The following is a 71,359-nucleotide window of genomic DNA, read 5'->3' as shown; positions in this document are numbered from 1 at the left end:
CAAGCAAAGTCATTCCTCACCAACCCTCTCATATCCTGCCAGGGTATCATAGAGATCACAGACAGATGGCTTGAAGTAATTTGCTGTTCTCTGCAAAGTCAACAACTCTTGCGAGATGAATTGTGTGGCCTCGCGGCCCCGAGGTGCGGCCCTGGAGTGTGCCTGCGTCTCCATTAGCATTCACGGGCGTTCGCCTGGAGTGCCTGTGAGCTCAGGGTGAGAGGGAGGATGCTGCTACCGTTTCCACACCGCTAAGCAAGCAGCCTTCTCCACGTGGAGCACATCCGAATTTCTTTGCTTGCTTCTTCCTCTAAATGTGGACATATTGTGTCAACCAAAATCGAACAGGTATATTTCACACACTTCTTAAAATTGCTTTGGTTGTTTTTTTTTGTTATAGTGTGTGTGGGAGGGTCGCTGTTCCCTCTTGATTATTTTGCCCTGTCCTCAGCCATTCACCCAAAGTTAATTTTGAGAATATTGCTGTGTTTGTTTTTCTTGTGGGTTATTTGTTCAGGTTTATACCAAACAAACACATATGAACATGCATAAATGCAGACATATATGCACATATGCATATGCATGGATCCACATAAGCATGTACAGTATATAGACACACACACACACACAGAGTCATACTCACTGCTTACAGTGAGGGGCTGGTGTAGTGGCAGTTATTTTATTGCTTGCAGTACTCCCTCATAAGTCAGGAATATGGCACCTTTCTCCCAACAGTTCGGCATATGGCCCTGAAACAACAGACTATGACATCAGGGTGCTGCTGCGCTTCCCACAAAGGGTTAAAAACCAAGGCACGGCCGACTTCATGCCCAACCGACCTCGCCACACCTGGGAGTGGCACAGCTGCCATCAGTGAGTACAATGCTTGCAGTGTGTTTTTTGGGCCAATAACAGCTAAGATCTCCAGCCGCTAGTTACTTTTGGACATAATGCAGTGTTAGATAGAATGTACTATATCAGTAATGTATAGAAACACTGGAATTACAGCACACAACTTCACTTATACTAATATTTCTATTAATGAAAACAGAAATCCTTCCTAAACTCAAAATAAGAGAGAATAATGAGATTCATCAGCATATGACACAATGTCCCTTTTAATTTCATTAATAAAGTAGCCAATGAGAGCTGAGTAGCACCTTCCTGTGTTGTGAATTAAGCTCAAAGCTTTTTAGCACAGCTTTCATTCATCAACAGGTTCTTTCATTATCCTCTGCATGGTACTCATGACCATGTTAGTAAAGTGACAATATACATGTTAAAATTTATGAAAGAATAAACACATACATTAGTTTACAAATTAATTAATATCACACAAATCAGTCAAATGAAATAAACAGATCAATGTATTAATTGCTCTATTTCATTTTGACATTTTGAGCTGATATACAGTATTTTCTCATTTGTTGTTGACTTATTCCTCCATGCTAAATACCTGGATTTTTTTCATGAAATGAGTAGCAATGCTTACACCTGTGTTTGGCCCTGTTACTGCTATGGTGAAATGGCATTTTCTGTGTTCAGTAAAGTAGCTATCTGCATTTATGTTAATGTACTTATGCTGTAACAACAAAATTAGGATATTAATATTCATGTGAAAAGTTAGGCTTGTATTTTTAGGTCATCTTCCATTGACACGATTTATGTTTTGGTCATGCACATTTTCAGCTTTCAGGTCAGCTTCTAAACAAAGGCATTGTCACGATGTGACCAAGACACACGTAGATGCACTTACAGGTTTTCATCATCTGAGCTTCACAGTTCTCCCCTCGCTTTAAGGCTCCAGTTGGTAGCATGTTATGTCATCACCCAGCTTACTCATCAGCGGGTTTTAGGCTTGCAGGGCCCTGTTCAAAATGCACAATCCTGGCTGTAAGTCCTTGATACATATCATGAAACATATTAAATTTAATAATTTTGACCGGAGCTCTCCTTTAGTCATGATGTATTCAACACTCAAGGTTTCTCCATTGTATCTCGATAGCTACAGCATAATGGTCCGAGGCACAGCTAAAACCTTATCTCCCTCTGCACAAGTATTACAAAGCTTCCTTTCTAAAAAGATTCTCTTCACTCGACCTTGGGGGGGATTCAACTTTGGAATTTACGATGCTTTGTGCATGATTTATGAGAGCTGTAGTTTAATTTCAGGGTCCGGCTCTCAACAGTTGGGGTGAGGATTAGGGTCTGGGTTATCTAATCCTAGAACAGAGCTACCATACCTGCAGCCTGCTGTATAATAGTGTTTTACTGGCTTCTGAGCAAGTGGTCGAGAGCTCTTGACAGACAGCCACTTGGAATGCTGAGATGCTGCGAAAGGAAAAACTTTTTGCCATCAGAGAGCACAACGGTAGAAATGTCGTTCAGTTGACATGTATCTCGTGAGACTGGGTCCCACCTCAGCCATCCTGTCTGGCACCAGGCGTATTTTTTTAAAAATAGCTGCGGCTTGGCCAGAGAAAGCGGGTCCTCCTGAGACCGGTGCTCGTAGCGGCACGGTGTGTTATTCTAAAGTCTGTTCTTTGCCCCGTTTCCCCTCGCCACGCTCAGAATGAGCTCCTGCCCCCCCACCCCCCACCACCACCACCACCATCACCCCCCCCCCCCCCCCCCCCCATGGCATTACGGGGTTCGGCACGCAAGCGTCTGGGGTCGAAGCGATCTCCGGCTCGGCCGGGCCCCCACGCTGCGCTGCCCTAATCCCCGCGGAATGTTAACTGGCCATTAGCAGATTAGGAGCGCCACTGGGTGACGTCAGGGTACATTTGCTCCCTCGCCGGGATCCCAGGAGAGTTGGCCGAGAGTGAGGGAGGGCTGCGCTGTGAGAGACGAATAAATAATCTCTCCATTTCCCCCCCTTCGCCCACCAGCACTAGACGCTGTGGATGAGGGCTGAGAAGCAGTTAGAAAAGAGCTGCACAGAGTATTCACAGTACGGAGTGCAGCCATTTTGAAAAAAGGAGGAAAAAAAACCTCTGACCCAGATTTCTACAATAACTCGTCTGTCCAGGGTATCATACTTTAGTATCAGTGTGTTAGAATAAGGTGATGAACTGAGGCGTCAGCTGTACTGGTGTCTGCTCCCTCCCAGACAAGTATTCTACATAGCCATCCATATTTGGCATTCCAGAACCGTCTAGAACATGTACTTCATGTTTCCCTTCTGCATGTTAAATATAATAGTTAAAACAGGAATGCTGTACATACTTTGCGAACTGAGGGATCAGAATGTTTTACATTATTAATCTGGTCAGCAAATACCCTTCCTCAGTGCAAATTGCTGAATATGTCCTGCCCTTAACCACATAATCAGGTTTGCTTCTTCTATTTGCAATACTGTACAACAGCAGTTCCCTGTCAGGGACTCAGACTGACAGCCCTGTACCTATTTGCTCATTGACTTAACACTGCTCTCCTAAATTGGAATATTTTTGCTATAAAGCAAAAGCAACAGCTCAGCTTCCTTTCAGTGTTTGTTTTATTTTATTTATTTATGATTTCTGAACTCTGGGTCAGAGGTCACGGTCAGTGTTTGCGCAGGTGCTCCGTCAGACTTTTCTAGGCTTCCTGTAGTCCAGGAGCCTGTTTATGATGTGCAAATGTCAGGCCTCTGCTAAATATCTCCCCCCGCCGGGGAGGGGGGTTGGGGGGGGGGGTGTTGCGTCTGACTTCACACAACCCGGGATGACTCTCGCGCGACAGGACAAGTCTTTCATAAGAGGGGAAGACGACTCCTAAAAATCCGGAGGTGGGGTTGAAATGTTTTGTAAGTCGGGATTATAGGACATTCCTTCCTTCTTGCTCGCTTTCAGTCCCCCCCGCCCCTCTTCCCCCCCCTCCCCACACCCTCTCCCACTGAGAGAGAGTGAGAGAGAGAGAGAGAGAGAGAGAGAGAGAGGCATGGATCCAGGAGTCTGAGGATGGAGACCTTCAAGATGTCTCTCTCAGTCCCGATTGCCCAGAGAAAAATAATAATCACGCGTCCTCTGTCTGAATAAGCGTCTGCTCCAGGAACAAAAATAATAGCATCATTTCCCTCCGGCAGACCCCCAGACACCCCTGTGATCCCAGTCCCCCCCTCCGCGTCTCCCCCCATCCTCCGTACCAGATCACGAGGTTGTCTCATGTTGGACGCTGAAGTCCTCCCCTTGATTGCTCTGTCTGTGGAGGAGCGATTGAGCTCCCCACTCTGGCGCGGCCAGGTCGGAACGCAGACGGATCGGGCTGGAATGCAAGCCTGCAGCTCCACACCGGACCCAGAAAGTGGGACCTTTTCCATCCTGCATAGTTGGCGGGCGAGTGGCAGTCTGCAGACCCACGCTGCAGTGGAAAGAATGAGGCTTCGCTTTGTCCCTCTCCCTTTCTTCCATCCGGGCTGATTTTAACCCCCCCAAACACACGCACACACGCATATACTCACACACACATACACATACACACACACGCACACACACACACGCACATACACACACACACACACACGCACATACATGCACACACACGCATATACTCACACACACGCACGCGCATACACACACACGCACACGACACACACACACACACACGACACACACACACACACACACACACACACACGCACGCGCATACACACACACACACACACGACACACACACACACACACACACACGCACACGCACACGCATGCACACCATGAATATACTCACACACACACACACACATTCCCGTTTCACCCACCAGAACTCATAGACATTATTTATACAGTCTGATTACTCACCCTCAGAATATGCCAGCATTTACCTCACCTGAATTACACTGCCAAACAAAAATCACAGATACATTGCGGCTGCACTTTGCCTGCATGTGAGGCCCACATGTGGTTTGAGCTCTCAAACTATTTACAGATTTATCATCACCGATGGCTATCAATGGAAATCAATTGTGATTTATTTGGATAATTATGATTAGATGACGAAGACTGCCTGTAAGACGAATAGCTCGTTGAGCCACATTAGCTTACAGCTCTCTGCTCACTAGAAGGCCTTATCTAGCATCAGCTGTGGGAATTTGGTTTGGCGTTGAGACAAAAACCATCATTGTTTCTTTGTAGATTTCAAAGTTGGGAGATAGGCGGTAGGTGGAGGCAGATTTATTTTTCAGTTGGGAGGGGATACTGTATGCCGAAGTGTTTGTGAGCGACTCGCCCCTTTTTTCAAAACTAGTGATTATAGATCATAAAAGGTGATATGGCCATAAAAAGAGGTCCTAAAACCAGGCGGTTTTCTGGGAGAAAAATCTTATCCGTGTCAGCACCGGTTTGTTCATTTACTTGCAAGCCCAGATATTACCAATATCTGCAAACGGTGCACATCCATCCCTTCCACATCGTAGCCACAGCCCCCATCAGACGAGCATCAGTCAGAGCACCCTGGGAGCTTGCAGCGGGGTGCAGCAATAATTGCCTTCCTCTCCCGGCGCTTTCGGATGCTTGGCATGTTCTGTCCCGCCGCCCGCCGCCGTGTCAGTTATTGCAGTAAGTGATTGCAGAGGGTATATTAAGGCGCCGAGTGCGACTCATTTGTGATTCTGTTGGGGTGACGTGCTCTCGCGGGTATCGGGAGTGGCCGTGCTGATCCGGGAGGCATTCGCAAAAAGAGCCAGAGCTGTACAAACACACATGCATGCACACACATGTGTACACAGATACACACACGCATACTCAGACACATACACATACACACACACACACACACACAGACACACACGCGCATGCACACAGTTACACACACACACACATACACATACAAGTGTGAACACACGTGTCACACAGTAGCTGTTAGGCCCACGCAGAGTGATCGACTCAAGTTCATTAAGGCCGCACTCATCAATAGATCGATGATGTATTTTTCATCATTTTTACCATGCAATCTTGCATGCTAATCTGCAGAACATGTGGGGGCATTCACCTCTAAGAGATGCTGGCGAGTCGTACAAGCACTCAAGGTGTGCCTTCAAGCTGCAGTCTCACACTGTATAATTTAAAGTCTGTGGAACAGCACGAGCACAGCTCATCTCTGCTCCATTTCATTTCCCAGGAGGGCCACATTATGATGTAAGACCTCAGCTCCCTCTGTCTCACCAAAATACATTCTACTGAGAATGGTTACATTTAGGCAGGTGATTTAGTGTTCGTTTCCTCTAAATATACTGCGTAAATCTAGTTGTCCACAACAGTTTTGTTGTGTTATTTCTTCTGGGCTTTGGCATGGCTATGTTTGGCCACACATGCTGTGTGTTCAGAACGGTACCATGTGTCATGCAGCAGTAGAGAGTGAAAGTATTTAGGCCAGATGAATCAAGCTATCTCAGCCATGTGGCTTGGAGAATGACATAATCCAGGAAGAGAGATAAGGGTGTTTAGCAAGCAAATTGAGAATAACCCAGAAACCCGAAGCTTTTTTTTTCCTTCAAGTCAGCAGTGCATTGCTTGATTCTCACGCCCATTTGACATTCTATCCACCCCCAACCCCCCCAAACCCCTCTCCCCGCTCCTTCTCTAACAGACACTACCACAGCATGGACGAGTTCAGCCACTATGACCTCCTGGAGGTCAGCACCGGCCGCAAGGTGGCGGAGGGCCACAAGGCCAGCTTCTGCCTGGAGGACACCACCTGTGACTTTGGCCACCTGAAGCGCTACGCCTGCACCGCCCACACCCAGGTACCCACTGGGGCACGTGACAAAGGGTTGAAGGCCACACTATGGTATACAAGTGTGGTATACACTCACTGGCAGAGGACAATCTTATACAGTACCACTACACTCTGTTCACCAACAGTGCTCTCTGTTTATGACCTGTTCAGGCATCCAAGATAATGATTTTAAATTTGGGTCCTACCGATCATCAGAGAAACCCCAAAAGGTCACCTAGGATTGTTCTTTGAGAAAATGAAAGCCAGTTGGGCAGCAGTGTAGCGTAGCAGTAAGGAGTAGGGCTAGTGACAGAAAGGTTGCTGATTCGATTCCCCTGCTGGGGCACTGCTGTTGCACACTGCTGTTGTACTCTGGGGTTCTGTTGTACTCTGGGGTACTCAACCCACAATTTCCTCAGTATATATCCAGCTGTATAAATGGATAAAGTTATAACCTGTGTAAGTTCCTCTGGATAAGAGCGTCTGCTAAATAACAGGAATGGAATGTAAAGTGCAAATGTATGGTTGGATGTGCCAGTACCAGTACCTGATAAGGTAAATTAACCTTGTGGGTGCCTTGTGCTTGGTGAGTGCTTGGTGCATCCAGTTAAACACCTTCATTAACAAATGCAAATGTATTCTTTTTTTTCAGATAAATTCAGAATAATCCTTAAGATGTAGTTTGAGACATATGTTCAATGACAGCAGTGAGGCATTAGTGACCATTTTTCACAGACTAGCCTAAAGTGTCACTAGGATATGAGTGAAACTTAGCATATCTCTCCAAAGGTGAGTCAGATGCCTGGAATATGGCTTCATGTAGATGTTTATGTCTTGTCTTTCTACAGGGTCTGAGCCCAGGCTGCTATGATACCTATAATGCTGACATTGATTGCCAATGGATCGATATCACCGATGTCCAACCAGGGAACTATATACTAAAGGTAGCAACAATGGGGAAAGTTTCAGCGTTTGGTGTTGCCTGGTTTGTTTGTTGATTGAACGCCGCTGGTGAAAACATTGTGTGATACGCACCACCTTCCCTGTGTTTCAGCTCCAGGTGAACCCTAAGTACCTTGTGATGGAGTCAGACTACACCAACAATGTGGTCAGGTGTAACATCCACTACACAGGCCGTTTCGTCACAACCACAAACTGCAGGATTGCCCAGTGAGTAAACCAGCACTGTACCTAATCTAAAGGAGTGTGTACACTCTTAAGCGTGGATACAGCCAGGGGTTCAATTAATATTTTGTCTTGACTTTGACAAATTAAATGTGTTGCATTTTTCCATTAATGATTTTCTTTGTGATTGCTGAACTTGCTGAAATGTGAGGAAAAATGTGACACATTCATTTTCTCGTGAAACCTAAAGGCAAGTGTTGATTGAATCGAGCACAAGCATACTGTGTTGTAACTTTGAACAGAGAACACTTTTTTGTTCTTGTTTTTCTGTTTTCATGATGCTTATGAGTTGCATTTTGCCTAAATGAACTAAAAATACAGTAAGAAACAAAAAATGGTTCATTTATATTTGTTGCTCATAGTTGCTTTGCAAATCCATTAAATGACCCTCTCAGAAAGGGATAGTAACAATTTCAACTATTTCATAGTACAAGTGTTGTCCAAGTATTGCACTTCATCATGCTCTCACAGCAGTGCTAGACAGGTTGGGCACAAAAAAGGGAAAAAAAAATCTGTACTTTTATGGATTGGGGTTACAAAATGCAAAGCAGTCCTTTTAAAATGAGTTTCCTACAGAGAAAATGTCTGTTAATCAGTAAATAACAATTTCAAAAATATATACTGAACTCCTATCAGCCATAAATGTTTCATGCTTGCATGTCCTTGAATCTACAACATGTATAAATTACACTAGTCATTAAACAACGTTGTTTCAAGCTGAGATATGAAGAATACATCTGCAACTTTAAACAGGGATGCGTTTAGTTCCCTTCGCCCAAAGTAGTCCTTGTAGCGGATATGTAGTAATTAGGTCAGACATGTTCTTTGAAGGTCTCAGAGATGAATAACGAGACCTACATTTATTAGAAATATCAGTGACAAATAATGTTTCCAGCACAGCCACACAGGAATAACATGTATTCTCAGCGAGGCTTTGATTTATTCATTGGTACACAGTGCATTATGAAGGGACTAACAAATCTGAATTGATGTTATATAATTCATTTTAAATGAGGGGACATTGTCTCATTATGCAGATTAGGAAATCCGTTTCAATTAGGATCGTCAGTCAGACCAGAGGCTGTATTTTCAGCACAGTGAAAAGAGAGAAAAGTGAATTTTCAGCTATCTATCTAAATCTGCCTCTATCTGTCTGTAAGGTCTGAGGCTGGCCTTACATCTATGCCAGGAACAAAGCCAAACTTACAGTTACTCTTTCGGTCTCTAATGTACAAAAATGGTCATGAAAAGCAGTGATACTCTTAAGGCTGCAATATATGTTTCAATGGGATTTGTTGGTTTTTAGTTTGGCTTTGATGAAATGGAAATTTTGACTCACTAATATCAAGTAACAAGCCCGGTTTGTATTTATCGTTGCTAATTATGGAAATAAAACAGTACATTTGCACCATTAGATACTTGCAGGAAAGTCAACATTTAGCTTTATTCTTGTTTTCTTATTCTTTGAGTTTTACTGTTTTTGTGCTGTTGTTGTTATGTTTTTTTGGAAGAATGACGTGAGACCTCAAACCTCCCTCTTCCACTCCTCTCTAATGAAGACACTTGATGGTTTCTTCTCGTCTGTTTTCCCTCCACCCTGAAGGTCCTGATCGGGTTCCCAGAGCTGACCACCGCGGCGCGTTCCATCCAAATGGGAACGGAGTCCGTCTCTTTGTTTTCACCGTCGCTGTTTTGATTTCTCGGGCCCAATCATGAACTGGGGTTCTTCTGGCACTGAGGAAGATGTGGAGGTATTTACACAAGCACACACTGAGAAATGAATCCAAAACTATGGGTGGGTGGGTGGGTGTGGGGGGGGGGGGATTGACAAAGTCCATGGCTTTTTACCCCCTCCGTTTTTCTTTTTTTTTTTCCCCTTCCTTTACTTTTGAGAAGATGGGATGTACGTGAAAGTATTGTGCAAGTATCCCAGACAGCCTGAAGTGGTAGCATATCCCTGCCCAATAACCTTCACTTCAGGAGTTGCTCAGTTTGGCATTAAATAAGGTGTGAAATGGAGTTCTGCCGAAATTAGCAGTACCGGACGTGTCAAGGTTCACCCGCAATCCAACACATAAAATCTGGAAATGGGTTCCAACAGTATTCATCCATGTCTTTGAAATGACAGATATCAATGGCCAACGACTGAATAGGACCATTATATTTTTATATGTATTTTGTCTCCTGGTTTCTGGTTAAATAAATGGAACTCTTTTAAGTACATCTGCAGACAAGTGCATACAGTCAAGTAGTGAAACAAGACTGATCTCAACACAAGTACACTTTCCAGACAGTGTTGCTGTTATTCCAGACAAAAGGCTACAAGACCTTATTTAGCCTTCATTGAAAAAGAAGCTAGCAAAGCCACTGCCTATGGCTCCGGTTCTTTGTGTTCTGACTCTAACCACAGTGCAATCCTAACAGTGAATGATGAGGTTTTTTGTTCCTTTAACATTTTTTTCAATAATTTTAGCAAATGCCAAACTCATGCTGTTGTGTAACATTTCTTTGAATTTGTTACTCAAAGCTAAGGACAAAACACATTGCATTTGAATGAAACACACGCCCTTGGTTCCTTCTCTAGCACACACCCAAGCATCCAAAAAAGCTTAGCTGTCTACAAAGACATCGCACATAAGCATTTTGGACTGTTAGGCTAATGTTCTCTTAAGAGTTCCAATGTTTTAACATGGATGTTTTTTATTAAGCTATCAACACTGGCCAGATGCCGTATGGGTCATCTTAATCGTTCAAAGAATGTACATAACAATTAATCCACTGATGCATGAGTTTATGTCAAACTGTATTTGATTTGTCTAATTGTCTGTTTCTCCTATATGAAATGAGAGGTCTTTAGTACTGTATCTGAACTGTTGCTGTATTTGTGAAATGCCAGGATTTCATGCTTCTTATTTCAGATCTGATTCATAAATCAGCAAGCTCAGTGTCATTCAGTGCAGCAGAGGGTCAGCAACAATCTACTGTTACAGAACATTCATGAGAGTATCAGTTGGTGTTGTAAAGAACTAGAACACTGTCTCTACCTACCTCTGAACATGTGAGCTGTAGTTTTAAGTTAAGTGCATGGCCCATGCACACATGGCCCTGTACCACTTCGATGGCACCTCCTACACACATTCAGTTGCACACAATCCCATGAACACACACGCACATACACACACAAACACTTTTATTCCTGCATACACATTCACATTCAGACACAATCCCACAAACACAATCCAACATACACATGCATATGCACATAAATACACATAATCTCTCTCTCTCTCTCTCTCTCTCTCACACACACACACACACACACACACATACACACACACACTCACACACGCACACACAGATTTGAGGGTGTAGGAAATGTTGAAATGAACAAATGCAGAACAGTACCTTGTTTTTTTTGTATCCCATTTGTACTGTATATCATATTACACATGCGCTATTTTAAAATTGTACATTGTCTATGCAAACCTTTGACAAACCTTTCCTTACAATCTGGTGACTCTCTCTGTTGTAGGTTTATCATGACAGAAACAGAATTTGGGGATTCTGTTAAAACATCAGTGTTTGTCAAACATTAAGAACAATCGATGCGATTACCTGAACGAAACTGTTGAAATCTGTCATTGTGGTGTTTTGCTTGGAATCTGAGCCTCCATCTAAGGTGACAAGTTTTCAGATTAAAATAAAGAAATGTACACATAACCGACACCAAGTCAAGTGCTGCTTGAATGATTAGTGACTGAAAGACCACAAAGCAGGAGGAGTCATTTTCATTTTTGATTTTATGTTATTTGTTGTTGTTCTTACAGCTCTCCAACAGCATACATTTCTATGTTTGCATGTTACAAAAACAAAACTGTCACTCCCCTCAGACCAGTGAAAAACTACACATCCTCTCCACCGTCAGCAATGTTTAGTACAGTAGTTGTCCTGCAAATAATAAGCAATGAGGACCTCAATAAATCTTGAGCTGCCTTGGCCTGATAGGATGGTCCTTTTGGCATTGGCATGAGGTGGTCTAGTCAGTCTGACTCATCCATTGAGAAAAGGGGAATGTCCAGTTGTGTTTTAGCCCAAGATTCACCATGAAGAATTGTGATTGGACACAAGTAGTTCTGATTAGCATAGTGTACCATGCCCAATGGTCTATATTTGTCCCACTCAGCCTATCAAAGAGACAGATAAGAACATGTTCTTTGACCCCCCCCCCCCTACATTACCCGTGTCACAAAAGCCATCATGTCACAAATGCTGTGTGATTATAGGTGTCTTTTGGCTGTTGAGAGAGCATGTGAAGTGTTGATGTAGGGGGAAAAGGCTGCTGAAAAAAACTCAGTCAGAGTTTATTCTGTGCAAAAGGCTTGAAAATGGCTGTAAGAAAACCTTTGAAAACAGTGCTGTATGACATATGGCTATGTCTGGACCACACCGCATACCTAAATTATGTATGCTTCATCATTTGCCCACACAGTACTCTGTTCCTCTGTTGCAATGATTCTTGACAATGCAATTGGTGGACTATGACCTGAGCTGGGGACAAAATGTATATTTACTGAAACACCAAATGGTGTGTGTGGAATTTTATGGACGGCTGAAATATACAACTGAAATACACTGGCCAAAGAAAATCTGTATCCAAAATGAGAAGGACCCACACATTGCAGTGTAGAGGCTTGTGGGTAATTTGCAAAAAAAAAAAAAAAAAAAAAGTAAGGGATTCTATGAAAGGATTGTATGAAAAGTTAGTGTAAAATATTTCAATTTTAATATTTATAAATTTTAAATATTTTCATTTTAATCATGGATGATCTTCCTCTGTGCTATAAGGACATAGCCCAGTAAATGCACATTAATCTTGTTAGCATGGACTGGGGGCCATACCGGCTTACATTGCACACTAAAGGCAGTTACTTCACACCGTTGACATCAGTATTGGCTGAGGGATTCAGTCGCATTAATTCCTACTCTAAATGGAAGGCAAACATGAGGCTAAGTGTCCCAATGAAAGATCTTGGCATCAACTCGTTGATGAATTACCAGAAACCCCACAGATCTCTTCAAAAAATCTATGAGTGTGTCCAACATGACAGGTATGTCACGGAGTTCCTTGTTCTGCAGACTTCCCGCGACGTATTTCGAACTTCCCATGTCCTGCTGAATTAGGCCCAGTCAGCTGGGAGCATGGATGATTCCCGCCCTCCTGCAGGAACCAAGGACTATCGTGCTGAAAGCCACACCCCCTGCCGGGACTCCATTCCAACTCACCGTCCCTGGTACTCCCCAATGGCTTCCCCAGCACCCCACAATTGGCTCCCTCTCCTAGTTTTCAGCCTGCGATTCATGGCCTCCACAGGGTAGAGAACAGAACCAATGGGTTTATTGAGAGACACTCTAAGAAAAGGGCAGAAACACAACTTCCTGAGGAGCTGCGATACGAATCCAACTAGGAACAGCCCTTTTCGTTGCGTGTGTGTCCAGCGTCCGATTGGCAAAAGTGCCCGCAGAGCACGTCCCCACAGGTGTCCCTCATCAGGTCTGAGTGAGGGGCTCGGGGAGGGCTGCAGCTCATGGCCGCCCTCGTTTGAGCCTCAGGGCTCAATCCAATCTAGCCATAATGAGCTTTGAGTAAAAACCCAGGGACGACAGATTCAGAAAGACTTTCGTTTTTAATATCCTGCACAGTATTTTTGTCCATTTCAGACCTCGAGGAAACACACAACGCTGTGGGTGAATTTAAAAAAGTAACGCTTGGGTAATTTTTTGTATATAAAGGACATAATTGAGGCCTTGTAATCTGCCTCCAGTCCATTGCCATTGTCTCAGTATCTGTCTTACAGAGCGCTAACAGCACAGACAGATGGGCAGGCAGACGGGGAACATAGATATTATATTTTTTAAGACTAGATATTTAGCACCGCATGCTTCTGTCCCTGCCATTGCTGAAGCTGTAACTGTTACAATTCGCTGGCTTGTTATGAAAATTCTTGAAGGGCCGTGGGCTGGAACAGAACGCGCATAACAAGCAGAGGAACAAACCCAGCAGCGGAGCCTGCTGTTACCAACCTGGAACATCGTAGATGGAGCAGAGTATTTTATCATAATAAATAGAATATCTGTGAGGGGAAGCTGCTCCCAATGACAGCACTTGCGGAACGTAGACGTATAGAGTCAAACACAAATAGCCCTCCATCTAACTCCAGACCGCATCCACCTGCCCTACCCTGCTTCACATGAGCACAGCACCATACCAAGTCTGGGCAAGGCGCCAGTGCTCCTGATTATGCAGTAATTATAGAAATAAGAGTAATTAGAAGATCTATTGGAGTGAGCTTTGGGTTTGGATTATGCATTACATGCATAGATGGGTAGACACAGAGCCCGGATGCCTGGCACATGGAGAACCACACGTGGAACGGAGGACAGGGCGGTTTGATGGACAGACAGGTCTCTGGCGTTGCAGTCAGGGTGACGACAACAAGACCGCTGCCCGCTGCCCGCTGACCGCTGTGTGTGAATACAGGTGTGTATTCTGTGCACCGCTGTCAAACCCTGGGCCTCTGCACAGTGAGGCCTGTACAACAGCCCCACAGCTGACAGGTTAAAGCTCATTTTATTGAACATTCCTGATCCTGCAAGCCAAGCACAGTCTAGACCGTAAACAGGAGGATTAGTGTTACAAACTTAAAACAAAAAAAAAAAAAAACGCAACAGGAGAATGAAAGAGGGGGGGGGGGTGGAAGGAAAATACCACAACAAGCAATTTCCTCCCTTTTGAAGGGAGAAGAAAAGACGGATGAAAGTTTTCAGAAATCACCTACCGAAGACAAGGTTATATGAAGGTTCTCCAAACAAAAGAGAGGCTGGTTTTCTCCCTTTGAAGATTCAGATGGAAAAGAATGAAAGTGGAACTAAACAGAGACACCTCCTCACACAGGCGCAGACATTCAAGCGCAAACACACACACACGCATACAGTGTGCATGCATGCACAGGCACACACACATACACACTGATGTTTCTCCATGAATGAAGCAAGACCCGGGTTTCTGGGCTGCTCTCAGCCTCCAGGAGTGACAATTATTCAGTTGTCTCTTGACTATGACTGTTGCTCTGAATCAATGAAATTAATGAATTAAAGATTTGATTAAAGACTTTAACCTCATATTGCTTTTCTTAGAAATGAGAGTAGCTTTTACAAGTATGACGTTTATTTTATTTTGTTAATCAGGAAGCTTCACACACAAAACAAAAGTGTTTTTATTAACTTTCGATTAGCTGATGATTAGTAAACGTATTTAATAAAATAAGACTATGCTTTTAAAACATAATTTTATCTTTTTGTGCTTTTTAAATTAAACTAATGATAAAAAAACTCTCAAATATTTGCAGGTCAGTCTTACTCTCACAACAGAGGTGACCTCAATAACTTGTTTAAATTAAATTCCCTTAAATTAAAATACTGTTGTACCTTGTTGTGGTCCAGTGAAGGGCAATGCTGTTTTAGATTTATGCCCTTGATTAAACATGTTGGTATGAAACTGTTGCTTTGTCAATAAAAGTGATTTGATAAATCAATTGGTAGATTAATCAACTAATGCACAAAATGAATCAACTAAATAGCATAATCGATTGACAGCCTTATTTATGTCTTTTTACCTAATGCAGTCATTCTGGAATCTAAATGAATGTGTTTTGGTCTTGTACTTTCCACTCCTTCATTTGTGTCTTTGCTTTGGGACCAACTTACTGCACAAACTTAAGATAAATGTTCACTAAAAAACCCATAGTCACAATCCCCATTTCTCTACATCATGGAATAGGGCTACATAGCACAGCTACATAGCACACAGCATTACACATGGATAGAAATAAAGCAAAGGCTAATTGTGATTTGGATGCACTAAACATCACTGCTAATGATGTCATGGATTAGGTTCCACTTCCAGAGCTAAAGAACATTTCATAACACATTGTGCTGTGTGGATTTGAATTCCAGTCGATTTATTGGACCCCAATGAAATCAAAACTATGGAAAATCAGAATGTTGAGTCTGCCTCTCCATGGCAAAATGATCAATTAGTGCATAGTCTGTGTATCACTAACTCTGTGTTCTGTGGACAGGGCTGAGAAACACAAGAGAACCTGTGTGTGTGTGTGTGTGTGTGTGCGTGTGTGTGTGTGTGTGTGTGTGTTTGAGTGTGTCTGTGTGTCTGTGGGTATGTATGTGTGTGTGTGGGTATGTGTATGTATGTCTATGGGTATATGGCTGTGTGTTTGCATTTGTGTGTGTGTGTGTCTGTGTGTGTGTGTGTGTGTATGTCTGTAGGTATGTTTCTGAGATTTTGCATTTGTGTGTGGGTGTGTGTGTGTGTGTGGGTGTGTGTATATCTGTGGGTGTGTGCCTGTGTGTTTGAGTTTGTATGTGGGTGTGTCTGTGGACATTCAGGAGCAGGGTGGCGACCCAGCTCTCCAGAGTGTCTCGGTGTGCGACAGAGTGACTTGGGGCTGTGTCACTGACTCAGAGCAGCAGACAGAACCCAGAGCCGCAGACATCAATGGAACACCAGCGCTGGAGAGCAGAATGCAGTGCCTTTTTTGCGCATTCCACAGGTCTGAGATCAGGTTTATAAACAGGGTGGGGAGACGTTTGTAGACTTCAACGGTTTCAAAGAAAAAGTGCGCGAGCGAGCCAAGCTATGCCTTGTGATTCCATTTATATAAACACATGTGTTTTTGTCCAAAATCCTTTTCTCACGTAAGGTGTGGCCACAACGGATAAACGGACGTCTGTTATTTATCAAGACAAAATAGGGAGCAGTGTGGGAAGGGTCTGGGAGAAAGAGAGAGCTAGCGGGGCACAGTAGACAAAGAAAGTAGTAGAGCAAAGGAGAGAAAGAGAGAGGGGGAATTATGGGAAATGGGAATGGGCTTCCACCTGACAGTGCTGACTTTATGCAAACATTCATAGCCTTGTGACAGAATGGAGATCCACATGCAATGGTACATTCTAAAAATGCCTCCACCAATAGTGGCCTATTTGCTCAGATCACTCTAACTCCTGCATGGAAGGAATGTTGACCGTCTGTCTTTTCATCCAGCAGTCTGTCTAGCTGACAGTCCCACGTAAAGACATTTCATTGATGTTGTCTTGATTCTAGCCATTATGAGAAGCTCAATTCTCCCTACCTCTTTCCCCCTTCTCTTCTCCGTTCATCTATGTAACCGCCTGTCTCAATTGTCTGTCTCTGACTCCTCTCTCATCTATCTGCCTCTTTCTCTCTCATTTCTCTCCACCCCCATCAATCTGTCTACCTCCCTGTTGTTCTGTTTCTATCTCAGTCTCTCTCCCATCCATTTTATTTTTGTCTGTCTTTCTACCTGTCTTTCTCTCTGTCTCTCTCTCTCTCTCTTTCTCTCTCTCTCCACGCTCCCATCCCCATCTTCCTCCAATTACGAGTTATTCGCCCCAGATGGCGTCCCAGTTGGATGGAGACAGGCAGTGCATCCAGCGGCACGCCCACCTCCACGCCGTCTGTGTCCCGCCCCAGAGAGCGCGCTCGGAGCCCGGCACAGAGGCCCCCTGGAGCCCCCACCTCGGCCCTGATCTCAGATCAGCGATTTAGAGCCCGGTCCAGGTGTCCGCCGAAGCCCTCTCAGCCCTAACACAGGCAGCTGTGTCACGGTGAGGAGGAATTAAGATAAGACCCACTTTCGGAGGAGACGGCTTTTTCCCGATGGCGGAGAGGAATATGGTTTCATGTGTCTGCACCATTATACTCAGAGAGAATATGAGGAGAGAAAGAGAGAGAGAGAGCCGTTATGTGGCCGAGCAGTGCCAAAGAAACGCCTCCGTACTGAGGTCTTATTTCTGCACGGAGGGAGAGCCAGTGTCTGCTGCACTTAGACTCTGTGGCACAACATCAAGCCTGCAGGTAATTTATCATCCCCCCACCAAACTGCGCTTTGCAAGTTAATTAAATTGATGAATAAAGACCAGCCACCATTTTAGGGAGAAAAACAACTTACTCGTGTACGAAGAAAAAAAAAATAAATGGTGAAAGTGTCTCCACCGAGAATGACAGAGTGAGAGAGGGAGAAAGAGGGAGAAAAGGAGAGGGGGGGAGGGAGAAACAGAGAGAGAGGAATGACTGCACAAAGAGAGAGTAAATCTTTAGTGTCAGTTGAATTGGAGAAACCCGAACGCGCCGCTTCGAGCGCGGCCACAGGCGTCGGCTCATTTGTTTTGATAATAACCCATCCCGCACATGAGTAATGCCATGCGGAGTGTGCCGCACGCGTCCGCGCTAACAGATATCTCACCCGCCGTGCGGCCCCGCTATATCGAAAGCGATGTGCGCTATATGAGGCAGGAGACGGGCCGGCGCCGCCACTGGACCCACGAAAACGCTCGGCTGAGCCACCTGACAGCTCAAACGACTCCCGGCTTCTCCCTGAATCATCTCGCCGGCTCCGGCGCCTTCCAGATGTATTCTTCTCGGAGCTGCGTTCTCCCGCTTTCTCTGCCCATCAATTTTATGGACTATGCAAATGGCTTGTTCCAAGTATCCCTGGGCACTCTGGCGGCTGCAGCGCCGGGTGATAAATTCTCATTAAGGCTCCCCCCCTTTTTTTTTTTTGAAAAGCAGAAATTGGAGCTCGGGATATTCATGTTTACAGCCCCGGACAATTGGAACAAATGAGCGAATCTTCCCGAGTTGAGATAACGTCCCTGGTTTAATCAGAGACACTTATTCAGAGGCCCGTTTGCAGGCGTCAGTTGGGTGTGTCTTTGGGGGTGGCAATGAAGTTGGATGTGAGAAGCAGGTAACTTTATGGATCATCTACTCTCCTTGACTAAAGTGTGTGCTCTTCCTGTTTTCTGTAGAGTCATAAGGAGGTCTCCCACCAAGAGTTTGATGTGACATCACAGGCTGGCACAACCTGCTTCCTGCTACAGGTGAATCCATCCAGCTGCAGATAGACATCATGAGAACTTGGCTCCTGTAGTTCTTCAGTTCTTTGTAGCTGGTAACAGCAGGTTGCTGTCTGCATTGCTGTACTAGGGTTTTATCTTGTTTTATACCGTACCCTCTTCAGTAACTTTTATTTGTGGATTTTGTATTCTTTGGTTACAATTCTGTTTTGCCACTTTTGCTGCAAATCACTGGAATTCCTTAGGCTTACAGATTCAATAGCACCTGGGACTCCGTCACCAAACAAGGAGGGAATGCTGGATGCCTGGAGATTAATGGTCTCTGTTACCCCGGCACCTCAGTAATATCAGTTCTATAAGTCTGAGGTAACGCTGCTGGCCTATTGCCAGGTCATTTTATATGAGACAGATTAGTTTTGAATCAAGGTAAAGTGGTAAACCTCCCCCCCTCCGCCCTCAGTGTGGTGCTTTCTCTTTTGTCCTTGACCAGCCATTCAGATAAATCTGCCATCTCCCTCTGGACGTGAGTTATGATATGATTCCTCCTGTGATGCCCTTTGATTTTTAAGAGTGGCGGAGCACCTTGTCTGCTTTTATGAAGAGGCCCCAGCATACAGGAACTGAAAGATATACAAGGACTAGAGAGCCACGGACCTCCATCGGTGTAAAAGACCAAACCAGACCAGCACCCTCACGTGGCCTAGTCCTGAAATCCATTCGCCGGTCATTCCTATAACTGCAATTGAGGTACTGTACGCTGGCCTGCCTGTGATAAGTCATCCACCATCCTGAGGTGCAGGAGAAGCCTGTGTATGTAGAACGCCTCACCTCACAGCTGGTACATGACACCGCCGCTGCGTTTGACGCGGGTGGCAGCGGGTCTGGCCCCTCGCTCACAGCGGGCGCGCCCTGTCGATTATTAAACCCAACCAGGCCGGGACAATGATGATTAATGCCAGACTGAAACCGTCCTGACAATCAGAGGTGTGGAAAGAGATGGCGAGAGAGAGCGAGGGAGAGCAAGGGAGAGACAGAGGGCGAGAGAGAGAGAGAGAGAGAGAGAGAGAGAGAGAGACAGTGTGAGAGGAAAAGAGAGAGATAGAGAGACGTGCAAGAGAGAATCAAAGAGAGAGTGCAAGAGAGAGCACGAGAGAAAGAGTGAAAGAGTGAAAGAGAGAAGGAGTGTGAGAGAGAGAGGGAGAGAGAGATAGGGAGAGATGGTGAGAGAGAACACGTGATAGAAACAATGGAGAAATGTGAGGGGGGCGTGAGGAAGCCCTCTCCCGAATGCCTGGTGACCCTTGTAACCTCGGCAACCCACGGCGGTCTTTGTAGAGACCAGGGAGCCGGCTTTCGGCAATTGCACAGGAACAAGCCTCCCACTGAGGGGCCAGGCAGGGCAAGAGTGGGGCCGACCAGGATCCTCTGTGTTTTAAGAGCTTGTAATGGAGCTGGAAGTGTCAGAGATCTCCCTGCCCTTTAGGGCAGAAATATGCTCTGCGTTTCAGCGTTCAGCATGTTCTTTCTGCACAGCGGGCTCCTCAGGGGACCTCCTCAGGACCTCTCCCCTGCTCTCCCATGCTCCCCTCATGCGAGGCTGACTACTAACTTATGAGCACAAGATGTGTTAATTGGATATGCATTTTTTTGGTTTGCCATGGCAACTACAGCCAAAAAGTTTCAGGGAGTGGTGCACAGACAACAATTCAGCAATTTAAGCCAATGTTTTTGAAATGGTTATTGACATTAGGTTGTGAAATTACTCGCACGTCCCCACCCAGACTTCACAGATCTGCCCAGATACTAAGTAGCTAGTGACGATCATGTTGCAGATCATACCATAAATATGTATGCTATTTATTCTCAGTGTTCAAAATGGATTTATTCATATCTTCTATCCATGGTTAATGTTCTCACATATTTAGTGTGTACGAATGAAGCAGCACACCACTGTTCAGGAGTCCATGTCACCTTTTCCTTAAATTTTGATATAATTTGTTCTTTCTCTTGCATGTCTAAACCTTTCATCAGACCAGCCCATCTGTCTCACAATTTACTTTATGGGCTTTTTAAAAAAGTCACAATCCTTCTGCAGTTTGTGATATCAGCTGTCAAAATGCTAGAAGTGTGGACATGTGCTATCGCGCAACGCTTAGTTTTTTATGTTTTTGTAATAACGAAACTCCAAGTGCGAGTCCGTGTAATTTTGTGTAATTTCATCTCTAGCTCTTCTGACTGTGATTCCATCACACCATGCAGCGGAGGACCACACAACTGCAACAGGGCCACATCGAGATAAATCCTCTTAAAGTGCTTTTAAATCTAATATGGAACGAGACGTCCTCTCCAAGGATGTGGAGAGTGAAATTGTTCCGGAGATTTTTATTTATTTTTATTTTTCTAGGGGCTGTAAAGTTATTATCCAGACGAGCAAACAGAGGGACGTACTGGCAATATTGTCTTCACTATCGGGTACTTTCTGTGTTGATCCGATGAGGAGATCTGCACATCTCCGCGTCTGGGGAAATCAGGATTTTTTTTTAAAAAAATGGGACCACACGCGGCCTCCAGTGGCAAAGTGGCTGAACTGCTTTGCCTTGTAGAATCACCCAGGCTGAAACAACACTGCCACCTACTGGCACTGTTGTATATGCGCAACGTTTAACGTATCGGGCCAAAAATATGTTTATTCATGTACAAACATATACTGATTTGAATATTACATCCGTTGTGATATTTGCCTCTGTCTTCCATTTCTGTACAAAGCTATCATAGAGAACTTTGGTGACGACATACTATCTTGTATTGATGTGGGTGTGCACCCCGTGGAGGCGGGGACAATTTGCAGGCATGCCTGAATGTGTGGATTCACCTGCTCTCCTGATCCCAGACCATTAAAGTGTGAGGAGACACATGCTGGCCCTCAGACACCTTCATTAACATTGTAAGAACTCTTTTCTCAGAGGGATCGAGTGTCTGACGAAAGGCAGAGTGCAAAGACTCAAAGAGCAGTCAAATTGCTACTTCCAAACGTGCCATCTACATCATGGCTAGACAGCTCCGGTACCTGAGAGACTCAATCCGACAGCTTCTGCCGCACTCCTTAAACCATTAGCACTCTGAGAATCTGAGAAGGGCTTTCCAACGACCTGCCTTAACCTTAGGCCAGCTGTACCAGAGATGAGCAGGAAGCGTTAATACAATAGACTGACCTGACAGAATGCTGGCTAGCCCTAGATAGCAGAGTAGGTTGGCCTTCAGCCCAGCCAAGCAGACAGTTTCTCTATAAAACGCAATAGCCAGACTCCAACAATGCTAGAAAATAAACATTTTACCCCCCATCCTATGCATCAGATCAGTATATATATTCAGCCTCATCTAGCAAACACATCTTGCTGCAGTCTTTTTCCAAAACAAGCAAAATGTAGGCAGGTGCAACAGCACAAACACATAGCTTAAGGCAGACCAGGGGAAACATGGCTCTAGACTGTTTCAAGACTCATTGGTTCAAGACCATTACATCCATGCCGTTTCGTGCTTGTTTACTGATTCATGGAATACACACCCACAGCAACATGTATGAGTATTACAGTATGTTAAGTATTACACATCAGCTATTTTAGGGAAAAACTCACACAGACTAAAACAATTTAAAAAATGCTCAATGAAAACAAGATGGGCCAGAATTTGTTTAATATCCACCAGGGAAAGAGAACAGAAAAAGAAAAAAAGCTCATCAAAAGGATCTCCTCTCCCAACTACATTTTAGTATGAAACAGAGACCCACTCTCCAGGAACACAGAGTGTCACATGATCAGCACATGTAGGTACTGTATAGACATTACCATTTTAATTGATGGGAGAATTGTCTAAAGTACTGCAATGCTTTAATACTTACACGATTTGTACCAAACCATGGATACTGTATATGACCTTGTGTAAGCGGAATCATGTATTGTATAGAATCATGTATTGTATTTTTACATAGGAAAGTTCCTCAACACTCTGGTCAATGCTTCTATTTCTCATAACTGGAATAGCTTTTGAGTGAAATGCAACATGGCCTAATGCTAATGCTGACCAATACTACACTTTCACAGGCCTGGTGCTTTGATGATTTGTGGTGACACAAGGGGCACCAATAAACACATGTATCTTCTGTGCCTGGGGCATATGGCATAGCTCAACCCACTGGTGTAGGCACATAAGACCTGATTCACTAAGCTTTGAAACTGAAGCAAAGCTTGTTGGGATTTAACAGCATTCTGTATTGTCATTTGCTATACACAAAAACCTATAAGCTCTTTCTTAAAAACATGGCTCATACTTTCAAATAATCAAGACAGGCCTGTCTGCGGTCAATCTTAGTGACAGTGGGCAGGACTCTGCCGGTCATCTAGAATGGGCTGGACCCCTGGCTGATAGTTGTAGAACTCTGCACATTTCCTACAATGGGGAGGGGCCACTCAGCAGAGAACTCTGAGCCCCATTTTTTCTGGCTTTAACAGAGAGGTCTGAGTGCCCTCCTCCCTACACTTCAGTGAAGCTACCCCTGGCCGCTGTTTTGTATTATACGCAGCGAGCGGTCAGGTCCTGAGAGGACAGGCGAAGAGGGCCATGGTTGACATCCGCGCACCATTAGACAGGGACAGCGAGCTGGTTAAATCCCGCTGGGGATTCGCTCTAACTTCTTGCCGGCATCGGTGTCACTTACTCGCAGGAACACGGGGGGCCGGGTGGCACCCATAATGTCCAGCAAACTGTCCCCGCTTACCCCCCGCAACGCTCCCTGCAGTGCCGGTGTCAGCCTCCCTGCTCTGCCATCTGCCTCCTCATGCGAGGTGACACCGCGGCGCTCCTTGGGGTCCCACTCGTTTTTATGCTTTTTTTTTTCCCTTCCAGGTCACCTCTTTGCTCGAGAGCGCAGGGAAAAGACCGAGGTGCGCTCGGAATACAGAGTGGCCCATGCAGACCCGGTTTGATGGTGATGTGAAAGGAAAAGCCCTACTATGGGAGGTTCCTGCGAGCGTTCAACAGCACCCCCTTGTGGTCAAGCCCCTTTACCACAACCCACTAAATGAGAAACACAAAGCACAGTACTGTTCTATTCATGACTGCATCTATACAGATAAAAAAAAACGCACACACACAGTCTATGTACACATTCATTTAAAATAACAAACAGACAGAAAAAAATTACATAATACCACTGCACCTACAAGTCAGTCAATACACAAGTTATTGAAATTACTGGCACTATGTTACATATCTACCTTAAGACATCTCATACACCATACACACTTGAGCTATACAATTTATTCATTAATTATCTTATACAGGAGTGTTGGCTTGGCTTGAAGCATCAAGTCAGGCCTCTGCTTGTTTGAGGATAATCACACAAAAACACTATTAGCCTGTCTCCACCTTACTATTTTCTATAGTCAGCTGTGGAGGAACAGAGCTGTTTCACGATGATTGCAGAAATAAAGCCATTATTTGAAATACTCTTCTCACTTACTCTCAGTGGGTGAGACGCTATTCCTCTAGATAAAACAAAAAAATCACTCACACGGTATTAAACTCTCAATACTTAGGGAAGCAGAGGTGGGAACCAATTGAGGGGCTAATACTGTAGGTAAACTAGACCTGAGTCAGAGATAGTGACAGCTTCAGTTGTGGATCTCAAGAGGGATTGTGGGATATTGTACAGCTTACGCTGCAGAACTACAATACTACAATTTTGTACTGACTGAGCACATTTTACAGCAACATGAAATATCCACACATCATCTACACAACCCAAAAACCACAGACAGGTGTCGTTTCGAATTTGACGTGGTTGATGCACGTGAAAATCTAAGGATCTGTGACAGAAATGAGGAGAGGGAATACAAGCTCATTCCACCCGCCAGGATTTAACAGAACGTAGTGAGACCACATATTATGATGCTAATATACTGAGCTCAATATTGTGTGTTGAAAATTCTGTCCCTGCCCCCAAATGTTTTATTCCCAGAGCTCCTTAACAGCAGTAATACTTACTTAATGACTGAAAAACTTCAATACCAATACACTGGAACTCCTTCCTCAAATCCAGAAGGAATAAAGAGAGTACAGCCTGCCAGATTACTGGTCTATTACTGTAAAGTACACAAAGCCCACCATTCTGGTTTCACACAGCACCTACACTAATGGGCTAATGTCATGACTTCGAAATTTCATGTTGGTATAGTCTGAGCATTGAAAAGTTCCACTTCTAAATCAGACTAAACCATTTTACAAACAGAAAGCCATCCTACAATAAACCAAGCATATGTATAAATACAGCAGGAATGTGGAAAAGACTAAATGAATTTGAAGATCTGGGTTTGCGTCAAGACAGAAACAGTTGTGTCTCTCCAAGTGACATTCAGATGCCAGCAACACTAAACGATTCAAACGAAACCAATATCCTAAATTGAGCAGTTCCATTGCAATAGTTTTCCTCTGAATGTAGCCGCATGTCAAACAATAGAGAAAATTAATAACTCCCTAGAATAAGAACAAGCTTCACAGTCTAGTTCATTATTTAAGTGTCACAATTCTTCTTACCTGAGAATTAAAAACACCAAAATAACTCCAGCAATGTGGAAAATCTGGAAATTCCCTTTTTTTCTAAAGGCTGGAATAACCAATACCCAATACAAGTTCTGTTGTAGACTCCCACCTGTTTCAACTGAGTCATTGCAGTCTCTAAATCTTTTTGTGATTATAACTACATACCTTCGCAATGCTGCTACATGGCTAGAAAAATGAGATTTTGTTCGGTTTTCCTATGAAATTTGTGTAAACAAACACATTTCACACGCAAAAAATAACACTCAAGTACAGCAGCACACTGGCCTGTTTTTGCAGTCCTTGTGCACATCAAATTCATTTGTAAATAATTTAAAAAAAACTTGAAGTTGAAAGAAATTCAAAACACTAGAACATGTGTACGTCATGAGAAAGCGCGAGCAGGAATGGGTAACAGAGAAGAAGCACTTTTCCAGAAAACCTGGTTTGGACATGAGACCTCAGCAAACCTGTAAACTGTAGACCTGTGAATGTATTTTACAATTAGAGCAGAATGTACTGTTTTTCAGTGTCCACAGGCATTGTGGCTAATTCCTGTGCTTCTCTATTTCAACACCCTGTAGCATCCAGTGGCGGTAAGTGCTAGTCAAGCTTTATAGGTTTTCAGACAACATGGGTAAAATGCTGCCATCCAGTGTTCGAGCCATAGAAATACATGTACAGGGAGACAGCCATTTGAAGGTTACAATTGCTGCTGAACATTTGAGGAGCAAAGGACAGATGAACCCCTCTTCAGTCTTAATTTAACTGCCAAGACTGTAAAAATCCCAATTCAAAGATTGAGCTTGTGGTATATGCTGCCCAAACGGAACAGTGTATTGCACTACTTGTGATAATATAGGCTACCTAAATATCATGCGTTACCCTTATATTAGTCATGAGTATTCAGACAATTAAATCAAATTTTGAAAAAATGTGTCTCACTGTTGTCTATACATTCAAGTACATATTGACTAACACACCATACAAGACACGAAAATCAGGCAATCTTGTACAGTTTGAAATCTCTTTAGTATACCTTTCATATATGTAGCAGAATCTGTGAAAATGAGCTTCATTTACCACCCTGACTGCTGTGGCTCCTACTCCTCCCAGCATGGAAGGAAACTCTCAGCAAGTGCGATCTGACCGACCACAGAATTGGAATGGAAGGATGACAAGGGCTGGTGAGGTGCCACTAGCCACACCACAGGTGACAGAGGAACGCAGGGGATGGGCTGTTCATGGACAGGGATGGTATAGGGGACCAGGGACAAGGTAATGCTGGCGGCTTTGGAACAGCCTTGTTATAAATTAGCACCTGCGTCCACCACAACGCCTGCAGGCAGCAGGCAAATATCAGGGAAAAGAAGGGGGCAGCCATATTTAATTTGGGTTGCAGAAAAACACCAAGAACCCCTTCAAGAATCCACAAACCCACTGTTTTAGATTAGACCAGGTTGTTCTGAAATGTGACAGGTTGAGCCCTTTTCGATGACAAGCCCCCAATACCGGCTCGCGCTTTTCCATGCCCTGCCTTAACCCCCCCGTTCCTCCCCACCCCTTCCCTCCCCGTCACGCCCTACATCTGGTTGTCGTAGTTGTAGTTGGGCGTGGAGGAGTACTGCGGCGGCTGCTGCATGGCCCCCTGGGCTGCCCCCATTGCTGCCTGCTGGGCCGCCTGCTGCACATGCGGGTTCTTCCAGGCCCCGGTGGCCCACTCCTCCTGGGCCTTGCTCATGCTGCCCCCGCTGCCTCGGTAGAAGTTGTGGACCTGAAGGCAGAGAGAGGTGGGGGGGAGGGATAGAGAGGGAGAGAGAGGGAGAGAGCTGAGACTCATGTCTGGAATAAAGATGCATCCCTGAAATGTCTCTATGTGGCACTGACAGCTAGACAGACTCTGAGACGAACAGAGCTAAAGGCAAAAGAGATTCTCTGAAAGGTGCACACTCACTCTGCTGTTGTGATACAGCTGCTTCGACACAAATCAATAACGTAATACCGCAACGTAATGTCAAGCTGTAACCAAAGGGATACCCCTGCCGATTCGCTACAAAAACAATACAGTGAAGTTTCTTCACCAAATCTGGAAAGAGGATCCAGTCAGTTTTGGCATGACAGCATCTATACAGAATACGGCCTGAGCATTATTTGGAATCACCCGTGGAACCCCAGGTTCATCAAAAGCATCATCATTGTGATGTCGCTGGGACGGGCGGATACCGTGCCTTGGTGAGGGCGATGAAAGAGAGCACTGCCATGGCGGTGAACATGACAGTGGGGATCAGCATGACCACAGCGGAGCCGATGTTGGTGCCGAAGAAGGTGATGGTGGCGAGCCAGCCACTACAAAAGGGAGAGAGACAAGGCGAGGGGAAAAGGTTTTAGAGCAGAAAGAGAGAACAGACCCAAAAATTACAGTCATGTCTGGACTGCTGAATGCCGATTCCCTTTTATTTTCATGGCAGCCAGCATAACAAGACATAAGCCAGTAAAACTCAAGTGAGGCTTGATGGTGCTATGATGTCATTTGGTTGATAAAACTGTATTAATGGAGTTTGTGGAATAAGAGACTACAGGAAACATTCACTCACACTGTAAGAATTCAGTGACAAATATCTTTAAAGTGAAAGATGCCAAACAGCTGAATCAAATTTGGATGTATGGCCTTTTTGTCTCACTGTCTGTCATTTGAATAGCCTTTTATTGGCTTATGGGTTTAATATTTTCTAAGACGATGATGTCACCGGAATATCTCATGAGGCTGCTTACATATTCCAGTTCAAGTCTCAGCCTTTGCCCCTTACCTATCAGCAGAGCTTGTGATCAACATTAAAATGCCTTGGCCTTGCTCCCAGAGACCACAAAACATCTACTGAGGATATCGAAACAAGGGATGACGACCATCATCAAAACTAATTTACAGCTGTCTCAGTCACACTTTTCAAATTTTACTTGGAGACACAGGATAGCTAGTTCAGAGGTGTATTAAGACACTGGGGACAATATGAGGGGACGGGGGAAGGGGGCCGCAAGGGACAGAGGGACAGAGGAATGGAGGCATAGGATGACATCAGGGACATGGGGGATGGGAGGATAAGGTCAGTGTAACGGTCAGGCCTGGGATGTGTAGGGGAACTGAGGGAACGTGTAGTAGTGGCTGAACTGTGGTATAGCAGTAAGGGGCAGGTTGCTGGTTCAATTCCACATTGGGGCACTGCTGTTGCATTCTCAAACAATGTAACGAGAATTGCCTCAGTAAATATCTATCCATAAAATAAAATGTAAAAAAAACGTAAGCAATGCTTCCACTCTGGATGAGTGCATCTGCAGTAACATAAAGGCCACGGGTGGCTCTTACCACACTCCCCAGCCTGGAATCCCCACTGTCTGGATAATACTGATCACCACCTGGGCCATGAAGACGAAGAAGAATGCCATGAAGTTGAAGGAGCTGTCCGATCTGTGAGAAGGTAAGTGAGGGACAGAGCGAAAGGGTCAGGAGAGACAGAGGGTAAGAGAGAGACAGTGAAAAAGAAACATGTGAGACTATTAATCACCATGGAGAAATATTATGAGAGTGAGATATTTTTCTACGAGAAAAAAATTGATAACATTAAATGCTCTGATGTAGCCACTTTGGCTCAACAGCTAAATAATTGGAAAGTATAAAAAAGGCATTTAGGTATTATAGAATTTTTGTTATAATCATCCAGTAATATTATTGTACACTATCTCTATTTCATTACTATATACACACCTCAGAAATATCATGGAAACAGTACTGTATCAATAGCAGTATATAGTAGTACTAGCAGTACAGCAGTGGTTTTACCAGCAGTAGTGGTAGAATTAATAGTAATGTTATAATTTAAACCAATGTGGCAGCTGTAATAGTAGGACTGGGACAGTTTACAGAGAAGGAAGATGAGTTCTATTTCCCCTAGTGCATTTGCTTTTAATTACCTTTATTATGTCAAGAAAAAGACCATCTGGACTGTATACTGCATTCCCCCTTCCTGGGAGCTGCAGTCAAAGTCAGAGATTTTCTTAAAGTGAATAAAAACAGTGCATCTCTCACAATCCTGAGCTCCTCCCAAGAGCCAGGTTATGCGGGGGCCCATATGACCTTCCTCCTTGAGTTATTTTGAGAGTATGACATCACTTCGTGCTGACAGTGTGTGTGGGAGGCTGTATCTCATTGCACTGTGGGAACCCATTCCGCCAAAGAGCAGCGCTTTTCACACCGACGTCTAATAGCTGCCCCTAAACTACGTCATTCCCCTCTGATTGAACCAAATTTCTTTTGCTCAAAGCTTTGCTAGTGCTTGGCTTTGAAACTGTCTCTGTCAACCCACACCTGATAAAGACTGTGACAAACATTATTGACCCAATAGTAACTCTAAAGAGAGAAAGTAGCACATTGGATCAATTACATTTCAGGCCCAGCACTTCTCATGCAATAACAAACCTCAGTTGTTGAAGCATATTCTTCTTTTTCCCCTAAATCATTATTGACCCTCAAAGTTGTATTTTATTTTTTGACCACTGGCTAGTTTTCTCACTCTGACACACCAAATACACATAAAAAAATCACCCACTGTCCAGTGTGCACAAAGCCTACATATTTCAACAATGGCTGATTAGCATTACCATCAAAGGTCTGATTCTGTAGTATTACCAGAAGCCTCTTTGTAGCCCACTTACTTGAATGCCTTGTAGATGGGTCTAAACCAGCACACGTAGGAGCAAGGGGTGAAGAGAATAAGCCACAGAATCGCCATCCCAAAGTTAGTGGCTCCGCCTCCGCCAATCATCCACGCCAGACAGCCAATCAGATTAACAGCCAGTGTGGCACTGTTAACTGTAGGACCACAGAGAGCACATTGTAGCACATGACATTTCAAACATATTCATGACACATTCAGGCACAAAAAGGGCAAACCAAGAAACAGATAGTACAATTTGTCCGAAAGAGAGAGTGGTCTCCACAAGCCACAGAGGATAACAGAAAAAGAGTATCAAACCTCTGTCCTGGTCCTGGATTTCCCTCAACCCCTGTCTTTTCCTGTTTATCCCCCACATGCTTTCAGTAACTTAATAAGAACACTCAGTTCAAATTGTAATTAGTCCCTGCTAGCGTAGCTAAATATGTACGGATCAATATGTCACGGTCTTTCAAATTGCAAAAGACAGCCATTCAACTTCTATTAAACATTTAACCAGGCAGCAGATATTGCAGAATCCCATTAACACTTTCTTAGCAGACCCACCTATCCTGGACTTACATAGCTTACATATTATCTCCTACAAAAACTAGACATTTACTCAAGCATTTCAGGTTACGTACCTTGCTCAAGGGTCATCTACAATCTAAACCAGCAGCCTTATGTTTACAGGACCAATACCCCAAACACATTACTGTACTGCCTCAAAGCTGCTGACACAATGGAAACACCAGGACCAGGGACTGAAGCTGAGATAAGGTGACAGCTGTAATTTTAGAGGTCCTCTCTCCGAGAAACTTAATACTGGGTAAAGCGAGGGTTATGAATACAGACATGCCACTCCACTGTATCTTCACATTCAAACCAATCACCCAAATGTGGGTGTTTTAGGCCACAGGCTGATGTGTACAATACAATGGTCAACCGTTTCTACATGGGAAACAAAGCATGCCTTTACTGGGACTGGCTTGGATGAGATTTTTTTTTTAAATGAGAAGAGTACCAGTTTCAAGGCGAACAGGTCAAACAATGCAGAGAGTTCACAGGACTCGCTGACATTTTCTCAGCTAGTTAGCAACGTGAGTTAGTCACAGCAAATCAAAAATGAACAGCCTAGAAAAGGAAAAGTGCAAACTCAAACTGGCATCTGGCATTTTGCCAGGACACAACCAAGACAGAGGGAGAGAGAGAGAGAGAGAGAGACAGAGACAGAGAGAGAGAGAGGCAGAGAGAGAGACAGAGAGGGAGACAGAGAGAGAACACCGCAATTGGTGATACTACTGCAGAAACACTGTGCACAGAATTCAGAAATAGTTTGGTTGCGTTGTCAAACAATGCACAAGCAGTGATACAGAATACCTTTTTACATGTTTATCTTTTTTAAAGGGAAGGGGGGTATCTGAAAAAAAGCAAAGGTTAGTCATTAAAATGGGGGGAGAGTTGACTGGTGGAGATATCAACATTACAAGTCTCATTTCACCAGACAACCCCTCCATGTGTGCTCCTTTTTCATCACAGCAAAAAGTTTAGAGTAAAACAGTTGTAATGGTGAGAAAACAAATTGACTGGCAGATGTTCCCCACAACAACCAAGCTGTACGTATCTTCGGGGAAGTCTGTAACGAGAATGAGACCCAAACTCTGCTGGAGCTGGAATGCATGGTTGTGCTTGTGGGAGGGTCCAAATGCTTGGGTTTGCAGGTGTGGCAGTACTCACAGATCCACAGGTGGTACAGTCTTTTGCACATGGTGCGATGCTGATCAGGAATTTCATTGAAGTCCTGGTAGAAGCATGGCTTCAACGGTATGAATGCCGGGAGAGGAGGGAAATTGTTTTCTGCAACACAAAGTACTTCCTGTTACCTCATGTCATGCTAGCATCCATGTTTCTAGAATGCATATATAAATATTACATTTACTACTTCGTGGGTTGTACACTTCAGTAATGAATCCATCCCACTCTAAATCAGACAATCATATTCTATCAAGACTGAATATATACATCCCACAACCCCCTGTTTCTTGTAAGTCTGTTCATTTATTCTTTTCATTTTTTCATATGGACACATGGACACAAAATCTTTACCTGCCATGAAGAATACTGGATTTAGTCCTCGGTCAGTTTTGCAGAGTAACTTGGTCTTCGCTCTAGTAAGTCTGAGGGAGTAAGAGGACCCATTTCTAAAATGCAGTCTTTACTAATTCCTTATGCAGTATAGCAAAATAGGATTCAGAATCACATACTGGAAAGTTACGACACAACCTCTGATCGTCAGTGGATGTAAAAAAAAAAAAAAACAAAGGCTGCAAGGTGTACCTTATGACCGTATATCAGGATGCGTCCACTAAACTGCAAAATAACTGTAAACAATACCTGATGATACTCCACACCCGCACACTAGCAGGTTGGTATTGGCAGATATTTTACTGTTTATATAACGACGTATATCTCACCACTGCATTTCCGCACCTTACAACAAAAATGATCAAAATGTGAAACCGAAAACAAATATAGCGCGCCATGTGCATATGTAAGCTCATCATTCTTACCAACTTCGACGGTAAATTTATTTCATAAAATCAATATAGTTCAATCAACTTTGGAAATCTACGCATAAACATAGTTCAGACAAATAAGAAGGACATTCTCCTACACATCGAATAACATTAACCCACTGAGCCCAATACTGATCTAGGTTCAGCTGGATACCTAATGGATCTTTGTAAATGGAAAACGCCAGCATGTTCAACCGAAAAGAGAATGCTATTTGTTTTGTCAGACTGTCAACACATTCGTCTAAAGGGATTAACACGGATGTGAGCTGTACACAGCCTGACCATTCTGCATACGGCCGGCACCGCACGCACCACAAATGTTGGTGTGTATCATAGTAGAGCAGTAGCTAGCCACCTACATAGCTAAGACCTTCAGTCCTGTAAATCATAACACACATGGAATGAATGTCCCCAGTCTATTGGATTTTCATGTAGCCTACAACCGTATGAGCCTATTTAACATTTCGTTCGTATATCACGAAGATAAACAAGTGGCGATCAGATCAGTACGTCCGAAAGCCTAGGGGCCTGGAATTATACTGATAGGCTTCCATTGAGTACGTGAAATAATCTCCTTACCTCCTCCTCTGTGCAAGAATGTAGCTACAATGCAATATCGCTCAACTGCATGCTATAAATTTGTTTTCCATAAAAATGAGAAATATCATGCGTTCCTTTATGCACGGAATGGGAATAGCTGTATGTCCCCAAATATATTATTTTATTATTTATTAACGGAGGTCGTGGGTATAAAAATCAAACGTCTCGTCCCTCCTATCGCAGTCCGCAAGTGTGCCGTCATTGCGCTGCCGGCCAATAGGCAGGCAGCTTCACTACTCGCGATAGCTCCCTCCTCCCGTTTCTCCGCCCGGCTTCTACTCTCCCAGTCGTGCTGCTCTCCGCGGTACTGATTCTGATGGTGACACAGACGGATAGATAGTTGTGGACAAGCGGTCTGTTGATTGTTACCGGCGTCACCTACAGTCAGTAGATGAATGACGGCGTTGTGAAATAAGTATTCTTATATGAGAGGATCGTATTATGACACCGATTAAGTTTATTTCAATTCCTGTACTTGCACACCAGTAATAATGTCCAAATGATAATAAAACGTAGCAGTAGATGTAGTAGTATTACTAGTAGCGTAGTAAAAATAGCTAATGTGATTTTAGTTCATTTAATTTAAATGCCCCATAAATTGTGTTTTTCATAGTTTGAATTAGCTAAATTTCACACCTTTCAGTAATCAAATACATGTCACTGGGTAAAACAAAATCAAAAACTAATTTCAAAGGAACGCACATTTCCCTGGCGATTGTCTTCCACCACAGCAGAGGCGCTGTACTTGTATATTTGAGGCAGGGGGGGCATGACTGTGGCCAAGTAAGCTATGCAGCTTCCTCTTTAATTTTCCAACAGTTGTTGTTGACCAAGAGTAGAATCGGGAAGTCCAACTTGCTAGGCAGCGGGTAGCTAGCTATAGCAGGAGCTCGCAGTATTTACATTAACCAGATTATTCAGCTAGTAGATAGCCAAACCTAGTGTCACATTTAACTGAGTTGCCTTAACCATCATAAAACGTAAGCCAATCCCTTGCTTGCCTCGTTAGCTTGAAAAGGTACCTAGGATAGCTTGCTGAATAGCAATACAGTTAGCTCGGAAAGATAGATAGCTAGCTTGCTTGCTAACTAGCAATACCGTTTGCCGGTTCGCTTGCTAGCTAGCTAGTTGCTATTGTAGTTCGCCAGCCAAATATCAACCTGACGTTAGCTAGCCAAATAAAGTTAACACGCAAACTTTTGTGGGTGTGAGAGTTGACTAGCTAGCAAGGCTAGCTGGATGTCTGTGCGATAAATGCTCCACACATGCAAATGTAATCATCTTTTTAGCTATGTCGACGCACGTATGTAACCCAAGGCAGCACACAGTCTAGTGCTTTTTTAAACAATTTCTTGCGTTTGCGAAGTACAGATGTAACTAATCCCTCTTTATCATAGCTAGTGTTATATGTAACCATTGGGCAACACATTTAAGCCACAATTGCCGCAGTAAGTGTCCAGCTGTATGAATGGATAAAATTGTAACCTACTGTATGCAAGCCGCTCTGGATAAGAGCGTCTGCCAAACGATAACGTAATGTGAAGATAGGTTGTTTGCTCCCCCATATCCCCAGTGACAGTAACTGTGATGTCATGGTCAAATGCTCTTCAGAGACTTTGTTAGGAGACAGGTCCCTACTCTACATGACAGCTGACTTGGCCCTGGGTCACCAGTTCAGTATGCACAGCTAGGAGGCTAGCTACCAGCTAAATGAGTAACAATACTGTGCTCATAATCACCAGGACACGACTGCATGTATTGTCATTGGAAAAAAAGACAGTTTGCAGACGTTTTGTTGCTGCATTGGCGGATGCAACAGCGGGAAGGGGTACATTTTAAAACTATACCTCATTGTAAACCTCAAACACAATAACAGAAAACTCTGCATGGCCGCAGAGTCATAGCCACACAACAAATTTAGCTTTCACATTTCCGAATAAAGTGAAGGCCTCTCCTGCACGGGTATTTTGCTAATTAGCTAGCTGGATGATTCATTCAGCCTTTTTTTGACAAGCTAATTTCTGGTTAATTGCTGCAAGTGATACCATTACAAACTGATATGTCATTGAAAGTCGGGTGCTTTGTTTTCAATACAATTGTCCGTTTCTGTGCAGTGCTCGTTATACATCGGTTGTCTGAGTGTGCAGAGCGGTTATGGCGGCGGCCTATGTGGATTCGGACTGCGACGAAGAAGCGAGTGAGACGACTGGGCTTGGGAGGCGGATCTCCTGTGAGCAGGACACAAAAGTACAGGTGTCGGACGGACTAGAGAAGTTCTTCGTGGAGAGACACTCCTGGAGCGATCTTAGGAACATGCTGGCCGAGAGTCGACGGTTCCAGGGCCATGTGGTGGCGAAGCCACCCCATGAATTCCAGTTCGTCCAGAAGAACGACCCAGATGGACCACATTCCCACCGCGTCTACTACCTTGGTGAGAAATATCCGCCCCCGAAAAATAAAGTAATAATAAAAAAAAACGTAAAAATCTGTATGCCAATGTAAAATGATCAGATTTAAAGTCCTTGTCTGTCCTCAACATTTGGTCACTTGATAGAGACCAAGGAGGTTCTTGTACAGAGTGATTGTAGCCCTCAGAGATGGCAGTGGTTTGTGAGGCAGACCCCTGAGTCCTGTTTGCTATGTTTCCCAACAGCCATGTCTGGTGACAGCAGGGAGAACAGCCTGTACTATTCAGAGGTCCCCAAGAAGATCAACAAGCATGCCCTGCTCTTCCTCTCCTGGAAGCCACTGCTGCAACACTTTCATGTGAGACGTGGACACCCTATTGCCATGTCGTGTCGTTTATTTATTTAAATGGAGCAGGGGCTATAAGCACTGGTGTGTTCTCAGCAGAGGGTCTGTCTGTCCCGCTTTGTCAAATTCAAAATCTGCTTTATAAGCATATTAACCATATAAAATAGTTTTTTGTTTTATTTTCAACTAAACAGGTTATGACCACTCAACCCCAGAGGATATTTCATTTTCATTATTTTGATAATACTTTTAGGATAAGAGATTTTAATAAATAAATAGGCTGTTTTCATGTCTTGTCCTCAAATCTGATATGAGGCCCCAAGCCCTATATATAACCTCCAAACCAAGATCATGCAACACGTCTGCACCTACACGTATGTAATCTCGTCTAATCTCAATGTCCAATGCAGAGGATAAAGACAGAAAACAAACTACAAGAGCTAAGAAACAAATTTGCAAATGGACAACAGCTTGAGCCACTAAGAGTGCCATAATGTAATAGAAAGAATGCAAGTCATTCGTTAATGCCTGGCGGTGATGGTTGTACAATTGATACAAAGTAAATGGTTTAGAAATCCTTGGAGAAAATACAGCCTTCACCCCCACTAGGTAGTTCCTGTTTAAAAGAGTTGTTTGTTCACTGATTTCATTATGTCACTTGTCCATGGTAGAATTAAACAATGATCATTCTAAACATGATGACTGTTAGCAACATCACGTTTTGGGTTTTTAAATATCAATATCTTTCCCAGAGGTATTATTTATTTGCCACATTGGTCGGTGAGGTCTCCCATTGTGATGTGTAGAGGGCTTATGTTCAGCTGGCTTCTACCCCATAGAATCAAAGTGTTCTATTGACTGTAAAATGCAGTGTTGCCAAAGCAGTGGAATTAGAATTGAAGTAAATGACAATAACGCTGTTGTTAATTGCTGTGAAAGATAATACGTGTTTTAAAAAATAAGAATATCAAACTACAGAATCAGTCCTTTCACTTCCTGTCTAAAACCAGACAGGATGTGAAGTGGCAGAATGGCTGCCCATTGTCCCTCAGACTGTGACAGGCAAACACATGCCTGGCTGTTAGGCTTCCAGTGCTCTCATCCTCTCCCAGCCGGCTGACGATTTTATACCAGTTTAAGGGAATATTGCATCAGTATTTTCTTCATATCTAATGCTCTGTGTATGTGTTTCTCTCTCTCTTTTTCTCTTCTTTAGAGTCATGAATATGGAGAGTACTATCCGGAGGATGAGTTGCTTCGAGAGAGAAAGCGTATCGGGACACATGGCATCGTGACCTTTGACCTGCATCGCCCCAGCGGCACCTTCCTCTTCCAGGCAGGGGCCTCTATCTACACCGTTAGGGACGGGGGATCACAAGGGTTCACGGTAAGGCCTCTGGCATCACTGTCTCTGTGTTCATGTCAGATCACTTTGTCTCCTTTCAGCATGTCACACATTTAAAAATAAGACATTTGAATGCAGCTGTCGGTAGCACCAAAGTACTTTATTGTATCTTTTCTCTCTCGGATAGTAGGACAGTGGTGTGCAAACTCTTTTGCAAGTTTTTTATTTTCATTCAGCAGTGTAGTGTATTGACAACCTTTACTGAACTTCAGGAGCTGGAAGAGATTTACACTTATAGCCAGCAGGTGGTGGTGTTGAGCTTTTTGTTGTTTCCAATAGATTGAATCCATCCTAATGGGAAGCTAAAGCACTGTGCAGTAAAGGCCAGTCAGACCTCTTGTCCTCCCCTCCCATTAGAAACAGCCTCTAAAGCCTGTGAAAGTGAACACCTCCTGCCCCAGCATCCGGATGGACCCCAAGCTGTGTCCCGTCGACCCGGCCTGGTTCTGCTTCATCCACAGCTGTGACATCTGGATCGGGAACCTGGAGAGTGGGGAGGAGAGACGCCTCACCTTTACCCACAAAGGTGAGACGCTCCCAAAGGTGTGGATGAAAGGGCAGCCGGAGGCCCAAACGACTTCCGAGCGCCGCGCTGCTGTTCCTCAGATTTGTTGCCTAATTCCAGAATGAGCACCTCTAGTCCTTTGAAGGCCAGGATCCAGCAGGTTTCGGAACTGCATTTTAAATCAGGCTTATGTGCACCTGGAACAGCAGGTGGATGGACTTCCCGTCCAAAGAATGACCTTTGTGATTTACGGGTCGAATGGCCGAGATAGACTAACCCCGCCACATCCCACTGCGGTTGAGGGATGGAGTCCACCATCCCAAGCATAAATAGTAGAGCGGCACACCCTGTCTTGAACAAAAGAGAGGGGCGTAACTGATTCTGGGTCAAATGAACTGTGAGCTCTCTATCAGGTCTGTCCAACCCGGAACTGGACCCCAAGTCAGCGGGGGTGGCCACCTTCCTGCTGCAGGAGGAGTTTGACCGCTACACGGGATACTGGTGGTGCCCTGCCGCCGTGGACGGTGAGCCTCACAGTCCCCTGTCCTCTTCCAAGTGTTCCTGTCCTCTCTTCTCATGCATTTGTTGTTCTTTTCCTCTCGTTTATTGTTCTTTGTGACCTGCCTCCCTTTTATATCTTCATGTTTGCTCATATTTATGTAATTGCATATGATAAACTTATGGTAAGCAGGTGCGCATTTGACCATTTATTACAATGGTTGTCCTCTGTTACAACCACTGGCATCATTAGCATTGTTGCCCTACTGCTTAGTTTAGTCAATGCCCTTATCCGAGAAAACTTGCATTGCTTAAATTTTACATGCCATCTATTTGTAACACTGCAGAACGCGTAAGGAACTTGTAAGGCGTACGTTACCAGGGCTGGCAGGATGTTGGGAGTCAGGAACACGCACATTTGGGGACATAGATCAGTCTCCGTTTTTTTCTGCATCACACTACCGACTAGCACTAGAGAGTCCTTTTTTTAATCCAGAATTGAACCAAGCAGATATTCTCACAGCATGTCTACTGAAGCAGCCAGGCTGAGCCCAAAGGTGCGGTGGCAGTGTCCCGTCTACAAGCCCGTTGTCTCAGCCAGTTCTGGTCTCTGGTCACAGCAGCGGATGGCAGCCGGACGCTGAGGATCTTTTATGAGGAGAACGATGAGTCAGAGGTGGAGATTATTAACGTGACCTCCCCTCTCCTTGAGACGCGCCTGACTGAGTCATTCCGGTACCCAAGGGCAGGTAAGCGCGCACAGCACATCTGGCGAATAACCAGGCACCAGAGGAGTTAGTCTGGCTGCTGCTGTTGATTTCTGCTTTGCATGAGTGGTACGTAATGAGTGGATAAACGCACCGTTTCATCTTTCAGGAACTACAAACCCCAAATCCACACTCAAGATGTGTGATGTAACAGTCAGTGCAGATGGAAAGGTGTGTTTGCTCCTCCGCTCCTTTCTTTCACACCTCATTGTTACACTTTTTAGGCTAGGCATTGTTAGAATTCGTGTGACGATAGAAATCTCCCTTGTTCTTTGTGTCATTCTTGTGTGTCTGTGTGTTTGTCTGTCTTGTACTGTGTGCACACTCACCTGCATGTGTTTATGTGTGTCTTTACGTGTCTCTGTGTGTCATATCTTTTTGTGTGTGTTTTGTGCATGTTTGGCTGCGTGTGTGGGCGTGTCTGCCTGTACGTGTCTGTGTCTGTGTGTGTATCTGTGTCTGTGTGTGTGTAGGTAGTGAGTGTCGTGGATAAGAAGTTGGTTCAGCCCATGGAGGTTCTGTTCCCTGGTACGGAGTACATTACCAGGGCTGGCTGGACATCAGAGGGCCGATAGTGAGTATACAGGAGCGCACACGTTTTGGAAAATACATCAGTCTGTTTCCCCTGCCCCACACTACTGACAAAGACTACAGTGTCAAACCAGAACTGGGCCAGGCAGATACCAGTATAACTGCTTGTAGTGATGAAAGAGATACACAGAGCTGGGACACACCAAGGACATAACAGAGCCACACAGGAAAGATGAGTGTCAAACTATGGGGATTTTACACTTATGTTGTTGACATTGCACATTGTCCCATAGTCATTGGTGTTGCTTCAGGACTCCCAGACATATGAGCACAAAGGGCCAAATTTCTTTTTTATGCCAGGCAAGTCTGATCAGTTTCAACCCACTTAACCACTTCCACTGCAGTTACACAGATTCTTTAGCGAGGAAGTATCAGATGGAATGAAATATTTTCGGAAATATGATTAACCTGTGCACAGATTGTGGCTATGCAGGTCATCCATTGAATCTGAACTCCCCATTTCACCACTCTTCTGTATTTGAATATTAATTACATTCATATTAATATTATATCCTCTTCCATGATTTTCTACTCATTTGGCAAGTTACATCCTGACCATCCTGTTACATCCTGTGTGACAGTTTTCCCCTCTACCTCTTTTACCTGAGGCAGTCAGCAGGGCCATGGCATCAATGGCCCAGCAGCTCAGCTGCGGTCCTGAAGTATGTGCTACGTTTCATGCAAGGAATACCTTCATTAGTTATGGCTATTTGAGTGAATGTCATGACCCCATCTGACACATGCAGTCAGGTGCAATCAGGTGACAAAAACCTCCTACAATAATGTATGGATGTAATGGATGCATGAGCATGTACAAGAGCAGTGCATCAATATTAGACTTCAGCAACTTATATTCAACAGCCCACCTAGGTATATTTATGGGGGACCACAGCTAGGGACTTTACATGACTTTTTACAGAGCCATTAAGGAGTTAAAAACTTTCCCCCATAAAGAGCCTGAAGAGGAATCTAAACAATAACATGACATGGAGCAAAGATGACGGGGGTTTCACTCAGCTCTTCTGGTGCTTGATCCCCCAGAGCTCGTGTTTTATTACAACAGGAGATCTACAGCGGTGAGGTTAATGCTCTCCAGAGAAGCCAGGAGATATGGGGAGTGAGATTCACAGGCATGTGTCCAGTGTCAGTCTGTACCCCTTTGAAAAGGCAGATGTTTGGCAGATGACTGACGTTCCCCGCTCTACAAAACTGAAGAATGTGAACGGTCCTGTCCGAAAGCTGGAAACTTCACAAAACCAGGCGAATGCCGCGGAGTTTACGGCTGCCCTTTACCAGCTTGAGAGAGCCGTTAGTGAAGAGAAGCAGTCAAGATTTGTGTTTAAAAGGCGCATAAAGTTGTTCTATGAGTAAATAAAACCCAGGGAAAGTTTTTGATGGGACATGCCAAACCAGTGTAAATCAACCTTGTAAAGGCCTTAGTGTTGCTTGGTGTGTCTGGGGGGGGGTTCATTTTCAAATGCTTGTTTTTCCAGACGACAGGCTTATTGACAGCTCCAATGAGACAGACATGTTAAAATGAGAATGATAAGGCAGTCTGCTGGCTTCTGGCAGAGAAGTAATGTTGAAGGCCTTGGTCTGGACGGGCCAGCGCTAACCTCACACTGTGTCCCTCTCAGTGCCTGGGCGCTGCTGCTGAACCGGACCCAAACCCGGCAGCAGCTGGTCCTGCTCCCACCAGACCTCTTCGTCCCCGTGGACGGATCGGGCAATGCCTCCGACCAGCGCAGCCCGGAGCCCGGCGGCGCCACACCCTTCATCATCTACCAGGAGAGCACGGACATTTGGATCAATGTGAGCGCTCCCTGCACGAAAGAAATCATTGCTCAAGAGCTCCCCCTGGAGTAGGACGGAGTAGTTTTTCCAGCAAGACCGGCGCTCTGAATCACACAAGTTTTGTATTCCCCCAGGATGAATGGCCCAGTTTGGTGAACCCATATCATTAATAATAGCATTAGTATTATTTTTTTCATTGCACTCTTGCCATTGTCAAGTGCCAGTGGCTAACAGTACATGAGGTGTTCAAATATTGTGCGAAGTAAATTCTGGAGTTAATGAGATCAGAGCAGGCACTGTGATATAGGTATCGTGTTGGAGAGCGACATCTAGTGTTAACAGTTCATTACTGCCGTTTGCTGCCCTGGGAGCTTCTCAGCAAGTAGGGGGGCAGCAACTGTTTACAATGGCTCTGCTCTATCAACTGTTCACAAGGCCTCCAGTCTCATCTAAAATTGTCATATACTGTAAAGAAGTCAAGACAAGTGAGCTCCCTACAAAACTGGAGTTTATAAGGCACCCAGAGCAGTTCATGTTAAAATGAGCTCCCGTGACGTTAGGCGTGACCCTGTCCCCTCCGCAGACCCACGACATCCTGCACATCCTGCCGCAGACGGAGGAGGGCGAGATCGGCGTCATCGTGGCGTCGGAGCTGCACACGGGCTTCAGGCACCTGTACAGAGTCACGGCTCTGCTGCAGAGCTGCTGGGGCCACGCCGACGGGCCCGCAGGTACTCACCATCGCCATGGCGATCGCGGTGACATCAGCGGCGCGGGGAGGGGCGGGCCGTGGCGGGCGCCCGTCATCGCCATGGCAATGACACAGACGTGGAGGGCTCCCTGTGTTAGCGTGACCTTTAGATCTAGATTTATGAAAGAGCCAGCTGCTGCTGATGACCATGATACCGTAGCTGCAGAAGCGGAGCATTACGGTTCCAGAGTAAATGTACAGTGCGCAGGGTTTAAGATGAATAGGTGTGTCTCACTGCAGATATTTCATTTTCTCAACAGGAATTCACTTCTGTCAAATTAGAAGTGAAGGCTCTGTCTGCCATTGATATAGCTAAAAGCATTGTCATTTGTGGCAGAACCAGCTTGGTGGCTGAAAATGGCGATAGTAATGTGTATTTCAGCATGTTATGACAGCACTCATTGTGGCTGGGTCTTCCAGAATAGCGCTATTTTAGTGTGGCACTAAGGATTCAGTATCTGTACAGCTATATGCCTAACCCAGTGCATATTCCGAGTAAGAGCATCTGCCCAATGAATAAATGTAAATGTAAATTTGCTGGCCCGTCATGAACATTCATTACAGGGTGTGTCCAGACCGTCAGTCACCTGCACAGCTACAAGGACAATACCGGAATCCTCCTCAATGTGGAGGTACTTGGGACAGGAGTTTGCAGAGCTGAACATCTGTGTATTAAGCAGAATATCTTTGCTAATCCCTAGTGTGGCTGTCCCTCCAGGTGACTTCCTGTGCCCCGTGAAGGAGCAGGTGGCCTTGACCTGGGGAGAGTGGGAGGTGCTGGGGAGACATGGCTCCAACGTAAGGCCAGCAGTTTACATGGCGGTCTCCCATTTCTGTGTCACCCCAGTGGCTATTCAGCACGCACTTATGCGGCCTATGTCCGTATTTTCTGTTCACTGCATAATCTATTCATTCATTCATTCATGTGTTTGAGTCCCTTACAAATACAAAAGCCAAATAAACACAATTAAAGGGAGGGTAGCACCAATCAGAGGGCAGGAACATCAGTCAAATCTGTGCAGAAGTCTTGCTCTGTGTAGAGATAACTGAAAAAGTAAAGCATTCGTTGACCTGATAAAAAGTACTGCAAAATGTCTAGCACACACACACACTACATTTTTTGTCCTGTTTAGTTCTTTCAGTTTCCCTTGCAAGGCTGCACTGAAATCATACCTTGGCTTAACACTGTATGTCCTGTAGTGTGTCACGTCCTATGAATCATTATAATAGCTCACAGGAGGATCTTAAAATCTGTCATAGTAGCTGAAGTTTTTACATTTGTGCCAATTCCTTTTCCATATTGGATTGCACAGGCAGCTAGGGGCTGTGAAAAGGCAGTGAAATATACAACCATTCAATTATATAATATCAGAAAAATGCCTATTTTCTGTAAGCTTCTAGCATTTCCTAGAGAACAATGGCAATGTTTACACAGTAAAAGAACTGTGGGTGTGGAGAGATGGAATGCTAAAGATGCAAGGCCAAGACAAGGATAAATACTAGACATTGAAGATGAGGAATTTATTTTTATTTACTTTACAAGAGCATGAGGGTTTACTTAATCTGTCCACAAACAGAAGCACGCTAAGTCATTACGGCAGCATTAGTAACCAGTAGGTGGCACCACATGGCTCCAGCACTGTTTTAAGGTAGCAACACAGTACAATTTCTCAATTTCAAAATTTTTGTGGTGTCCCGTTAAAAAAATTATAATGAAAATAGATGTTATTGACTCCTTTTTTAGCTCAATATATTTAAAAAATGTAGTACATTTGTAGTACATTGAAATATATTTCTGCTATGCAAATATTTTAAATGTATTGGCAATAAATTGTCGTAACGTATTTCTTAGTATGTTACAGTATATTTCATTTTTGTATGGGGTGTGAGGGCCAACTTTCTCAATTCACTGTAGCCTCATAATGTGTGTCAGCTTCATTTAAGCTTCAGCTTCATTCTAAATACACATATGTGTGTGTGTGCGCGCACGCGGCTGTGCTCGTGTTCATGTGCCAGTTTGCCTACATGCGTGTCTCTTCTTGTGTGCTTACGTTTTTGCGTTTGTATTTTTATCTGTGTTTGTGTGTGCGTGCGCGTAGATCACCGTGGACGAGGAGAGGGGACTCATCTTCTTCCAGGGGACACGGGATAGCCCCCTGGAGCACCACTTGTACGTCACCAGCTGGGTGCGGCCTGCCGAGCCCTGGAGAATCACCAAGCCTGGCTACTCCCACACCTGCTGCGTCAGCCAGGTCCGTTAACACCCCTGGCCAATCACGGCAACACAGCATCTCGCCATGGTTACAGCGACAAGTGGGCTCTACACTTAAGCATCAACACTTTCAGCCTATACCACTTTCAGTGCCTCTCCATCAGAGTTCTGCTCAGAGTGAAGTGAAAGCATTATGCCTTACACTTAAAACAGATTAAAAGCAGTCCATTATTACAGTAAGTCACGCAGTCTCATAAATGTATTTTGTAAAAGCTCCCACACAGAGTGAGTCACTCCTCAGCCCTCTGTTGCAGGAGCTCAACCTCTAGTACTCCACCCTCTCTATAGTCTATAGATGCCTTGTGTTGACCTCTGCCTCCCCTCCCCCACCCTGTGCTCCTCTCCCTGTCCTTCAGCTGATGGACATGTACGTGACCCGCTTCAGTAACGAGACCAGCCCTCCCTGCGTGCACCTGTTCCGGCTCAGCCCGGAGGAGAGGGATCCGGACCTCCTGCAGGGCGAGTTCTGGGCCTCTCTGATGGAGTACCCAGGTAACCGCCGGCCCCTCCCTCCCCTCCCTGTTTACTGAGCTCTGTCGAGAGCGCCCAGCAGGGATGCGTACTCTTAAAGTACCCGCATGTATCAAAAGAGCATGCCGGGCTGTCTAGAACACAGCTCCCGCGGTGCTCTCTGCATGAATTTAGGTTGCCTGCCAGAAAACAAGGTTTTTTCCCAGCATCACAGAATAACATTCCTTGTTTCTGTGCATTTGTGATCCTATATGGGTGTGAATGTGTGAATCCCTCTCTTTGCCTCACACTTGTGTATGAGTAGATTGGTTTCCCCTGAAATGATTGTGCAGCAGCGGCTCTCTCTTGGTCTGAGTGCCCCTCTCATCCCCTGCTCTTTGTAGTCTGCCACCCTGATTATACTGCGCCGGAGCTGTTCTCCCTCGAGAGCAAATCGGGACACACCTTGCACGGCATGCTGTACCGCCCCCACGACCTGCGGCCCGGCGTCAAGTACCCTGTGGTGGTGTACGTCTATGGGGGCCCTCAGGTACCTTAATATCCGCGTCTCTTTTGGGACATCTCGGCTGCCTTCGTATACATGCGTCCAGGCATTGCTAATCCAACCCAGATTGCTTGATTCAATTTCAGTTTCAATATGATGACTCTGAACGTGTCAGATTTGGCCATTTGCGCTTGACGCTCAGATGACCTCTGACCTCTGTTGCGCAGGTGCAGCTGGTGAACCGGCGCTTCAAGGGCCTGAAGTACATGCGGCTGCACACGCTGGCCTCGCTGGGCTACGCCGTGGTCGTCATCGACAACCGCGGCTCCTGCCACCGCGGCCTGGCCTTTGAGAGCTCGCTGAAGCACCGTATGGTGAGACGGCTTTGTCAGACCCAGCTCCCTGCCTGCTGGTTTGGTGCGCATTTAGCGTGGGCATGTGTGATAGGGAGCCTCAAGTGTCTGGCTGTGTCTCAGCAATGTCTCCTTGGATTGTGCATATGTGTGTGTGTGTGTCTGTGTTTCTCTCCAATGGCCCACCATGTAGTAGGTCGTGCGTCCATTTGCATTTGAGTGATGTCTGTGCCCCATCCCTGTTGAATGCTTCTGTGTGAGTGATCACATGAATGAGAAGGTGACCGCTCATACGTGTGTGTGTGTGTGTGTGGGCATTTGCAAATGAGTGAGTGTGTGTCTGTGAGAGTGCACTACTTAGTGTGTCTGTTTGTGCGTGTGTGATAATGTAACACTACCTAATCCTGTCTAATATGTGCCTGTGACTCTGTATCAGGGCCAGGTGGAGATAGAGGACCAGGTGGAGGGTTTGGAGTACCTGTCCTCCCGCCACTCCTTCCTGGACATGGAGCGGGTGGCCATCCACGGCTGGTCCTACGGCGGCTTCCTGTCCCTCATGGGCCTGCTGCAGAGACCAGACATCTTTAAGGCGAGTTTAGAAACAGCCACACAGCAGGTCACTGTTTCCTGAGCCTTCAGTACCACCTGTAAGACTACACCTTACCAGAGCTCTCTAAGACAAGAGCATGAGACACTGACCACATCTGAGTTTCTGTGCATGGGATTCAAATGGTGCTTTTCCAGGTTTGGGGGTCAAAGGTATTGATTGATTCTCAGTGTGTTATACTTGTGCTGTGTGTGGGGCTGTTTTATGGCGTGTGTCACAGCGTGTGTTTCGTGCAGGTGGCGGTTGCCGGGGCTCCAGTCACCCTGTGGACGTACTATGACACAGGCTACACTGAGAGATACATGGGCTTTCCCGACCTCAACCAGGACAGCTACCAGCTGGGCTCCATCGCCATGCAGGCACATCGCTTCCCCTCAGAGTCAGTGCACCTCCTGCAGTCTTGCACAGCTCACGGTCACACACGCACGCACGCACGCACACACACACACACACACACACACACACACACACACACACACACACGCACACACACAATAGTGAGGCAGACACACCAGAGGCACGAATATGCATGCGTGTGTGCACACACAGACATACACACACGCACACTCATGAACACAGGCACACTCACACATGCACTCACACACACACACACACACGCACGCACACACGCACACACACGCACACGCACACACACAATAGTGAGGCAGAGACACGTACACACCACAAATATGCATGCATGTGTGCACACACAGACATACACACACACACTCACGAACACAGGCACACTCACACATGCACTCACACACACTCACATACACACACACACAAATTATGTGAAATTAAAAAATGTACATACACATTACAAAGACACATACACATACTGCAAAAGACTCAAACAAATACCCACAGGCACTTGCCCTTATAGATACAGACACACAAACACACACACACAGACACACACACACACACACACGCACAGGCATATTTTCCACATTCCAGTAGAGACACCCCAGTTCCCAGGGTAGAGAGGCGTTTGAGAATCAGAGGGGCCTCCTTCATAAAACATTTAGCAGTCTTGTGCAGCACACGCCCGCTCCCCCTGCCCAGCGTAGCTGTGAAGTGTCACATAAATCTTTCAGGAAGCTTATTTAGCCATCCCAGCGGACAGCTTAAGAAACTTCTGTCTTCCACTGTAAACATCAAGGCTCTGTTTTTCAAGGCAAGCTTCAAAAATACAGATTCTGATCAAATCCAAACTCTCTCTCCCACTCTCCCCACACTCACTCTCCGTCTCTCTGCTTCTCGCCCCGCACTGAGACGCTCAACCTTGACCGTTCGAGTGTTAGATTGTCCATCTCTGCTCTGAATACATGCGGCGTATATGTGCGGAGATGCATATTAATTCAGCATTGGCGGTGACCCTGTATTAATGTGACTGTATGACAGCGCCTGCTTGAAGGCTCTCCATGTCTGCCCCGCAGGCCCGGCCGGCTGCTGCTGCTCCACGGCGTGCTGGACGAGAATGTGCACTTCACCCACACCAACATGCTGCTCAGCCTGCTGATCCGCGCAGGCAAACCCTACCACCTGCAGGTCAGCGCTGCGCAGACGCGCGCACACGAGCGCAGCCGGGGCGGCGCGGCCTGGCCAATAGCTGGGGGACGCGGATGCATGTTAATGATTATGCTAATGATTACGCAAGACGGCAAGTGAAACTCAGTAAAGGAGGGCGGGTAATCAGTACAGTACATCGGCTGGTGAGGTGGTGGAAACAGGTTGTATTGATGCAGGTATGTTTTTTTTAAGCAGCATGAAACTCAAAAACACTTAAATAAAAATACGCACACATACACACACCAACCACTGAGCCAAGGGACAAAGAAAGGTCAGGGTGTTTTGTTTTTTTTTTTTTCTTCAGAATAAGTACAGCATTTGACCACGCTCTCCTGTCCTCTCACAGCTGTACCCCCAGGAGAGGCACAGCATTCGGCAGCCGGAGTCCGGGGAGCACTACGAGCTGCACCTGCTGCACCACCTGCAGGAGAACCTGGGCTGCTGCGCCGCCCCCCTCAACAGCCCCTCCTGACCTGCACCCGTCCCGCGCAGGCCTGAACGCCCAACCCCAGGCTTCCGGAAAACGACCTCCTGACCTCCGCCGAGGCCTGCCGGGAGCGCTGGCTTTCAAGCCTCCCGGAGAGGCGGCGGGGGGTGTGGAACGCAAGGCTAAATCTGTGTCCAGGGCGCGGTGCGGCTGTCAGAGCAGGTGCGGGAGTGGGCTGTAGGACAGCAAGTAACGGGGGTTCTTTTTGTTTGCTTTTTTAAATGTGTGACAGGAAGCCGGGAGACCTGAAAGCCTGTAGTTCGCTTCCTGTCGTTCGATGATATTCAGGGACGATTTTAAAAAAAAAAAACGGATGTTATGTCATTTCCCAGTTTGTTGCAGAGTGCTGTACTGAGAATCATGCCGAGCTGTCATTTCCGAGCCGCGTCATGGCCAGACCATGACGCGGGAAAAGCGGTCTGTGTCAGCTAAGAATGAATTCATGTGCCTGGACAGTGTGATTATGGACCTGAACAGAGCAGCTTATGTGTCTGTCCTATTCTTTCCCCGCCTCTCCACCAATCAAGAAAAGGCAGAGGCGGGCACAGGAAGTGCATGCGTCCAATCACTGTAGAGCATGACTTCACGCAGCAAGTGTCTGCAACCTTTCTGCTTCGTAGTACGTGCAGTTAATCCCAAAGGGCCACGGGGTCTTTTGAGTGGCCTGCATTCAACTGACTTGGTGCCTTCGTTGCCACCACTTGATGTAACAGCATTGATTATTTAACTGTCTTCCTTTTTATCAGCGCAGTCCAACTGATGGTAATTAACGTGCTTTTTCTGGTGTCTGTCATGGTGACAATTGTTTCTCTTGTCCTTGTGTCATGTTATTTACACTACTTATGCATCTGGCACGTGAGTTATGGGTATCTGTTTTTGTGGTTACTGGAAAGGTGTGATTTGAATTAAAAACATTTTAATCAGTCTTAAGTGGCATGCTGTGTGGAACTGCCATTTAAGTTAATTGCAGTCTTGCATGTGTCTGATTCTTCGCATCGCAGCATTACAGTAAATCATCGTGTGTCAGAAAGACTGTCACGTGTTGCTAATGCAGGCATTTTTCCGTCAGCATAGTTCAGTGTAGTCACAAGATCTCACCTCAGTCCCTGCCTCATCCTGTGGAAATACCCACAGTGTTCATATGTCTTAGAAGTGATTAGCTACATTAAAATGCAATGGAGACAGAGCCATGAACCCAAAGATTATGTAGACCTTTGTAATGAACCACTGAGCTTATCAGATTATTATTAAGCATGGCATAAGTAGGATGGGATTGGTCTGTAATTGATCTGTTTAGCGAATTACAACTGCAATCACTTTCCCCATTGAACGAAGCAACCGATCCACTCGGCCGTGGCATTGGAAAGCATTGTTGGCCGGGAAGGGAGGGTGATATTTAATGCGGATGTGTCCCCAGCGCTCCATTATTCAGGCACTATTAATGATCCCCATCCTCAACGGGAAGGCACCAAAGTGGTCTGAAAGCCGATCCCTTTCACCGCAGCCAGAGCGGGGCAACCAGATAGAAGTTCACCCAGGGACGGGGGGCCTGCATTAGCTGGAGCGGGACGGGCGAATCCCCCCACTCTCCCCCCCCCCCACCCCCCACAAGCCGCACATGTCCCCAGGGAGCCGAGGAAGGAGAAGACAGCCCCCCTGCATGGAGACCAGGATCTGAGAGGATAGGCCGTTCCGCAGGTCTGCAGAGACCGGGTCACAAGCCCTCAACAAACAAGCCAACAAGGAGCGGAGGCACGCGGTCGCGGAGTCAAAGTCTCCACAATCGGCCCACACGGGGCACCGGGGCCGTCTCAGTCTCTCTCCGGAATGCCCTCTACATCACTGACCCCCACCCCCCCACCCCCATCTCTCACACACTCACACACTCACACTTTGACCAGTCGGGCTGCTGGTCTTTCCGAGATTAAAAGGCTAAGGAGCTTTACTTTTCCACTGCAGCTCTTGATAAGTTGCTAAATTGTAATTTGATTTGCGCTTGGCTTTTGTTCTGCATAACTAATGCCCCCCAGTAACCCAATTCTTACCCTGGCAAACACTGCTAAAAATAAACAGACAGCAGGATGCCAGGAGGCCCTTGCGGTATGGTGAGGGAGTCATTAAACCAGTAAGAAATGAACATAGCGGTGCTGTTGTTGTTGTTGTAGCTCTAGAGGGCGCTGTGGTCAGCGTTCATGTGCCATAGATGTACATGCAAATATGAATTTGATGGGCAGTCAAGTGAGCGCTTTAAAATCTCTTCTTTAAGGTGTGTAGAATGAGGAAGAATGTTGTATCAGCTGGGAGTGAAATGGAAGGCAGCACTGCAGATATTCCATATTATGCTAAGATAATTAAGTAACGCAACTTTTCCAGCTATGACTGTTCTCTTTCAGAGCAGCACCCCTGCAAGGATGTTCATAATGAGCTAGCAAAAGAACATTTATAGCTTCAACAATGACAGACACAACTTTCAGCGGGAAGCACAATGTTAATAAGGTTAATATTTCAAATGTCTGTGGTTATGCTGCTGCCAAGTGAAAGAGCTCTATGGGGGTAGTAGTAATAACTATTTAGAAAATTGTTTGACCATTTGCAGCCCAAAATGTATACAGTGAGTGAACAATTACAAAATAAGAAGAAATATGAGCAAGAAGATACAAACCTACATAGACAAGATAATGCATAATGAAATATAGAAAGGATTAAAAACAACATATTATTGAAAATAAATATAATTAAAATGAAGCATTAGCTAATCCTGGAAGAAATTATGTACTCCTTACACCTGCGAGTGTGGTCTGTGATATTGCAACCGATCGCCTTCCAGTCCTCCCCCTGTGAGGTCGCATGAGTGGGCGCAGAGAGGTGTTTCACATGCGTCGATCAGGTGACATGCTGCAGCCATGGTGTACGTGGGGGCTCGTGTAGCATGAGGTCATCGCTGACGCTGCCCCCCCCACCCCCGCACGCCGCGGGTGTAGACTACGTCGTTTCGTTTCGGTGGCTAAATGGACGCCGTGCTTCGCCCAGGTGGGCGCAGCGCGCTGGTGATGGCCGAGGTGAGTCACTCCCACCCCCTCACTCTGCGGCGCTTTCAGATGGAAGCTTCTATAGAAATGTATCCCTCTGTAATTTAGCACAGTGGAGGAGCAGAAGAAGTTTCTCGTTCGGCCTTTTCAGCCCACATTCGCGCTGCATTGTGCTGGAATGCCAAGTCATAACAGGGCAGCAGCGCTCGGGTTTATTTGTCTGTACTTACGTGTAATCATTTAAGGTTGGCACTTTATTTTGAGAAAGGGGTGTATAAAAAATATGAAATATAAATGCTCTCCTCTGCATGCCTCTCCTGACAGTAGTCCCCTGAATCTGAGCAATCCTGTACCGTCGGCCCGACCGACGCCCTCATGGAGAGCAAACTGTCCAGCAGCCAGGGGGGGGCTTTTGTTAGAGCAGCCTTTGTTATGGCTATGGGAATGAGTGACGACTCTGCACCTCTCTTGTCAAGACCGCGGCTCCATGGAGACAAAAGCAGGGGTGACTCAGGCGCCGCCCACCTGTCTGCTTTCCGGCGAGCGCTCATTTGGGCTTCTCCGTTTGCCTTGTCCTTTGAAGTCCTTTTAACGCCTGCCTGCGCGGAGCGAGAGGCTCAGACAGGCGGGGACCTAATGCGGGACGGGCGCTGTGACAGGGGGGCGCGCTCCAGCACACGCCTTGCCTCTACTCACGCGCCAGCGTGACCCGTCGGTGCCCCCTCGACCCCCCTCGACCCCCCTCGACCCCGGCCCGTGGTCTCCGGCAGGTTCCTCATCCACGGTCATGGAGCAGTAAGGAGAAAAGGCGTGTATTTTGGTTGTCCAGGCCACTGGCCATGTTGGCTTTCATTTAGGAGTGCTTTTTTTGGAGGGGGAGTTGGGGTGTTGCACAACTTTGCCTGATTTCTCAATTTACAGTCCAATCTCTATACAAATGGGAGGAGTGACATGAGAGTGAGCATGAATGAGGGCGATTTTGGAGACGGGAGTGGGCTGGGTTTATGGGATTGGGTCCTGGTAGGCAGCATGTCCTTACAGAAAGATTCTTTCTGACAGGTTTGCATGGCTCCTCTCCTGTAGTTTGTGCCGCCATCTGAACCTTGCATCCCCCCCCCCCATTGGTCATTACCCTGATGTATGGGAAAGACCCAGGAGTGTAAAAAGCCTTTAGCCTGTGGAGCACGCCACTTTTGGGTTGGGAGGGATGATGGGTGTAGAGAGTGACCACCAGAGTGCAGCAGGCAGGTTTGACTGGGTGAGGAACGTTGGAAGAGTACCGTCACATGGCATGCTTGGGCTATGAGGATTCCATTGATACTCCATGAGACATAGACAAATCCCTTTCATTCTTACATAAGCTTGGCCCCTATGCCCTCACATCCTGTAACATTTCAGCTCTCAGGTGTTTGAAATGTGCAGTGTTTCCATGTTAGCGCATTGAGTGAATGACAGCGTGCCCCAAAACCACAGGGCAAAACCAGCCTCCCCTCTCCATAGTATTTCTCCTATTCCCTCTTCATCGTATAACAGAACCAATTTTGTCACAGGCCTGGGACCGCACTCCTACATTCAGCCGTAGGACACTACCAGCCAGAGTCTCAAAACGCGAACCAATAGGCAGCAGTCGCTCCACACGCCTTGCGCACATGGACGCCCGCGAGGCCCACAGAGGCTGCTGGCATGCACACGGCCTGCATGGCTGGTTGCAGGCTGCTGTGCGGGTAAGTGTGCTGCACCGCACAAACCCCAAGGCAATGAAAGCAGCCGCTCACTACACGGCTCTGCAGCAAGCAGGAGAGAAAGGCTGGCGCGTTCTCCCCGGACCGGTGTGACTCCACCGAGCTCCATTCCAAGAGACGATTTGGCACAGCACATCCGACAGTCACAGGCTACAGCCAAACACTACTGCAGATGTCTAGACACCGAAAACCAAGAAATTATTCATGAGAAACATGCTGAGCATCAATTTCGCTTTAAATGTTTCTCTTTCCTCTCTCTTTCTTTCAGGTTAGGTTGTCAGGTTCAGGCACAAAAAAAAGACAAAGAAAACTTACACGACGAAATTTTGAAACGCGGAGCTGTCAGTCAGCTGTCACAATGCGAAAGCGTACTTTTTTCCGCCTGCCCCGTCTAAATGTGAAATGCGGTGTGACACACGTCACGTGCTGGATAATTACTCCTGTGACAACGTGACAATGCTGGAGCCGGGGGGAGATGTTCGACGGTGGTGCACAGTTCCGAGAGGAATAAATAGGCGCATGAAAAGGAGCGCCGTGATTAGCGGCTGTCCGCCGTGGCAGCGTGGATGACTGACGAGGAGCCACTCGCCGCTACGTCTCATCCACAATCCGCACAATGGCGCACCGCAGAGAAGCCACCACCAGGTGGCGTCCCCCTCCCCCCCCAAAACGGGGAAAGCTACAACAAGGCAGCTTCTCCTTTTGTGCATGAAACCCCTTTCCCGTTCTGTCATTGATCTCTGTTAATAGAAAAAAATCCATATTTTTCCTTCATCTGCATGTGGACACTGCGAAGCAGGCCTTTCCATAAATCTCCTCGGGAAATGAGGTTGATTTAATTAGCCGGTCGGATCAGGAGCAGGGGCCCCCGTCAGCTGTCGCTTGGGATAAATTCAAACGGAGGTGCGTTATCAAGTCGTTCGTCCACCTGAATTAAGGAAACTAATCTCGTTGGAGGTGTCTTGCTCTGGCGGTGCCCGTTCCGGCTGGAGCAATCAGTGGCCCTGTGTTTACAGACGAGAATAAAGGAGGAGAGGGCCCATCTTTAGACGTAGCATGTAATGCATTATTTATTTTTGATGTCCTATGACTGGGCCAATGGCTTTACTGCATTAGCAATCCAGAGATTCGCTAAGGCAGTGGAGGAACCTATTTCAAGTTCATCAAATCATTCACACTGCTAAAAATCCATTCATGCAGAGTGAATGACCAGCGTTTTCTCTGCAAGGCCACACATGGCATTTTCCTTGCCTGCGAATGTGTGTCATTGACATATTGGCCTGTAGCCCTTTCAGCAGCAGCAGGGTAACGTTTGAAAGGATGTTTTTCCCTATGTGTATTTCAGCATTCGCAATTGTAACCCTCCTGCCAGTTTTATTCTCCTTCTGTCTTTTAGAGCTCTCTCTCTCTCTCTCTCAGACACTCTCTCTCTCTTTCTTTCTCTCTCCCCTCTCCTCTCTCACCTCTCTCCCCTCTCTCCCCTCTCTCCTCTCTCTCCTCTCACTGTTCCTCATGAATATTCAGCAGGCGGAGTCTGGACAGGCCCTCAAAAGTCCTTGTTAACACCAGCTCTAATGACATGCACCTTCAATGGAGAGCCAAAACACAGATAAGAGCGTGTTGGTGGGGGCTCCCTCCAGCCCGGCTGACAAGCTCCCATTGATGGGACACTTGAAGGGACACGTTACCAGAGCTCATTCGGGCCCTCCTTTCACCACACTGTTGCCTTTTGCTGGGATTTAAAATCTACTTTTAAGCTAATTAGGATAAGAGATGGGTCTTTTATGGACTATTGGTTATAGCGATTGTAAGAGGGACTCTGCCCACCCCCCTCCCTCGCCCATTCCCCCTCTCTTCGCCCGTCTGTTCAATGGCACAGTTCAGGATGGGAAAGTCAGGGTTTTCTCCACAAGCTTGGCAATCGCTGCTTCAGTGTGGCTCAAAAGGTTGCTTTTTTTGTTGTTGTTGTCGTTTTTTTCTCATAGTGGTTGTGATGCTTTAAAAAATATGTCATTTTTATTCTAAATCGTGTTCTTTTTTACTTTTACAGTGAGTTTGTTGGGGTTTTTTTTTTTCATTTTAAATTTACAGGAAACTTATGAAAACCTGGACACAGACAGCAGAAAATATATCTCTGTGGTATGCTCCATCAGAATCTCAGAGTCACTGGACTCCCCTCCGCTTTTAGTGTGATTTAGTGAGGGAGACAAAGGAGTTTGTGGAGTTTACAGTGGAAGGGGTAACATCTGGTCCACCACTCCCTCCATGTCTTTACTGTTTGCTCAAACCACCTTCATCTGTCTCTTCCTCTGTTTCACTTTTGTTTCTCTCTCTCTCTCTCCCTCTCACTCTCTCTCTTTCTCTCTCTCTCTTTCTCTCCGTCTCTCCCTCCCTCTCCCTCTCTCTCTTTCTCTCGCTCTCCCTCTCCCTCTCTCTCTCCCTCCCCCCCTCTCTCCCTCTCCCTCTCGCCCCCCCTCTCTTTCTCTCTCTCTCTCTCTCTCTACTGTACTGGCAGTGCAGTGAATGCAGGCACTGGGAAGGGGGAGTGTGTGGTTGTGCCCATGAGCTCATAACCAGGGATGTGCTTAGAATAGGAATAAAGGAGACTTTGCACAAACACACACACACACACACACAAACTTCCCATTCCACTGCATCACACTGCGCCCAAAACACACACACCGTTGATGGCCCACTACTCCCCATTGCATCTGTCCCCTCTGGCTTTGTTCATCAGGCTGGGGGATAGCAGTGGAGAGACAGGTTCCCAAGGTAAGCGTAGAATGTGGGGGGGGGGGGGGGTGCAGATTTGTCTCTGTGAGTTTTGAACACACAAGGCCGTACCTCTCCCGTTCGCTCATCACCAGTCCCAGTCTCTCTGGGAACGGGGCCAGCGTGCCTCGGTGGTATTGTGCCACCGTTGCCAGCCCCTCGCCCAGTCACCCCATCTTCCCATGTGTCACCCCTAAGTCTTGGTCGCCATGGAGACCACTTCTTCTGCGGCAAGCCCTTCGGCACCTCTCCAGCGGAGGGGAGCGGGGGAGCGGATAGGCGGGGCAAAAACACTCCTTCCATTTACGCTGGCAAACATGGGGCGTGACCCGAGCCATAACCGAAGGCTTGTTCCCTAAACAGCCTCTGTTTGCGCCGGGAAAGGGTGTTGGAGAGGGCTGTGTTCTGACAAAACAAATGGTGGGAAAAGCTGTCCCAAAAAAACCTCCCAAAAGTTTGCCTTGAAAGTCCAAACTTCATCTCCCCCATCGTCAGAAGTGCAAGAAAAATAACAAAAAATGAAACCTATGTTTTTTTAATCGCACTCAGTGTTGCGTGTTTTTTTATTCAAGAATATGTTTTTCAAGAATACATAATACACATCCCTTTCTTTTTTAATTCCTGCGTTCGTAATATCAGAAGTCTTTGCCCCACTAGGGGGCGATGTGATCTGAGCATGTAGTGCGGTGTCACCTCCTCTATTGACTGCCGGTGAGTGGGGGCTGCTCTTTGATGGAGACCACGACTGACCTTGGGGACCAAACAAGCGAATGCAAATGGCGTTGGCTGCTTTGAGAGAGGATCAGCGACACGCACTGAGACAAAAGCGCGGCGCGGCAGACAGAGCGGGGGTCACGGGAGAAAGCAGCGGAAAGACGCTGGAAATGCAAATACGGCCGCCTCGGCTAATAAGCGTCGCAGCCATTAGCGGCGAGCGGGGACGCCCCGGCATCTACGATCGCACAACTTCTTATCATTTTAAAAGGGTTTAAGGGATTCCCGTGTTCGGCCCGGCGTCATTAATCACACAAATCTTGCAGAAGGACACATCTCGCCCCCTCAGTCCCCACCGCCGTTTAGACATGAAAATTCTGATTGGATCGTCCGCAAACTCTGTGCCCTATGAGGGGGAAAAAAACCGCGGCGAGAGACACGCCTGACAACTTCCCTATCCTAATTGGCCACTTTGGCTAGAATTGGATGCGCGTAAATGGTTGTTGGTAATGAGCCTTTTCTGTCCTCAGGCCTTTTAGTTCCATCTCCCCGGCTTTGTTCCGGATGTCGACGATGAAAAAAAAGTGTCTCTATGTAAACACAACAACAGCCGGGCCTCTGTTTCTTTGCGCACACAATGTAAGGACCGGTGGAAGGAATGTCTTTGATGTGGTCCGAGAAAGCGAGCCCTCTGTAATTTTTTGTAGGAAAGCATTCACATATGGGGTGGACTGACGTCCACGTTTTTCTTCAGTGTTTGCTTTGGTCTTTGGTTGTGGACGGGGGTCACTGGGGACAGGGATCAGAGCTGCTGACAGCATTTTCTCTAGCTGACCATTCAGCAGACATAGCAAATATACCACACTCTATAGTTGCATCCTTTTTCGACAGTAATTGCAATGCACAATCTGCAATGTTAGCAAAAAAAGGCCATAGTTATGGTTCATGGGAATCTTTGGCCCGTTCTTTGAAAAATATAATTAGTAGCTTGCCTGACAATTGCCATATGACATGTATATGTAACTGGTGCTTCAAGTACATTTAGATTTTTCTGGAATAATATGTTAAATAAACCTCAGGGAAAACTTTTGGTTGGGCGTGCCTAACATGCATGACACTTGATTCATCGACCCAAACATTTTCCCTGGATTTGGTTTTGATCAGAAACCCACACTCTGTGCTTTAAATGAGTTGGGCATGAAATGGCATTGAAGGGTAGTTAAGGAGCCATGAGCTTCTCGTATGTGCAACTACACGTACACTTTTGCTGAATGACTGCGCTCTAGTGTGTCATTTTCCTGATAAAGATCGCTGGAGAGCAAAAAGAGCCGAGGCCTCGGAGACACTGGAGCTGTCCGGTCCCTGTGTAAACCCGGCTCCCTGGAACAGATGTCCTCCTCTTAAAATCCTCTGGAAATGCACATGGCCAACAATAACAAAGGCAGACACTTAACACTGTTAAATATTGACACATCCGTAACATCACCTCACTGGACGTGAGGGGTGGGGGATCAGCTGCCCTCTCCAGACTCACACTAAAGACCATTTTAACTTCATCCCCTTAGTTAAAGGTACTTCTTTTCCACAAACCTCTCTCACATTCAAACTCATAAAGAAAATGTGACTTTTTTTTTATAATGAATGTAGTCTGTGTTTTTTCTTTATCATACTCAGGTCTGGCAGCTGTTGTTACAGTGGAGTCTGTGTAGTGAACTTTAATAAGCAGTGGCCATTTACTGAAGTTCAGCCTATCTGTGTCTTCCAGCTCTCCCTGTGCTGAAGCTAGTAAAGAGATTTTATCACACAATGGACAGCCAGTGAAATAGTCAGGCCCCAGACTGCTGGCACCTCATGCATTTATAAGTTTTCGCTTTTAAAAATTAGGCGCAAATCTTTAGGTTAATGTTGTTGTTTTGTTTATTGGGCAGGTTTATATAGCAGGAGCAGCAGTGGTGGTGGTGGGGGGGGGGTTCTTTTTAACAATGCTCTTCCTCAAGGACAGACAGTCTCTTTAAGACCCAATCTGACCGAGACTTACATGAGACAATTCCGTGGGTGGTGATTTAGTTTTACAGACCTGTTTTTGTTACTGAAACAATGCTCTCTTGGGTGTCTAGACTGCATTCCCAAATCTTGCCTCCCAGAGAGGAAACATCACACTAAGACATTCAGCAGCATTTGAAATCTATCTCTCTTTTTTTTCTTGGTGCATTTCACTGGATTCTGCTGTGTGTTTGTATATGTTATATTACGTTATATATGTTATATTATATATTACAGACCTGAGTGGGTCCTGAGCGCATGATCTTGAATTGCAAATGTGCAGAAGGCAGTATACTGTGGCTTCTGAAATATGACATATGTTCCTGTTCATTTGTTCATTTGTGCCTGTGTCTGGTCCTCTTTCAGCTAACAGCGGTGATGATGTAGAGTGATTCTGTCCATCTATGAGATTTGTGTTGACAGTAGATTGTCTGGGCGGTAGGGGGGTGTCTGGGGGTTACTGATACTTCACAAGGGAGATGAAGACCTACAGACTAGTGCAAGTCCCACGGATGTGTGGGGCTGGATACTTCCCTGATTCAGATTGGATTAACTGGAATAGGTATAGAAAGGTTCACCTGTTATTCTCTACCTGTCTGGGCAAAGTTGTCTTTGTGTAACTCAGGTTGGCCCCAGACACCACCTCACTACAAAGTTATATATGAGGAATAACCCGTTAATAATCCCAGTGGCACTGAAATACAAATGAGGTGGGTTTCTGTTGGTGTTGCTTTCTGTATTTTGAAAGGCATGATTTCAATTACTCGTCTCTTATGTATATGTGTGCACAAGTACGAATGCCAATAATGTACCAATGTGTCAATTCCCTCCGTGCATTCCCATCACTTTAATGCATTGACCCCAATACACTTAACACTTACTCCCCCAAGTGTGTGCAAAACCAGAGGACTACTACAAGAGAACCCCCTGCTATCTAGAGGCAGATGTGGCACATGCACATTTAGCAAAACGCTGTAGTTATCCGGGGCCGCATCGGCTGTGGTGCACTTGTCGGCAGTTTACTCGAAAGCAGCGTGATGTTCGGGGGGGTGTTGTACTGCTGGCAACGTTTCAGGCGACTCCAGTGGACACCTAAGCGGGACTTGCTTCTGTGTGTGTGTCTGTGTGCGTGTGTGCAACACACACACATACACACACACTGACACACACACACTCACACACTACATTCGCTCACAACATGGCGATGAAGCCGAGAGGGACGCGACGTCTCTCCCCCAACTAGTGCTATTCTGTTGTGTGTAGAAGGGGGACCAATCAAAAGGAATATTCATGAAATAACAGCCAACTAAAAAATCAAGTGGACTTTATTTAGGATTCCGATATATGTATGTAGCTAACGGTATAGCTAGCTATTAAAAACCCACACGGTGCTGACCCCTCTGCTGGAAATCAAAGGCTTTACATGGCGGTGGAGAATATCTGTTTTATCTGCCTACTTTCGCTGGGGTTTTGTGTTTTGTCCACTCAAGGTAAATGGTTTAATACATGCTAATATTGCTGGCTTGTGCATGCTTGCCTGAATGTGGTATTTGTCGCAAACAGCTACAAATGTGACAGTGTGAGAGCATGTGAATGACTGGCTAGCTAGCTTGCTAGCGCTAATATTTTGCACCTTGCTCGCTGCAGCGTTTTCGATACTGCTCATAAAGCTAGCAATCATGTTGGCTTAGTAAACCTTGCGCTTATAGGCAGGATTTTATCGTTTACTGTACATATATCTTGTACTTGATACTTTTGGGGTGGTCTGTCCGATTCGTACAGGCGATACAATCCTGTTTCTCAGTTAGCGACAAAGTTGCTGATTCGCTACCTAAATATGTAAGCTAACCATTCTAAGCCACTTATTTACCATGAGTGTTTTTTTGAAGGTTCCTGCAAAGCGGAGTTTAGAGAACGGGGCGCTTGTTTTGGAATGTGGGGCGCGTTCTTGGACATTAGAACCATTGATAGGAATGAGCTGATGGCATGTGGCTAACGGGTCCACATGTCTTTTTATATCATAGATTGCTTTTTAACAGTCACATAAATTATGCACAAAGCATGTCCATAAGTAGATGTCTTGTCCGTATTATCCTACCTACATATAGTGTTGGATCCGCTTATCATATGTCCTCGTTTTTCAGAGTTATGCTAGCCAGCAAGCTAATTTTATCCCTTCTACGTTGTTCTGTTGTGGGATTTTTCTGAAGTTTAGGTGGCGAATATAATAATTTAAACTGCAAGACATAACCAGACAGCTTTCGACATAATGCAAATAATAGAATGAGTAGAACATTGCTGGTTAGTTTAATTTGCTTTCATTGCTGGTCACGTCGTTAAATCGTTTATCCTAAAAGCGTTCACATCAGATGCCTCACGTCAGTAACAAACGAGCACCACGTTGGTGCCGCTGCGTGGTCAAACATATTGTGCGGACCAGGTGCCACAACGCTGCACAGCATTTTAATATACTGAGATTTTCTGCAAACCCATGCCAAATGTCGGCCATGTGGTCGGTGTTGTTGTAGCTTTGAAAGGTGGGTGTGCGCTGTACGCTGCCGCTCTTGTGTGCACTGCAGTGGCCTAAAGCTCCGGGCGAGGAAGCGGCGAGAGCCGGGCTGCCACCAGGCAGACAGGCGGCGAGGGAGGAGAGGGGGGCATGGGAGAGACGGAGCAGGAGACCAGCCACAACATTTACATGACAAAGAACAGCGCAAGAGCACACGGCTGGCGGTGCCACACATGTCTTTGTATATATGAGAAAATGCACATGGGTCCAGCAGGAAAATTGCACGCTTTCCTTAAAAAACAATTTAGGACGGAAGTTATCCCGTTGGCGGTTCGGCTAGTTAATATGGTCACATATGGAAAATGCTACGTGACATATTTATTTAATTGCTAAAGAACAGGTTATCAAATACTGTGGCACCAGTTGGCCAACTACCGAGTTGCAGCAGGTAGGCTATTTCAGCTAACTCTCTGAGCAATAATTATTACACCCCCTCTCCATGTCACATTTGGTCGAAAGTGTAGTATGGTTAAACCGAAAGTCAGTAATGCGGCTGCGTTGAGTAAAACATTACTGTAAAAATGAAATACACAATCGGGTCCACGGTTTTTATTATGATAGGGTTTCCTTTATTTATGATAAATTGTTCCTCCAACTTTAAATCAGGAATGCTTATGAGGAAATATGGTAATCCGTTTTCCACAATAAATTGGCCCTGTTATAACAATTTTAAAATAATGTGGCGGATATTGTGTTTGGAAAGCGGAGCGGCAATGATGGATTGTGGGTCAGCTGAGTGGCGCGCAGCTCGCGGGCAGAGACGGTGCTGTATGCCTGAGGCAGGGGTAAGGCGTGATGAGGTCCTGCAGCAGGACTCATTAAGTGTAACCTGCTGGAAGGAGGGAAAGTGGCGAGGTGTGGCCCAGGGGTATCATTTCGGTTTCAGAAAGCACCCCTATTCCGAAAGCTTCCCTTCAGGCTTAGCCCACATATGTCTGTAGTGCAGATTTCTCTGAAAATCTCTCGAAGTGTTTGCTGTGATGTTTAAGGTGTTTTGTCTTATTTTACTGAGAAGGACAGGGGAAGGGGATGACTCCTGTCGGAGCCGCAGAGGCGAATGTCATTGTCACTGGCATTTGGTGTCCGGTGCAGCAGGTAAATTGTGGTCTCGGGAGCCGTGAGGTGTCAGTGTCTGCTTTTGCTGGTTTGGTGTTTCTCTTCATCTTTATTTGAACGCTTGATGCACACTTTGATCCGAGGCGGCCCATAATGCCAGTGTCCCTTTCCCGTTATCCGTTCCCACAGCTGGGTGTTTGCTGAAGCGGTTCAGGGTAAGCACCTTGCTCAAGGGTACAGCGGCAGCGGTCCACCTGGGCATTGAACCCGCGATCTTTGGGTCAGCGGCCAACCTCCGCTCGCGCTGCGCCGTGCCGCACTGGCACGGACATCAGTCACAAAGGACAGCAGCCTGTACGGACGTGCCTTTGGTAGGCGTGGTGGGCGTCTCAGTAAATGTTTGGTACATTCAGACAAACATCTGATCAGTTTTGGTTTTCCTCCTGAATGGCAATATGGATATTAAGGCTCTGCTGTTGGCATACCTTAACCTGTCGGCAGCAGTGTGGAATAGCGATAAGGAGCAGGGCTCATAACCGGAAGGTTGCTGGTTCGATTCTCTGCCGGGGCACTGCCGTTTTTACCCTTTAGGCAAGGTACTTAACCCACAGTTGTCTCAGTAAATATTTAGCTGTATAAATGGATAGCATGTAAACATTGTAAAATCTGTAAGTCTCCCTGGATAAGAGCATGTGCTAAATGACAATAATGCAATGTAATGTAACCTGTGAGCAGACTGCCCCGATACAATACTGCTCTATCTAGGGTGGCTGGGGAGCTTATATGAGGATATCCGTAATGGGACCACCCCAAACGAGAGCAAAAATGAGTTTGTACAATCAGTCACACTCTCTCTTACTGTACAATTCCCCACTGCTGACCTGTGGTAGATGAACTTTGTTCTTGCAGTTTTTCTAAAGCATGCAGTTGTATTCAAAGTACAGATGCCCTGGGGCTTTGAGGCTGGCTGTGAGGTGTCGGTACGGCCGAATCTGATGGTCTGTGCTCATCGCAAGGCCTGCAGTTGTTTGGGGCACTGCGTCCCCCCCCCCCCACACACACACCCCACACCCAGAGATCCCTGCCGAAGAAACCCTGGGTCCCAGTCCCACTCCAGACTGGTGAGAGCGCTGCTGGGAGCGCGTCCCAGGAATGTTGTGGGGGCTCTGTGGGAACGGGGAACGAGGGGAGGGGGGGCAGGGGGTGGGGTATACGGGGAAAGGGGGTGAACTGGGGGGAGCGCCGCTGGCACGGGTGGGAGGGTTGTGGGGGGTGAGCGCGTGAGGCATTTTTGCATCCTGTCCAAAAACAAAGAGCTTGTTCTCTCCAATTGAAGGAACAAATGAAAACCCATCATGCAGATTCCAACGCTGATGTGTGTGTGAGACAGAGAGAGAGACAGAGAGGGAGCGAGGGAACGAGCATGCTCAGGAGCATCTGTGTGAATCATGCTCAGAGGGCGGGCGGATATGTGTGTGTGAGTGTGTGTGTGTGTGTGTGTTCCCGCGTGTGCTCGTGTCCTTACCCCATGTAAGAGAAACGGGCCTTTAAGGGATGTCCCAGTGCACTCCGTGCGTAACGGGGAATCTGTGCCTTTCGGCGACTAGAGGGGAGAGGGGAATAGATGGGAAAGGAGAGAAAGAAAGAGAGGAAGGGAAAGAGGCTCTTGTGTAGAGCGGTCACATGGCTCAGACAGTTTTCCTCCCCCGTGACTCCTGGCTGCAGTGTCACATGCATGCAGATTTATAGCGAGGGGAAGGCCAGAGCGAGCTCCTCTTCCTCCCATCATGAATACTGTATCTGCGCCTCCGGTCGTTCGTGCGTGTGTGTGTGTGTGTGTGTGTGTGTGTGTGCGTGCGTGTGCACACTGCATGGAAAAGGCTGAGAATACAGAGTACGGTGGGTTTACCCCAGGACACAGTCCTGAGTGGGCGGCACTGTTTCAGGGGGGTGTTAACGGATTCTGTGCGCCCTCCACTGCTGTCCCCCTTTGTCCGTCTTCCCTTCCGGCCACCGGTTAACGAGAGCAAGATTAGACCTCTGCCCCGTCTCCCTGCCAGCACTGCGATTGGCTGATCGTTCCCTGGGAGGATGCTCACGAACCGGTCCTGCTTAATGGATTATTCATAAAGTTAATTGCATTTTTTTTGTCTTCTATGAGCTGCTCTGTAAATGTTGTAATTATGCTAATTCTATTACATAAATGACTGTGCTCTTGGCTAAAAATTCATTAGCCTTATCTGAACTTTGTGTGGCAAAATGCTCTTGTAATCCAGTTTTTTACTGGATCGTGTACACACCTCAGCTGCCTTCCCTCGGGGACCAGATGCTGGTGGCCGCGCGTTTTGCATTTGCGGGCAGTTAGCGAATGGGAAGGATTCGTGGCGGTGTAAATCATTTGCATAAATTAGCCTGAGGGAGTCTGGCCGGGCAGATGTGTTTGTTTGTGTGCGTATGTGAGTGTGTACGCGCACACACGTGTGCGCCTGTGGGTGCTTCCTTTGCTGTGTGAACGCGTGTCGGTGTTGGATGGAGTGCTGGTGCGATTATTCCCTGGAGAGCGGGAGTGAAATTAGGGTGCCTGTTATTTAGAGAGCTGCTGAGTTAGAGCGCGGTGTCCTCGCTTGCCGGAGAGCGGCCGAGGTTGCGTAGCCACGGGCGCTTGAGACTGCTAGCTCGCCTCCCACTCCCCACGCACGGCCCACGGAAGGCCCCTTTGATATGATACGGCCGTTAGAGAACGCCTCGAGGATCGAAACCGGCACCCGACCGCAGAGGAAGCCCGCCGCTTTCGCTTCTCCTTTAGCGGAGACGCGGTCGCTCTGCGGCGGCGGCGGTGGTTGAAGCCTGTGGCCGGCTGAGGGTTTTCGCTGGGTCTGAAACCCGCGCACCTCTCTCGCGGGCAGCTTCGGGGGCCTCCGGGCGGCACACCGCTGGAGCCCTCTGCGCCGCGGAGAACTGAGCCCGTAATTAGCGGGAGGTGTTCGGTCCCTCGGTTCTCGGCCGGCGAAACCTGCCGTTGCGGTAATGTGTGAGAGAGCTACTCGCGGCCTCATTAAAAAGCGCGACGTGTCGGTGATGCACAATTAGGTGAGCGACGTGAGGACAGCAGGCGCCGCGCGTCTACAGTAACATTAGCTCTACCGCTGCTGCTGTATCCATCGCTGCGCTCTCTGATACTGTAAGCTAGATTTTTTTTGTATGGCAACAAACCACGGATGACTTCCCCCCTGAGCTGTTGGAGTGAATTTCACGAGCACACTGTTGTAGCTTTATGAAAGGTGAAATAAAACAACCTTCTGACCGCAGAGGGCTTCATCAGGTCGAGTTAGATATTCTTTTCTTACCCAGCAGTACCTGTGGAGATATATGAATGTGGATAGGTCGCCGATGTAGCATAGTGTTAAGGAGCAGGGCTCGTAACTGAAAGGTTATTTGATTCCCCGCAGGGGCACCGCTGTTGTACCCTTGGGCAAGGTACTTAACCTACAATTGCCTCAGTAAAACATCCAGCTATGTAAACGGATACAATGTAAAACTTGTAGCCTGTGTGAGTATGGATAAGAGTGTCTGCTAAATGACAGTAACGTAATGTAATGGGTATGTTCTCGCTTCATTTGAATCAGTGTTTTCAGAGCTCACAGGTCAGTGGTGTATGTGGTGGCCTACAGGGATTTACCCGGGATTCTGGGGAGCGACCCGGGCAGAGCTGCAGCATTTGTCACCTGCTCTGCTCCCAGCATCCATGGTGATGTGCAGTGGAAGACTTGCTGTGGGACGGGGAAGTCAGAGCGGGCCGCGGAAGCTGCCAGAATCCCACTGCACTCAATTAAGCTGCTCCCCATCTGAGGCTGGCAGAGGTCCGGGGGCCTGTGGCTGATAGCTCTCGCAGGGCAGCGCCTGTAAAACAATTAAACATTAAATCGTCAGATAAGCAAGCTCATATATATTAATCATTTACCGCCATCCACTGTGAGTTTAGGCTCGTCGTTTTTAGCCGGAGGGGTGGGATTCTGCATAGGCTAGAAATTCATTGCATCAGGTGGCTAAGGCTGTTTAAATACAGATATGTCCCTCATTTGGCATGGCGGTGTGGAGAGTGGAATAACCCCTCCCCTCTCCCCGAGCCCCCGGCCCCTCCCGGAGTGATATCCTTGAAATGTTAGCTGCCTGTTAACACCAGTGGATCAATAGAGCCGGGTCGATGCTTCATCTGATCAGTTTGTAACAGGCCGAGGGAGGGTTCGGGCGGTCACATGACTCAGCCCTGCTGTGTGTACCCCCGCGCCCTGGGTGTGACCTCGCTGCAGTGGTGATGTTCATTCACTCGTGGTGTGTCTAGTCACTGCGCAGTCTCTGGCTGTGTCTGCGTTGTCTGCATGTGTGTCCATGTACCCAGGTGTCCTCCATTTCTCATAAAGTGCACATCTGATCAGAGCCAACTGTTGTTTTCGCGTTCGACGCGTTCGTATGGACTGACGAGCACGTTTGGGGGTGGGGGGCGTGAGCACACGCGTGTGCGGACGTTTGGGCTGTCACCGTGCGGGTCGGCGGTGCCACGTGAAGGATGGCCTCTTCCTCACGGCACTCGTTGGGTAAACAGTCATACGGTCACATTCCTTCCATTCCGCGCTGCTGGCCGCCGGGTCACATGACCACGGGGTGGGGTGGGGGGGCTTCTGCATGTGAGAAGAGACAACCCTGAGTGACTCCACGAGCTGCTGACTGAGATGCCAAACGCGTACACACACACACACACACACTCTCACACACTCTGACTGGGATTTGGGTTTCCCTCAGAAAGAGGAAAGATTCAGAGACACGTTTGTAGCAGCCCCGGAGTACTGATAAGGACCAAACAGTGTGGATACACAAGGCCATCTTTGTGCTAAGAGGTGGGGTACGGTTACTTAAAGGGCGAGGGGTGGAGCGAGAGAGCTCGTATGACTGGATAGATGAATTTAGGATCTCCAAGTGAAGCACTGGTGGTGTTTGTGTCCATGACAAACACATGTTCTTACCTGCAGCAATAGGCAACATGGAGGAATCCTTTTTAATTGTGGCTATATTTATTTGACTTAATTTGTGCTGCTGATTATATGCTGTTATTGTTATTATTCTGAGAGTCCATTTGTGATGTTGTGGTTGGTTCAGCAGCCTTGCTTGTCTGGAGTGAATGGGATAGTTGACCCTTTATTAACACGTACTACATCATCAGTGGTTAGTAGATTAAAAACATGTCAGTTAAATGAGTGTTGATCAGTACTGACAGGGACGTGGAGGTGGGTGGGTTGCGGGGCAGGCCATGTGACCCCTTGACTTGTTTTTTTGTTTTTTTGAAAAGAAACTAGTTCAGTAGTTTGGCGAGGCGATCTCTGTCAAAGTCGGTGGTGATGAAAGGGAGCAGTACCCCACCCCTCCTCCCCCGCCCCCGGCGATGACACAGGCTGAAAAGAGGTCCTGTAGTTTCCCGACTCGGGTTTCGCCCATCAAAGCCACTTGCGCCGCGGTCCTCCCTCCTTTCTCTCTCACCCTCCGCACTCGTCCACTTTGCTGCAGGCCTGGCCCGGGGGGGAGGGTTTCAGCTGACCGCCACCCGTTTGGGCCGGGAGGCCGTCCCCGGCCTCGGTGCGGCGTAAACTTTGGGTCCGGCGGTCCTCGGGGGCCCCCACCCCCCCCATCCCCCCCGCCCCCGGCCGGACTCTCCGCCGTGAGGCCCTCCGCGGGGCGCAGCGGATCGCAGGCCCTGTGATGGGAGCGGGCCTGGTCACGCATGACTGAGCGGCCAGAACGCGGCCTTACCAGCAAATCCCTCCGCTTCCCGGTTCCCACCCTGCCTGTCCTCTCCTCTCAGGCCTCCCTCCCTCCCCCTCTCTCCCCCTCTCCCTCTCTCTCTCTTACTCTATCTCTCTTTCTACCCCTTTCCCCCTCCCTTTCTTTCCTGCGCTCCCCTGTCAAATTTATATTCAGAGTGAGCTGTGTCTTCGTATTTTATTTCTGTTATCAGATGATAAAAAGGGGCTTAACGTGTTTGAACTTCCTGTGAGGTGTGTGTGGGGTAGATAAAGGACAGGGAAACATTGTAGTCCAATTCCCTGGGCTGCTGCTCGTGGGACTGTTAGCGTGCCTTTGGTGCGTGCGTGTGTGTGTGTGTGTGTGTGTGTGTTTGTGTGTTTTCCCCCACTTTTTTCCCTGGGGAGGCAGATATGCTTTGGTCTTGCAGGATTTTGTAGGACACTGTTGCTGAAGGAGAAGGGGTGGGAAGCCATGCAGCCATCCATTGCAGTATATTGAGTTGTAAAACCCTGCCCTGCCATCTGCAGCACATCACTGGGTGTCCTCTGTGTCTGTACTCAAAGCCTGGTCATCCGTTCACCTTAGAATTTGCCAAAAAAAAAAATTAACCCAAGGTTTTTTGGACATGGAAAGTTCAATAATAATAATAACAGAATAATTTGTTAAAAGTAAAGCACTGACATTGACAGGAAAGACTACAGTAGTCATGTATAGTATTTCATTTGACTTGAAATGATTTATGATTTCTAGAAAAACATATCTGGAGTCCCTAACTCACAGGTTGCCAGACAGTGGGTAACCTGACAGTTTATGTTCCAGCTTCAGCATCACTCTTGACCCAGCACGTTTAAGGTGCAGGTTTTACCACTGACAGGAGAGTCAGCCAGCAGTGTTACATGTCATATTGGGTGTGTGCCAGCCATCGTATTTATAGTACTGTTCACATTTATATCTCTGTTGTTGGAACTGTGACAGAATCTTAGCTGAAGTTGAATTATGAAGTGTTTTGTGGCTGTGCCCGTTACGTCATCAACAGTCGACAGTCTGCGTGTCAGTTCTGTGTTTTGGAAAGGTTGGAAAGACGGCTCTTTTGCCTGAATGAAGCGCAGAGCAAGGGATGGATGTGCATCACTGTTCTGGGATCAGCCTGGGAATGCTGTCACTCCCATCTCCCCTCCATTACGTAATATATTATTGTCACTTACCAGCCTCTCTTATCCAGGGCCTCACACAGGATATTTAGTAAGACAATTCAGGGTTAAGTAACTTGCCCAAGGGTACAATAGCAGTGTCCCATTGGGTCAACAAACTTCAGTTATGAGCCCTGCTCCTTACCGCTATGCAACACTGTACCACACTGCCATCCCGTCTTATATGCCTTTTACTGATTTGCATTAAATTACATTATTATACAATATTTCAGCAGACGATCTTATCCAGAGCGACTTACAAGTAGTTTACAGTTTTTACATGTTATCCATTTATGCAGCTGGATATTTACTGAGGAAACTCAGTAAATATCTAGGGTAAACTGGGGCGGCAGTGTAGCATAGTGGTTAAGGAGCAGGACTTGTAACCGAAAGGTTGCCAGTTCGATCCCTGCTGGGACACTGCTGCTGTACCCTTGGGCAAGGTACTTAACCCACAGTTGCCTTAGTAAAAATATCCAGCTGTATAAATGGATGACATTGTAAAGAACTGTAACCTATGTAAGTCGCTTTGGATAAAAGCGTCTGCCAAATGAATAAATGTAAATGTAAATGAAACTCCGGGTTAAGTACCTTTCCTATGGGTGGAGCAGCAACGCCCCAGCAAGGAATCAAACCAACAACCTTTTCGTTACAAGCCCTGCTCCTTACCACTATGCCACACTGCCACCCCTTTGCTACATTTGTGCTGTTTTTTAAAAAAACAACGTGAGGTGTCCTCCACTATACTTTTCAGATTGCCATATGATGTTCTTCTTGCCACATTTTCACCTACTTTGGTTTGATTTCTGTGGTGTCAGTCATCCATTTCTATCCTCCATGGGCAGAGATCTGTTCAGCACTTGCAAACCAGCACACAGACCCACTCTGATGCCATGTGGTTCTGGAATGAGTGTACAGTTGAGACTCTTTGGTTTTGGGAGTTGTAGGGAGTTACTCCTTCTGTTGTTTATACTCATACAGTTTTTCGTGTTTTACCTTTTTCCTACAAACACTCAGAAGGGCTCCTCCGCCTCTTACTTTCTACAGCATTGAATTAGAAGCAGGTTGAATCGGCCGGCTTGAAATTCAGGCTCCAAAGAACACGGCACAATGGAAGATGATTGCAGTCGTCTTCCTCAGCTCCGTCCCTGAACAGATTGAGAATCACTCAATGGTTCAAATCTGTAAGTTAAATCGGAAGCCACAAAAAATGTGCACATCCTTTCACCGTATGAACGCACCAGTTGCGTTTGGGACTGTCAGACCTCAGAGGAACAACCTTAACTGGGGCGTGTTGTGCCCGAAACGGAGGCTGTTACGTGTGTGCTACTGACCCCAGTGAGTGTGAGTAACACCCCACAAGCACAAGGAAGAATTGCAATTCTAATATAAAACTTATGTAAAATATTTGAGGACCCCGTCCACTTCAAACACACACATACATGCATGGATGAAAATACAAGCTTCCGTCTAATAAGCCGCACTCAGTGTTTGGATTAGTTTCACTGCAGTGAAAATAAGATCGGTCAGGATCTCCCCTCAGGATCTCCCCTCAGACATCAGAAAGCAGAAAAGCAGAAAGCATTCATATGCTTCACTCCTTCCCCTCTCCTCCCTCTCTCCCACACTCCCGCGCTCCCGCTCACGAAGAAAGGCAGGGCCGGGCGGCGTTCTGCAGGAGGGATCTGATAACATCGCGCTCCGCTTTCCGGGGGCCGCGCCGCAGATAAAAGCCTATTAGGTTAAATGTTTAGACAATTGTGAAGTATGTTTGGCTATATGAAACTGGCAGCATGTCAGTGTTATTGTGCAAGGAGCTCCTGGGCGCGT

At 46.4% G+C, this 71,359-nt stretch overlaps 4 protein-coding genes across 4 annotated transcripts in view; 3 read left to right on the top strand and 1 right to left on the bottom strand.

Annotated features, from left to right (window-relative positions):
- Positions 1-9,639, top strand: part of LOC118787714 (lysyl oxidase homolog 1-like) — a 16,036-nt gene extending 6,397 nt beyond the window's left edge. The window contains exons 3-7 of the mRNA XM_036543349.1: positions 736-873; positions 6,565-6,721; positions 7,542-7,637; positions 7,748-7,863; positions 9,482-9,639. Of these exons, the coding sequence (XP_036399242.1) occupies positions 736-873; positions 6,565-6,721; positions 7,542-7,637; positions 7,748-7,863; positions 9,482-9,488 (514 nt within the window). The 3' untranslated portion in view covers positions 9,489-9,639. The remainder of the gene's footprint in view (positions 1-735; positions 874-6,564; positions 6,722-7,541; positions 7,638-7,747; positions 7,864-9,481) is intronic.
- A 12,871-nt stretch (positions 9,640-22,510) lies between these two features.
- LOC118788397 (secretory carrier-associated membrane protein 5-like) lies at positions 22,511-33,468 on the bottom strand. The gene is made up of 7 exons (XM_036544376.1): positions 33,284-33,468; positions 32,235-32,305; positions 31,866-31,985; positions 30,130-30,286; positions 28,784-28,885; positions 27,651-27,768; positions 22,511-27,196 (listed from the first exon to the last, which is right to left on the bottom strand). Exons 2-7 carry the CDS (start codon positions 32,239-32,241, stop codon positions 27,005-27,007), a joined length of 696 nt encoding a protein of 231 aa, XP_036400269.1. The 5' UTR covers positions 32,242-32,305; positions 33,284-33,468; the 3' UTR covers positions 22,511-27,004.
- Positions 33,469-34,152: 684 nt separating this feature from the next.
- Positions 34,153-49,363, top strand: LOC118787834 (dipeptidyl peptidase 8-like). Its single transcript, XM_036543546.1, has 20 exons — positions 34,153-34,284; positions 35,452-35,735; positions 35,958-36,070; positions 37,275-37,445; positions 37,821-37,989; positions 38,382-38,492; positions 39,087-39,215; positions 39,343-39,404; positions 39,707-39,807; positions 41,462-41,636; positions 42,202-42,349; positions 43,088-43,167; positions 44,469-44,621; positions 44,998-45,133; positions 45,496-45,641; positions 45,824-45,970; positions 46,386-46,538; positions 46,793-46,935; positions 47,999-48,110; positions 48,478-49,363. Exons 2-20 carry the CDS (start codon positions 35,459-35,461, stop codon positions 48,601-48,603), a joined length of 2,652 nt encoding a protein of 883 aa, XP_036399439.1. The 5' UTR covers positions 34,153-34,284; positions 35,452-35,458; the 3' UTR covers positions 48,604-49,363.
- Positions 49,364-60,106: 10,743 nt separating this feature from the next.
- The window catches only part of igdcc4 (immunoglobulin superfamily, DCC subclass, member 4), a 47,837-nt gene continuing 36,584 nt past the window's right edge, over positions 60,107-71,359 (top strand). The window contains 1 exon segment of the mRNA XM_036543914.1: positions 60,107-60,408. Within this exon segment, the coding sequence (XP_036399807.1) occupies positions 60,342-60,408 (67 nt within the window). The 5' untranslated portion in view covers positions 60,107-60,341.

This window comes from Megalops cyprinoides, chromosome 13 (assembly GCF_013368585.1).
Source record: "Megalops cyprinoides isolate fMegCyp1 chromosome 13, fMegCyp1.pri, whole genome shotgun sequence".
NCBI lineage: Eukaryota > Metazoa > Chordata > Actinopteri > Elopiformes > Megalopidae > Megalops > Megalops cyprinoides.
The sequence above is the reverse complement of the archived record's forward strand: the minus strand, read 5'-3'. Positions and strand labels throughout refer to the sequence as shown.

What these genes read in the sequence shown, in the direction of transcription:
- LOC118788397 (XM_036544376.1), bottom strand. An exon ending in ACTGTACCACCTGTGGATCT is followed by an intron (nt 30,287 to 31,865) that starts GTGAGTACTGCC and finishes GTGGTCCTACAG; the next exon opens with TTAACAGTGCCACACTGGCT. An exon ending in CTTTCATCGCCCTCACCAAG is followed by an intron (nt 27,197 to 27,650) that starts GCACGGTATCCG and finishes CTCTGCCTTCAG; the next exon opens with GTCCACAACTTCTACCGAGG.
- LOC118787834 (XM_036543546.1), top strand. Translation starts at nt 35,459, where the DNA reads ATGGCGGCGGCCTATGTGGATTCGGACTGCGACGAAGAAGCGAGTGAG. An exon ending in GGGGATCACAAGGGTTCACG is followed by an intron (nt 37,446 to 37,820) that starts GTAAGGCCTCTG and finishes CCCTCCCATTAG; the next exon opens with AAACAGCCTCTAAAGCCTGT. An exon ending in ACACCTGCTGCGTCAGCCAG is followed by an intron (nt 44,622 to 44,997) that starts GTCCGTTAACAC and finishes CCTGTCCTTCAG; the next exon opens with CTGATGGACATGTACGTGAC.